Source organism: Lepus europaeus, chromosome X (genome assembly GCF_033115175.1).
Source record: "Lepus europaeus isolate LE1 chromosome X, mLepTim1.pri, whole genome shotgun sequence".
In the NCBI taxonomy this organism is placed as follows: Eukaryota; Metazoa; Chordata; class Mammalia; order Lagomorpha; family Leporidae; genus Lepus; species Lepus europaeus.
The window spans coordinates 85,132,001-85,184,498 of NC_084850.1; the positions used below are offsets into that span (position 1 = coordinate 85,132,001).

A 52,498-nucleotide genomic window follows, 5' to 3' on the forward strand; every position below is an offset into this window, starting at 1 on the left:
CTGCGTGTCCCTTGTCGATTTCCCCATTGAGACAGAAGCCTTTTGGTGTGGAGTCAACCAGTTAAGAGTCCATGTCGATATACACACAATTCTTCACATGGTCCCAAGAGTTTGGAGAGAGTGTTTTGTTGATCTCCAGGTACACGGTGGGTTCGGTGCTGCCCTTGTCTCTGCAAGCAGTCACCCCAGCAAAGGAAATAAAGCTGAGTGCGGAATGATTCGTTTCTCCCAGATCTCCGCAGGGGCCGAGTGATCTCGGCTTGCTTTCGGGAAGTGCTCACCAATCATCCTTCTCATCATTGGTCCCAGAATCTTTCCGTCAATCAATATCAAATGTATTGGTCTATAACTTGTGGAATTCACCTTTGCCCATTTGCAAAACGGCAGGGCCGCCTTCGCCCACGTCTGAGGCGGTAGCATGCATCCCTTCCTCTCTCTGGGGGATTTTCAAAGCCACCACCGGTTGTTCTGCAGTTGAAGCTGCAAGTCTCCAGAGTGCCCTGGGCTGTTATTATTGACTCTGGTTAGGAGATTAAAATACTCAAAGCAGCTTAAGGTCCTTTTGGATAACACCGCTTCCAGGAGCTTCTCTCTGGTGTTCACACTTTGTCTTTTTTTTTTTTTTAATTTGGAAAAGCCTCTTTGCAGAAGAGAAGGAACAAAAAAGAAGCTGGGAGGTTTTGTTTTCTAGCTATAAAACCATCAGCAAAAGAGTTTGGGCAGGGCAACCCATCACTCATCCAATAATACCCCAACTCTTCTGCTGTTAGGAAGGCCCTCGTAAGCCTGTGTTGCCCATCAGGTTTCCTTGAACTTGAACCCTCTACTTCGGCCAGGCTAGTCCCCTCACTGCTCTGCCCGAGATTTTCCTCCCAATTTGGAATGCCCACTACTGCACCCCAGCCTCCAACCTCCCATTCGCCACAATCTCCGTGGTCTGTTTAACCTTTTACCATACAATTGAAGTCACAAACCAGATGATGCGTTTCATTCATCTTATCCTGGTTCAGTTTTGTGTTCCTGATCACACGTACCCCAAAGCGGGTGTCTTCTAACCCTCATAGTATATAAACTAGCACAGGGCCAGGCCTGTGATCCTGTGACTATATTTCCTATAGAGATTTCCACCCACCTCTGACCCTTCACATACACCACAAATTTCAGTCCCAAGATAGCTGTCTGGCTCCCTTCAAGGACACAAAAATGGAAACCAGATAAATGCAGGGATGAGGACTAGACTCAATCAAGGTACAAATGACTTGCAATGTGAAATGAAATCCAAGTATATCCCCTTCAAACAAGGAGCTGGGCTTTTTTAGTTCAGCGAAGGGCTAGCAGTCGCAATGGGGCTGAGAACAGATTGAAATCCTGCCTGTCTTGGAGCTTGTCTCTTCCTCCTAGAACCTTCGGAGGTGTGGAGACCACCTGCAATCCCTCACTAGTGGGTGAGCCCTACTGGGGTAGAGCTGGGTTGAGTATTTAGAGAAGAGTCGGCGTCTAAATCTTCCCCAAATAGAGAGCCTCCCAACACCCACCCACCTTCAACACACACACAAGAGGAAGTGCAGTTGGGTCACGTCTGAAATGGAGCAAAGGATGGCCCATCAGAACAAAGATTCTGAATGTGGCCTTCAAGGGAGATGATGAACACCAGTGCTGTCCCTTGCATCCATTCTTCCCATTTAGTTATTGTTACTGATGGCATTTAGATGCTCATGTCACCTCCTACCCAAAGCAAAATCTTTCCTTGTGTCTCACTTACTCTCCTTCCCCCCTCAATTGTTCCCAGGAGAAATGGAGAACACAGGTCATTTGCTCCGGCCTTATTTTGAGGAGTCAAATTGTTTTGAAGATGGCTATAGCACATACTTGGCACATAGTAGGTGCTCCCTAAGCATCATGCGATACCTCGCCAACTTCCTCCTTTGTAAGTTAAAGAACAAACCAACAAATCAACCAACACAAACCAACTCCTAGTCCTTTGGTGCATTGTTTTTGCTCTTTTCCAGACCCTCTCCAGCTTTTCCACCCAATGGTAGACCCATTTATGCTTCAAAAAGCATAACCAGTTGGCAGGCCGCGTGGAGCAAGTTGAGTGGGATGCTGGGAAGGGTCATACATTATTGAGTTGCATCCTAGGTCTGTTTCTAACCGCGACGGGCTTTTCTGAGCTCATTTCCCCAACTACAAAATCAGTGGGTTGGATGCAATGGACACCGGGGCTACTTCTAATGCTAACAACACTCACGCTCTGATTACTTCCCAGCTCCTCCATGCTATGTTTGTGTTACTACCTACTAGTATTCACCTAAGTTTTGCCAAGGAGGGAAGTGGGCAAGGAAGGAGGAAGGGAGGGAAGGAGGGAGAGAGGCAGGGAGAAAACCAGCTCTATTCTAGGGACTCATTCAACTTGTCACCTTACCGCCCTGACACTCTCTTCTCAGCAGTCGTCCTTTCCCTTGTTAGCTCTACGTGTGTCAGAGTCTACCATGCCCATCGCTCTTGTCCCTGTACCGCGTTAGTACCTGAGTTCTGGGTTTTGGTCTTTGAACACACTGCCTCGTGCTCGGCCCCTCTGACCATCGTCCTGCCGGCGACTGTTCGTCTCCCTCATTTTGCCAGCGTCACCTGGAAGAATGCTAGTCCTGGCTTGTGAGGTACCAGCGACCCCAGCCAGCTGTCATGCTCCCGTGAGCAGCTTCCCAGGTTAGTCCTTGAAGTCAGAAGTCAGTGAAATCCCATAACGCTCACCCCGTGCAGCCTCCCTGGCTCTGCACCACGCCCATCCCCGCAGGGTCGCCACCCAGCGGGGCAGGGGGGGAGGCATGGATCCCATCTCAGGACCGTAATGGCTGCCAGGGCCCCGCCACCCTGTGGCTTCTTCGATCAGAACGCCCACAACAAGGAGACAAGAATCCTTGGGGATGGCGGGCCCCCTGCTCAGCCGACCTCACCCAAGGCCAGGGAGTCCACATGGCTGATGCCACGCCGCGCTGCATTTAGATAAGACAAAGAATGTCAGCAAGTTAGAGGTCAAGCCTCCTCCCGGCCCCCAGTCCGAGATGAGGGCGAGGTGGTGGCGATGGTGGTGGCCACAGCGGAGGAGGAGGCGGCGGCAGAGGAGGAAGGAAGGATTGTTTTTGCCTGTTTCCTTCGGAGGCCTGAGGTGCTAGGAGGAGGTTTACAGCTGCAGGAACCCAGAGCCTGGGCGGCAGGGAGAGGGGGCCGGCAACCTGATTGATTTTGGCAAGGCCTTGGTTGCAGGGGCCAGCAGAGAGCAACCTAGATTTGTATCAGCTTAAAGAGGCCCAGGAAGCAGAGGGCGGCCGCCTGCCCTCCTGATTCCTAACCCTGTCCCAGGTCTGCTGGGGCAAGGCCTGTGCAAGGGAGGCGGGTTGGGAGTGCTAACTGGATTTTTTTTTTATTTTTATATCAAGACACTGTGTTTAAAATTTTTACAAAGGACAAACTCCATGGGTTTCCGTTAGTGTTTTAAGAACTTTTCTTTAAAAAAAAAAAAGCCAACAACAACAACAACCAAAAAAAAAACACTGCCTTTTTGAAAGTGAAAATGACAGACACAAAAAGAGACTGTAAAGAAAATGGGGCAGAGGCAGAGCCCAGATGATGAGGGGCTGGGGGCAAAGTGACATGGCCTCTGGAGGACCTTGTTCACCACATCTAAGGGCTCTCAGGCTGGCCAGGGTGATGCTGCTGGCCTTGGGGGAAGCAGGGCAACCCTCCATGGGGACCCAGAGGTGGTCGGATGCCTCTCCCTTATGACTCTCCAGTCCCAGCCATCATTAGCTCCTTCCTCCTTCCACCCATGGTTTTGCTCGAACCTGTTTCTTTCGGGGGGTGGGGGGCTCGGAGGGAGGAGGAGGAGTCCTTTCCCTTGGCCTGATTGTGTGAGCACTGGGGGTTCCAGAACCAGAGCAACCTGGGCCCGGAGAACCTCCCTTCCACAGCCTCTTAGCACTCATGGGTTGAAAAAGCAGTTGCTCGAAAAATTTTTTTTTAAAAATCAACAAAAACAAGACCCAGAAAAAAGACCAAGTCTGGGGTGGGGGGGGGGGTGGGGGGAGGAAGAGCTACTGTGCTCTTGACAGCTCCCGAGTCTGGAGTTGGTCGGTGGTGCAGTTCCAAGAGAGGCCGAAGGCGAGCACCGAGGGGGTGTCCAGCTGTGGCTTTCAGGCCCCCCAGGAGTGTCTGTGGTCAGGCTCAGGGAGCTGGCTGCAGCTGCTGTCCCACGGGGCCTCGGTTGGCCGAGGACTCCTTGGCGCCCCCGTTTGCAGGGTTTGTTCACGTTTGCTTCCGTATCGGTGTTGCTGTCTGTACATGCGGTGCATGTCCACATCTGTCTGTGTCTGTGCAGGTGGTTCTGCTGTAGGGTGTGGGTGCGTGCGTACACATAGATGTCTGTCTGTGTCCGTGTGTGCGTGTCTGTGTGCGCATGTGTGCGTGGCTCTGGGAGGGTGGGAGCTGGGGGTGGGGGGCGGGGAGAGGAGCTGTGCCCCTGGGCTGGAGCTATACCCGGGTGGTGGAGTGTGAGTGGGGCAGCCCGGTGCTGTTGAACCCTGCGGCAAAGGTGTTATAGGGGTGCAAGGTCTGCAGCCCTACCAGCGAGTTGGGGATCATCGTGATGGTGTTGGGGGTCATGAGTGGGATGTCATCAGGGGAGCGCCGCAGGGTCAGGGTGTAGTCGGGCAAGGCGGTGAGGCGCAGCGTGTCGTGCGGGGGGCCGGCCTCACACTCATGGTGGGTGGGGCCCAGCTGTAACGCTGCTAGCTCCTCCTCGGGAGCAGCTCCTAATTCTGGGGCCCCGGCTCCCCTCTGAGGGCTAGGCTGCCGCAGGGGCTCCTGGCGCCGCTTGTCCTTACGGTAGTAGAGGGCAGCAAAGGCCAGCACGTTAAGGAACAGGAGGGAGGCCCCCACAGCGATGGTGACACTCAATTCGGTGGAGTAGTCACGAGGATTCTCCACCAGGAGTGGCCCTGCGTCCTGGTCCCCATTCCAGGAGCCTTGGGCGTTCTCGTTGCTGTAGGCAGGTGAGATGGCTGGCCGCTTGGTGCTCCAGGTCTTGCCATTGGGCCTGCGGGTGATGTGGGAGCTGTGGGTGGTATCCGGGGGCGGCACTTTGGTGGTTGTGGACGTATAGTGGAACATGTCATGCAGGTTATACAGATGGGGCACCAGGTGTTTCCAAAAGGCCACCTTGGTGGCCCGGTAATGATCGCGGACCCTTGGTTTCAGCCCGATGTGAAGGTAGAGCTGGTCTCGGGGATTGTATTTGGACCAGGCCACTTCCTCAAAGCGGTTGGCCTTGGTGTGAATGAACTTGGTGTCCTGGGGGACCGGCTTGTTGGGATCCCTGAAATACCACATGGAAATCTGGGGTCACCACTCTACCCAGACGAGGAAAGGGCCCAGCGTTTGTCCTCTCACACCCACCCCCTAAACCTCTTCCCGGTCGGAAACATACCCCGCCCCCGGACTTCCGTCTTTTTCAGGGCCCCTCCCTCTCTTCCCCTAGGCTTGAACTCGCAGGCCCCACAGCGAGCAGCGGCACAGAAAACTGTCTCATCCTCCTCTGTGCTCATCTTCCACCATTAGGCTACAGATGGCTTTTCTTCTCCTCACATGAGCATCTGTCAGTCCTGCCGCCGCCTGGCTGCGCTAAGGGCCCTCCTCCGAAGCCTCTTCCTGAACGTGCTTTATGCCCACTTCACGTGGCCTCTGGCCATGGCCCTTGAACTCTCCCTCATGCTCAGTCCTACCGCTAACTGAGTTCCAAGCCTCCACACACGTTCTGAAGGAGAGAAGATGGCATGAGAGACTGGAGAAGGGGAGGCAGGAAGGGCAAGCCAGATTCTGGGGCTATCTTAGGAAAGATGAAAGAGGTTTAGAGAGGAGCAGAGGAGACGGCATGCTGGTGGGGGGGGGGTCCCCAAAGAAGGAAGAAAAAAACCATTTTCTCCTTACCCAGTCTTGGCAAAGTTGGTCCAATAGGTCATGACAACAGCACTGAGCATAACATCATTCTTGGAGAAGTTGCAGGGGAAAAGGTCAGTGGGACCTACCATGGGGACACCAAAGACGTAGGGTACTTCGTCCCCATGAGCTGCATCTGACCAAGCAGGCTTCATGAGGCTCTGGCAGTGATGGTAGAAGGCGTAGAAGTAGGTAGGTGAGCCATAGCGCGCATGCAGATCGGCCGTCACCACCGAAGGCTCCACCCACTGGTGGTCGGTGAAGAGCGCCACCAGTGTTTTACGGCGGGTCTCAGGATTGTCGCGGTCTGCCCAGTCTGTGTACATGAACTTGATGGTCTCCCGGAGGGTGTCCTTCCCCTCGGGATAGCCATACAGATTGTCCACAAAGTTGGAGACGGAATAGTCAAAGTCAGTGCCAGAGACACCGTCCTCGGGGTCGACCACCCCTTCCACAAACTTGAGGCCCTCGCCCTGGTTGACACCTAGCATAATATCATAGTTGAGGAACTCGCCTTGTTCCATGAGGATCTCTGGGTCATCAGGAATGACATCACCGTCAATCACGGGGCCAAAGGCCACGTGGTAGCGGGCTGGCTGGATGTCCTGTTCTACCAGCTCCTTGGCGCTCTTTTGTCGAAGGCAGTCCACCATATCCACGGTGTCCAGCACGTTACAGCCCACTTTGTCTGCCAACAGGCTGGTGTACTTCACCGGCTGGTAGTTCACAGCCCAGCTGGACAGAGCAGAGCCACTTTGGATGATGGCCCTCTGGAAAAGCCCTGTGGAAGACAGGCAGCATGAGGTCAGATCGGTCGTGTCTCACACACACTCACACACACACAACAACAACAAAAACAACAAAACATCCTATTGCTTGGTCACTGAGTTCGCCATGCACTTTGAATGGGCTGGGAAGGAAGAAGGACACTTTCAGCAGTGGATGAGGGGTTAGGCCCAGAGGAGGAGTTGTTGAGCCCTCCGCTGAAAGGCGAGCTCCCCACCCCACCCCCCACCGTCAGGTGTCTCCATTGCTTCCCTTGCCTGGTGGGATGGTTGGTAACTTGGGGGTTAAGGACATGCCAGGAAGAATTAACCCATTGGGTCCCACACATCAGCCTCTTATGCTCCCTCTCTTTATCTCTCGTTGTCTTCCTTTCTTGCTTCCTGCCCAGCTGGGCCCAGCTCTGTGCCAGCGCACCACCAGGGAGCTGGCGCTTATACCACAAAGGGGTCTTTTTCATGAGGGATGAGAAATGCAGGCAGGAGAAGAGCCCCACATTCGGGGAGTGTGGGGGAAAGATCTCGAGGGCAAAGGCCTTGGGGTCTGAAGGTGCCCAGGGCACGTGCCCTCGTAGTGTGCAGTCTCCAAAGAGATTTTTTTCCTGAAGCTACTGATAGCAACTTCACACCCACATTTTGCCTCCCCCACCACTCTCCCCCACAGCTCAGAGGCAGCCAGTCCCCCAGACTCAAAAAGAAGATGATTCTTCCCCTCTCTAGGGGGGAAAAAAAAGAGGGTACCATTCTTTCCTTAGCCCTAGCATCCCAAGGCAGAATTTGGCATGTCTGAGAGAAAGGCGGTTTGCATGGGCAGAAAGAGAGGGAGACAAATGTAGATTACAACTCAACAGACAGCCTCACTTTTCCCAAGACCGCTATTCCATGAGTCAATTCCAGAGAGATCAAGGGAACAGATCTTTAAAGAAGCGAGGCTTCCCGAGATACGGGCCCCGATGAGACAGAGCACGATGCCCCTCCAGAATAGGAGAGAGTGCAGTCGGAAGCAGTGCCCTCACAGCGGTCCTTCAGCCGCCTTTGGGGAAAAAGGGGGAGGCAGTCTTGGTCCCGCTCCTGTCACCCAGGAACACGTTCTCTCCCTTTAGCGAGGCAGGTCCCACCTGACTCTTCCCTCCCCGGGGTAGCCTCACCCTGGAGGGCAGAGACAGAATTTCTAGGTCTCTGAGGGACTGGACGTCTTCCTGTGAAAACCTCACCAATTTGTGGCGTTGGCTTTGACAACAAGAACGTGTCTTCTCACAGATTTCCTTACTTCGGAAAAGGTCACTTCGTATTTCAGGAAGCTGTTGCCTTCAGGAGAAGCTCAGCTTTGCCTCGCAGAGACAGAATGTTCTCTCTAGCACGGAGGTGGACAGAACATTCTGTGCCATGCAAAAAAAAAGGGGGGGGGCTGTGTGGCCTCTTGTTTAGGGGAGAGGTTAAAATGAGTCTTCGGGTGCTGATGTTGGAGCACAGTGGGTTAAGTGGCCACCTGCAGTGCTGGCATCCCATATCAGAGCACTGGTTTGAGTCCTGGCTGCTCCCCTTCTGATCCAGCTCCCTGTTAATGCACCTAGGAAGGCAGCGAAGATGGCCCAAGTACTTGGGCCCCTGCTACCCATGTGAAAGACCAGGATGGAGTTCCTGGCTTCGCCCTGGCCCAGTCCTTGGGGCCATTTGGGCAGTGAACTAACGGATGGAAGATGTCTCTCTCTCTCTCTTTGCCTCTATCACTCTTTCAAATAAATAAATAAATCTTCTTTAAAAAGATTCAGAAGGCTTTCATGCGCTATACCTCAATTCTCTTACTAACTCAAATCCTTAAAAAAAAAAAAGTCTGGAGAGAGAACATTTAGTACAGCACTTAAGATGCTGGTTGAAATGCCCACATCCCAAATCAGAACGCACGGTTCAAGTCTTAGCAACTTTGCTTCCAGTCCAGCTTGCTGCTAATGCCCACCCTGGGAGGCAGTAGGTGAGGGCTCAACTATTTGGATCCCTGCCACCCACATGGGGCGATCTGGATTGAGTTCCAGGTTTCTGGCTTCTGCCCGGCCAAACCCTGCATGGTGCAGGCATATGAGAAGTAAACCAGAGGATAGAAGATATTCTCTCTCTCTCTCTCTCTCTCTCTCTCTCTCTCTCTCTCAAATAAAGTGAAAACCAAATTAGTCTCCAGGTGGGAGCTGTGGCACAGGGGTAAGCTGCCACTCAGGACACCTGCCTCCCATATGGGAGCGGCTGGTTCGAGTCCAAGTTACTCTGTTTTGATCCAGCTTCCTGCTAATGCACCCGAGAGGTAGAAGAGATGGAGTACTCGGGCCCCTGCCACCCATATAAGAGACCCTGATTGAGTTCCTGACTCCTGGTTTCAACCTGGCCCAACCCTGGCTGTTACAGCCATTTAGGAGAATAAACCAGCAAGTGGAAGATCTCTTTGTCTCTCTCTGTTTCTCCCTTTCTGTGTGTCCCTCTGCCTTTCAAATAAATAAATAAGATTTTTTTAAAAAACAAAAAAGAATCTCCCTTGGGTGTATTGTGTCACCTGGGGGAAGGTTTGGGGTCCAATAATAGACCCTTGTCCCTCAGAAGTCCGCCTCTGAGGGTAGGGATTCTCATTTCAGACCCACCTCGCCCTCAGAGACACTTCCCTTCTCGTACAGACTTGTTTCTCTGAGAGAAAGGCAGAGAGTCTCTCTGACACTCAGAAACTCATTTTCGTCCCCAGATCACTATGGAATGAAGTCCCCCGCCCCAGAAGAACTACTGTCCTTGGGGCCGGCGCTGTAGCACAGCGGGTTAATGCCCTGGCCTGAAGCACTGGCATCCCATATGGGTGCCAGTTCTAGTCCCGGCTGCTCCACTTCCAATCCAGCTCTCTGCTGTGGCCTGAGAAAGCAGTAGAAGATGGCCCAAGTCCTTGGGCCCCTGCACCCATGTGGGAGACCTGGTAGAAACTCCTGGCTCCTGGCTCCTGGCTTCGGATCAATGCAGCTCTGGCCACTGCAGCCATCTGGGGAGTCAACCAGCAGATGGAAAACCTCTCTCTCTGTCTCTACCTCTTTCTGTAACTCTGTCATTCAAATAAATAAAATAAATCTTTAAAAAAAAAAGAACTACTGTTCTTTCAGAGAGGCAGTCTAGTTCTACTCTCCCAAATAAGATCCCCGTGTCGGGAGAACCTTGCTTTCTCCGGGCACTTGTTTCCTTAGAGAAACAGGTCCGTTCCCCCCTCCCCACCCACCCTGCACAGCAATATTGGGGGCACGGAGCTGGCATTCTGGAGCCTACAAGGCCTGGGGCTCAGGGTGGGCCCGCAAGCTACTCACCCTCAGAGTGATGGGACAGTGTGAGGAGGCTGACACAGGACGCGCCGATGCCCGAGCCGAAGACGGTGATACGGCGGGGATCTCCTCCGAAGAAGGCGATATTCTCGCTCACCCAGCGGAGGGCCTGGATTTGGTCAAGGAGCCCATAGTTGCCCTTGGCAGCCTGATCTCCGGTGCTCAGGAAGCCTGGATTCAACAGAGGGGACAGTGAAGAGGAGGAGGCAGGATTCGGGTTAGGATGGCAGGCTGGAGTCGGGGAGGTGAGGACAGAGGGTGAACATGCCACGTAGCCCTTTCTACCTCGCGACTAGAGACCATTGCTGCCTTTTTGCAAGGTCTAGTGTCAGCAGTACACGAAAGGGTGGTCACCAGTCTCCCGCTTGTTAGCCAGCTGGGAAGGAGGGCCCTCCAGACCATGTCAAGTGGATGCCTGCAGGTGAGACCCTTAGATCGCAGGAACTGCAAATGGCCAGAAGTCAGCGTTCTTTGCCCTGCTGTATTACTCAGGGACAGTATCCTAATATCTCGTGAGATCTGGAGGAAAGACAGGGGGCTTGGAATCAGCCAGTCCTTAGTTTGAGTCCTGGCTCTAACACATTCTAGTTATATAGCCTCTGGGCAAGTTATTTAAAAGCTCTGGGCCGTAGTCTCCTTTTCTGCAAAATGAGGCTAAAAATACCTCACAGAGTGGTGGGGAGGATCCAGTGAGCATAAGCATGCATAGCGTGTGCAGCACACTGTAGAGCTGCATTTAGTTCTCTCTTCCCATCTTTCTCTCTCTGTCTCCTTGCCCTTCCTGTAGGAACGAGTCCACCTCCACTTCTTGCCAGGGCCTCCAATCTCCCCCTGCCCTCATTCTCAGGGCACTTCTCATTCCCCTCCCTCCAAGACCTGGGGCCCGGCAATCTGTGTTGTGAACAAGCTCTCCAGGTGATGCTGATGCCTGTGAAAGTCGCACAGCCACTGGGTTAGACCATCTTGTTCATCTGGCAGACAAATGGGGAAGTCAGTGCCGTGTGCGTTACCACAGAAACAGGTTTTCCCGCCCACCCACGGGGATTTGCTGCTGAGGAGACAGATCACCATGGAGACTACCTTCCCGCCCACCTGCTGGGATTTGCTGCTGTGGAGACTTGTTGCCATGGAGACTACCTTCCCGCCCACCTGCTGGCTATCCCACAGAGATGTCCTATATTTCCCCCCACCCCGCTTCCATTTTAGACTGATCTCTCTCCCCCTGATCTGCAGGTTCTTTGGAAGGCTCTGTCTTCGCCAGCCCTAAGCTTTCGGAAGGGGTCTTTCCAGGTGGGGACTTGCAGCGCTCCTGCAGACATTGCCAATGCACACCCGGATGAGTATTTTTTGACTCCATAGTTAAGAGCTCACTCACAGCACCTGGAATGAACTTTGCACGAGGCCGTGTTTCAGGAGGCCTGGCAGCTCAGAGAGCTCCCTGGCCATCCAGGGAGTCCATGGGTGGGGGCTGAATTGCAGTAGACTAAAGAAGGTACAAGACCTCATGGCTGTCTTTCCAGAGTCTTCTGTAGTTAGCTCCCACAAAAGAGCTCATCTTCGACCATGTCACTGATTTTACGTCGGGTAGAATGAAGTATGTCAAAGGCTTTGTTATCCCCCCCAGGACCTAGTGACAAGGCTCCTTGAACCCCAGGTTCCAGAGGAGGAAACGAGGAGACATCAGGGAAAGCCCAAATGAGGATGAACGGCATTGCCCCATGGAGAAACCGCAGCTGCTTCCACAAGCCTTAAGTACTCTGCTGCCGGCGATCCCACCCAGCTGCCCAAGCTCTGAGCCCCTCTGGTCAAATTCCCTCAGTGCTTCTCTCAGTCCTCTCTCCTTCCCCCATATTCTCTTTCCCTTGACCAAGGCATCATTCAGGGAAAGTGTGCATTTGGACCTAGTAGAGCAGACTGCTCCAATTTCTTGGGTGAGGAACAAAGGCTCCAGCAGGGAGGATTTAACCATCACTCTCTGCTCCCTTGGGTCCCATGAGCCCTAGATATGGGACAATGAAGTATGTGGCTGGTGCCATATCAACATCCTTACTGGGGCCGGCGCTATGGCGTAGCGGGTAAAGCTGCCAGCTGCAGTGCCGGCATCCCATATGGGCGCCGGTTTGAGTCCCGGCTGCTCCACTTCTGATCCAGCTTTCTGCTATGGCCTGGGAAAGCAGTAGAAGATGGCCCAGGTCCTTGGGCCCCTGCACCCACGTGGGAGACCCCGAAGAAGCTCTTGGCTCCTGGCTTCGGATCGGCTCTGTTCTGGCCATTCTGGCCATCTGGGGAGTGAACCAGTGGATGGAAGACCTCTCTTTCTCTCTCTCTCTCTCTCTCTCTCTCTCTCTCTCTCTCTCTTCTCTGCCTCTCTGTAACTCTGCCTTTCAAATAAATTTTAAAAAAATCCTTACTCTGAGAAGGGTCCTGCTTGAAGTTCAATATCCAACAAGCTCGAGCAGCTTATACGGCAGACCCGACTGACTACAAACACGCCAAACCTGGCAGTGTGGCAGAGTAGTCACTGCTAGTTTCCCAGGAACTCAGCCACCCCAGAAACCACTTGAGAGTGGAGGCTGAAACGCCAAACTGTCGAAACTATCAGAATAGATCTGAGCCAGTCTCCCTGCGCCTGAGTTTATATTGCAACACATGGTAAGCTGACTGTCAACAGATTGTATCAAAACCAGATACTTGTGTCACTTAAGGCTTGACGTTTGCCAGGTTTTCAGTTTGCCTGCAGGGTACCTGAGCAAGGAAGGAGGGTTAAATTCTGGAACCCAGAATAAAACTTGGCACGCTCCTACTTCCTCAGCCCCAGGAATATCTGTATCTTATATCCAGCTGGAGTTCCTTTCTTTTGCTGGCTCCAAGCCCGCTGGGGGCTTCTCAAATAATAGCTAGCCCTCTGCCTTGGAGGGGATTCATGGATTAGCCTGTGACATTCTCAACATACGTGCCTCATCCCAGATACGGGATAGAGAAGCCCCTCAGGATGAGCAGCCTGCTTGGGCTTGGTGCTCAGGAGAAGCCGCTGGGAGGGAGAGTGAATGATGCATGGAATTGGGGTCCAGAACAGGCCATGTGGTTTGGAATGCTTTGAGAAAGAGAATAACAAAGCCTTAGCTTCACAACAGAATCCCCAAGCATCAGGGCCAGACCCCTGTTCTACATCTGTCAAGAAAAATCATCTTGTCTGTACCCAGAACCCAATCAAGTGGCTTAGTGATTGTATTTGCAGGAAATGAAGGGTACACAGGAAGTGGTGGAGAACTTCCAAAGAAATCTCAGTTTATAATTCCTTGCCAGGGGCCGGCACTGTGGCATAGTGGGTAAAGCTGTCGCCTGAAGTGCTGGCATCCCATATGGATGCCGGTTTGGGTCCCAGCTGCTCCACTTCCAATCCAGCTCTCTATGGCCTGGGAAAGCAGTAGAAGATGGCCTAAGTCTTTGGGCCCCTGTACCCACGTGGGAGACTTGAAAGAAGCTCTTGGCTCCTGGCTTTGGATTGGCGCAGCTCTGGCCGTTGAAGCCAATTGGGAAGTGAACCAGCGGATGGAGGACCTCTCTCTCTGCCTCTCTTTCTCTCTCTGTGTAATGCTGACTTTCAAATAAATAAATCTTTTTAAAAAAAATAATTCCTTGCCAGTTTGGGGTAATAAAAAAAATCCATGCATATGTGGGGTCTTCAGAAAGTTCATGGAAAATATGTATTCTGAAAAAACTTTGGGGGCCGGCACTGTGGTGTAGCAGGTTAAGCTGCCGTCTGCGATGCTGGCATCCCATATGGGCACCCGTTCAAGTCCTGGCTGCTCCACTTCCAATCCAGCGCCCTGATAATGTGCCTGAGAAGGCAGCAGAAGATGGCCCAAGTGCTTAGGCCCCTGCGCTCTCCCTGTGGGAGACCCGGAAGAAGACCTGGCTGTTGTAGCCATTTCAGGAATGAACTAGCCGATGAAGATTTCTGCCTCTCCCTCTCTCCCTGTAACTCTGACTTTCAGATAAATATATAAATTTAAAAAAACTATTCACAAATTTCAAAAAATTGCACTAAAATAAACTTACCTTTTAATTCCATTTTCTGTGAACTTTGGGAAGTATGCTTGTTATTTTGATCATCAACATAAGCAAGTCTTAAGAATAACACTCCTGTCCCCTATATGTGTTCTTCTAGTTATTCAAGTGAGAGGAGGCTATAAAGGGTCTTCTTAAGCTGGGGGAGTTTCAGGGGTATCCATGAAATTGTGTGTATGTGTGTGCGCACGCCTGTGTGTGTATGCACACACTGTTCTGGGGAGAGGCCATAGTTTCATCAGGTTAAGAACTTCTGATGTAGAAGCTTGAGGATTAGAGCCGCCAAGGGGCTGTGATGTAGTCGGGGCACCGGCGCTCACAGGGCAAGCTCCCCAACGTCAGCCTTCTGTGTGGCCCACAGCTCCCAGCTGACGCTGTGGAGACTACACAGTCTGGGCGAAATCCCCGAGTCCTTCCTCCTGTCTCCTTTCTGCCTTCCTCTGCCTGTGGCGCTCTCGTCCTCGTTTCTCCCCAGCCCTTCTCGACTTCTCCTCTCTTTCCCCCTCTCCTCTGCTCTCTTTTCCTTCTCTCAGTCTGCTGGCCTGCTAACATGGCGCTGAGGCCAAAGCTTAGCATTCTCCAAATCAGCCTTCTAGAATGGAGCTCTGTCTTTAAAATTTTTAAAAGAAAGGAAAATTGCTTTTGGCCTGTAACTAGTATGTGTGTGTGTGTGTGTTATGCCCCACATAACCCTATCCACCCACCTGTCAATCAGATGACCCCGTCCCCAGGATGTACCTCCTCTTGCCTGGGACCTGGGGATGGTACCATGTAACCACACCTCTTTCTAAGCTCATAAGGAACCTGGTAAAGGGAAGGGTTCTCTCCCCCCCTCCCCCCCATGGACCCAGAGTGAGCAGGGTATAAAAACCTCTCTCTTTTCCTTTCCTGGCCCACTCTCCCTGAACAATGCCCACGTGTGCATGTGTGTCTTTTCCTCACTTTGTAAATAAACTTTATCACTTTTTACGTTGTGTTTGTGCCTGTACTTAGACTGCTTCTCCAAGGAAGAGGTAAGAGCCTAGGACAGGAGTGTAGGCCCAACCTAGCCCACAGCGATGACACCCTGAAATCCAGATCCCCTTTCTCCACCAGGTAGAACAGCTGGCAAGAATCCAGCCATGGTGTTGGAGGCAGAGCAGGAAGAGAAGTGGCAGGGGCAAAATCATGGGGTCCAAAGCCCACCAGGCTGTGCGAGCCCAGGTAATGCCCTGCGTGCATATCTCTCAGCCCCACCTGTCCCAGGTGCCACTGACGGGGACACACACTCTTTTTTCCCAGGGAATATAATTTCTCCAATCTGAACTCAAAAAAAAAAAAAAGGTCTCTTTCTGTCCCACATAGTGATAGTGCTAAGGTACGTCAACAGGATGGCCCTTCTGCACATATAAATGCAGCACCAGGGTCTCACCCCAGCATTGGAAGGTGCAGAGCAACAGAGTGAAGTGCACCAACGAGAACAGTTGGCCATGGCGTGAGCCATGCCTCACTGCTGGCTCCGTACCGAGGCCTACAGCTTCACAAGCGGCTTAGGCCCTCCCCTCACCCACTGCAACTCTGAGGACACAAACCCTCCAGGCGGGAAGTTGGCTTCCTCCAGCGCTACCGGGACACGGGGTCCGGATGAGCCAGGTCCACATGCTTAGTTACCCTCTCGGCAGCGCTTGTTTACCTGAAGACCTGGGCCCTGGATAGGCATTGGGAGGTCACCAAGGAAGGTGCAGAATAGAGAGGCAGCTTAAAATGCTGAAACAAGTGTGTCCACAGCAGTGTGTGTGTGTGTGTGTGTGTACGAGGAGGTGTTTGGGATGGAGTGCAAATGCACGTGTAACGGATGGTAGCGTGTGAGAGAGTAGGAGGATGTGTGTTCGGAGGCACGACTCTGCTTCCAGGGAGCATAGGTGTGCGTGCTTGTACGTACATGGGTGCAGCTCCAAGGAACCTGTATGCATATATATTTGTGGGGTGAGCTGAAGGAACAAGCACATGTCTCTTTATTGGGTATATAGACTAGGATACTTCAAAGAGTTTATGGAAAATGGAATGAAAAGATAAGCTCATTTGGGCACCCAAATTCTTGCAACTCACGAGTAGTTTTTTTTACAACATGGCATTTCCCGTGACCATTTTCGAAGGCCCTTCACATGCAGGGTACGTATGGGAAAAGTACACAAATCTACATGTGTGTGTAAGAACATGTAGGGGGATACATGTGTAGGACATGGGATGTGTGCAGATGTGCAAGCAGGGATACAGGGCAGCTGTGTGCATGCGCAGCATTTGTGAATGTATGTGAGGCTATCTGTGTGTAGGGAGTGGCTATTGGTTCATATTTACACCGGGGAGGTGAGGCACAGACATGTGGATGGGGGTGGTATGTGGCGGTGTGGAGTAGATGATGTGAAGTATGGTGGGTAGAGGGATATTGGTAGGTGTTTGTGTGGGAGTAAGGTGGAAGGAATACATATGTGCATGTGTATCTTTTGAATACATGTGTGGAGTTTGGGTGTGGGTGTGCAAGGTGTAGGCTATAAAAATGGAGGCAGATGAAAGTGGGATGTGGATCTGTGCAGTGTGCATGAGTGGAGAGGTGGGAAGAAGTATATGAGAATGTGTGTGTGTGTGTGTACATAGACGGAGGGTGAGAGGAGTGTGTACATGTGGGGTGTGGCTGGGGAGTGTGTACAGCCTGTGGGTAGGTGGCTGTGTATGCCTGGGGCAGTGTCTTTCTGTGTGATGGGGTGTGTAGATGCAGATGTGGGGCTAAGCGTGTGTGCTTTGTGGGGGTGCATGTGTGGGAGTGGCTGGGGTGGGTATGTGAGGGTATATGGGTGCATGGGCATGGTGTACACTAGAAGGAATCTGTGTGTGTGTGTGTGTGTGTGTAGGGGTGTTTACGGGTGGAGAGAGGACACTAGAAAATTTAACAGGCCTTACAAAACTCATCAGCCAAAATCCTGGTAGCAGAGAATTGACTGGGGACCTAAGAGAAGGTGTGAAGTTTGGGTTTCCAGTGGTCCCTACACTGGGGTAGCTGCCAGGATTCGGCTACGGCCCATGGCCATACAGCATTTTTACCATGGTCATGAACACCAGTTAAAGAGCCAAGGCCTAACTGCCCCCCGGCCCTGCCCCAGGCATTCTTTCCTCTCAGCTTTGAGAAGCCAGTCTTCCTTCTAGGCACCTGGCAGGAAAGCGTACCTAGCACCCCAACCCGGTAGTTGAGGGTGATGACGATGACGTTGCCATAGCTGGCGAGGACACTGCCGTCAATCATGTTGCCTGTCCCTTCCATGTAAGAGCCTCCGTGGATATAGACCATGACAGGTTTAGCGCCACTGTCCCGGATGTCTGCAAAGAGAAGGGGTGAGACACAGGCTGGGTAGGATGCCCTTCCTCCCCCACCCCCGCCAGCCCTGGGTGGGGTGGGGGAGTGGGGGGAGGGGGTGCAGGCAGCAAAGCTATCCCAGGTGCCAGGACACCACCACCATCCCTGCGGGCAGGACTCGCGTGGGGCTGTTCGGCCTGGAGCTCAAGCCTTGGCCAGAGCCCTCTGGGCTTCCATCATGTGTTTTAGAGACTCTGCTTACAGGCGCCTCCCAGCTGAAGGCAGCTAGGCCGAGGGGTGGGGGGGCAGCAGGAAGAGGGAGGGCTGGCCTCCTAGCTGTGTCAGCTGAGTCCCTGCCCTGGGCACCCAGGAGTCCTGGGACCTGACATGGCTTTAGAAAACTGGGGGCTGGGAGCCCTGCAACCCCAAGACTACACCAGTTACATGGAAAAACAGCCACTGGCAGCAGCTGGCCCCAGTGCAGACAGAGACAAGAGGTGTGGGCGTAAGGGGTGGCACGGGACAGAACAAGGAAGGAGGAGGGGAGAGGGGCGTGAATGGCAGAGATTGGGGGGGGTGCCTTACTGACAAGGCTGCTCAGCCACGTGCCCTTTTCCCCATTCTCCCTGGGGGTAGGCAGAGCTAAGGATTCGAGCGATTGTGCCCAGTCAGCATTAAGATGAAGATGGGGGCCTCCCCAGAGGCCATTCAATAAGGGCCCGGCAGGCAGCTACTCCCAAGCCCAGGCAGCGAAGCGACGGGGCCAGGGCAGTCACAAGAAGGCTCCAGGCCTAATTCCCTCTGCCTGGTGCCTCTCATGTGTGAGCAGACCCCCCCCCCCGTTTGCCACACCCAACCCTCCCAATCCCCCCCAGCACAGCCCTGCCCATCACCAAGGGGCCCCTTGAGCTGGCCCCTCCAGGGGCGAAGGGGCAGGAGCAGGGCATGGAGGCAGAAGGCAGCACTCGCTGCTGTGGAGCAGACACAACCTGTTTCCCCATCGAACGATCGGCACCCCAGGATCTTATGCCGTCTGGCGACAGCCGTGGCATCCTGGCCTCAGCCTGCCCTTAGAACCCACACACTCTTTCTGGCCCTGTTCCGAACCCATTGCAGCCCCTGGCCCTGAGGCCATCGCTCTGTTGTGGGAGAAGGCTGGGGAGAGCCTAGGCATCACCTTTCTCCAGCCCCTTCGGTTCTTACTGTCTCACTCTTTGGTTCACCGTCCCGCTGGGCCCCTCTTCCAGGAGCCAGGCTCCCTGTGAGACGCAGGAGTCTCCGCAACGAAACCCAGGGATGGTCTGGCCATCTAGCATCCCATGTGCCTCATCCCCCCCCCCCCCCACCGTCCCGCCATCCCTCTTTCCTCTCCTTTCTCCTTGTGTTCAGTAGAGGCAGGTGCCCGGGAACCACAGAAGATGGGATTGGGGGACTGGGGCAAGGAGAATGCCTTCCCCGTGCCTCTGCTTGTGGCTCCTGCTCCTGCCAGCCGTGTCCATCACCCTGGAACTCCCAGTGGCCAGTGCGGCCAAAGATGGAGGAACAGCCCGTCGGCCTTGTACAGGAACAGAAACACACCAACGGACGGACAGACAGACAGATGGGGCTTCTCCCCATCGAGAAGGGGAGGGGCTCTGTGCCATGCACCAGCCGCCGCGCCCTGCAGCCCCCAAATACCTTCATCTTCATCCCCGTCATTATCCGCTAAGTCCTCGCCCTGTTTCTTAGCGCCGGATCCTGGGGACCAGACACGGGGAGACACAACAGCACAGAACAGAGAACAAAACAGAGAGAGAATTCAAAAACAGCATGACTGCAGTGTGGCCCAGCAAGCCAGCTCTGGGCCTGAGCCCAGGACAGGCAGGAGGGATGGCAAGAACTGAGGGAATGGGTGGGCTGAGGCCCAGACCTTTATCAGGATGATGGTGTTGCAGGCCTCTGCTGTGCTGGCCTCCCTGCACCTCCCTGCCCCGCCTCCCTGTCCCCATCAGCCCGTCTCAACCAATTCCCTTCCCATTTAGGAAGGAGGTAGCGGCAGGTGGGCCAGGGCACAGAGCCAGAGGTCCACTTCCAGGGGTGGGGGAGGGGAGGATTCATTCTGCATGAAAGAGGCTGCACATGTGGGCCCAGGCAGGTGGAGCTGGAACACAGGGGCAGGTACCGCGGGTGAGGGATGACATTGCCAGCATGTGTGGGTATCCATGTGAGGTTGTTTCGGGCAGAGATGTGTACCAGGGACCCCAAGCCTGAGCTCCCAGGGCCCAGTGGGTGGGGGCTGGAGCCAGGCCTCAGCTGACCCTGATTCCCACAGGAGAAGATGGGAAATGAAGTTTGCTCTCTGCTCTTCCTCGCTGGGCCCTCCCCTGCTCTGGTTAATGGCAAATGGGGTTGCTGCCCGCAGGAACCAGTCTGGAGAGCAGCAAGCATTGCTCTGAGATGGAGAGCCAGAGATGCAGGGAGGGAAGGTAGAAAGGGCATAGGAGGAAGGGACAATGGAGAGAGCGAGAGCGAGAGAGAGCGAGCGAGAGCAAGAGAGGAATAATGGTGCTAGCTCCTGCCATGTACTGAAATATTTACCATGTACCATACCCCCTACTTCTGCCACATGGTTGGATGCTTACATCCCTATCTTTATTCCTGTTTCACTGATGGGGAAACTGAGGTTCAGAGAGGCTAAGTGACTTGCTCGAGATCACACAGCTAGGAGGTGCTCGAGGTGAGAGTCAAACCCAGGTCTGCCTGACTCCAAAGCCCATGGTCTTTCCACTGCACCATGCCGCCTTTCTGGGATGGGAGAAAGAGAAGGAAGAAACAGATGAGAAGAGAGATGGGAGCATGGAGAGGTGAGGCAAGGAGAGAAGAGACTAGAGGGGAGAAGAGAGACATTCCGGAGCTGGGGGTAGGCGGGCATCCATTCTCCTTCCTGTTTGAAGAGAAGTACATCTTCTGAAGGGGGCGCTCTCCTGTCTGGATACCGGCCGGTGTGTGAAAACGGGGCTCGTGCTCCGCCCGGAGGCAGGAAAAGCCCCCTTTCTCAGGCGACCTGGGCTCTGGGGACCGGCTTTCCCGAGAGCTAGCCATCACAATGGGACGCGCCCTCATACGACAAGATGGCCTTTCCACTAGGGCAAGAGCCCAGCCCTTAGGTAGAGCCTACCCCCAGCTTCCTGGACTTCTGGGAACACCTACCGTCTTCCCGCGTCAGCTCAACACCTGCCCGCAGTGCCCTCAGAAACCCGCTGGGACGCAGACATCATCACCCACGCAGAAGCCAACCCATCAGACTGCCAGGACTCCCTCCTCCCGACACATGGATTTCCTCCCACTCTGCCGGGCGGGGGCGGGGCCGAGGGGCAGGACAGCTCTGCCCCAGAAACCCCCTTCACTTCCTGTCGTCGGCCATTCCTGACTTGCAAGCTGTGTCCCCCTGTTCCACTCTGACAGTGTCCCTGGACGGCTGCAGCTTGAAAGTTGGCCCTTGCTTGGTAACTCCTTGCTGCCATGTTTCTCACCCAGGATGGCTCAGCCCCTGTCCCCAAACACTGGGCCTCTGCAGGATGGCAACCAGGCCACCCCATCTGATCTACGCATGCCACAGCCCTAATCACCTCTGGGTGTGGCTCTCATGATTCGGACTTCTTCGCATAGGCCCTGCATAGGGAGCTAATTGGAACACTAAATGGGCAAATGTCGCCTCCCCCACCACACACACACACGCACACACACACTCAGAGTCTGGAACCCACTGCCCAGTGGGGCCTTAGGGAAATCAGCTGAGTTTTATGCCTAGGCTAGGAGCTTCTTCAGAGCAACAATCAGGCTGTTAGTCACATCTAAATCTTTCCTCTACCTCAAATCATGACAGCACCTTGCCCATGACCTTGCCCTAGTCCATTGTCATGATGGGGGAAATGTTCTATTTGAGTACGGGACTTCTAGTCCGCTGTCTGGCCAAACTCTCGGGGCTGGCCTGGGCCACCCGGAGCTTTCAGAGGAACCCTGGGGAGGTCATTGTTCCTAAGGAACAGTCAAGGTTAATGTCAGCTCCTCTCCTTACCCCACTCCAGCAAGTAACTCACAGGAGCTGGTCCTAAGAGGTCTAACAGACTGGATTCCTGATGCTTTTATGGGTGAGTGGAATACGAACGCCCCATCAGTCCCCTACCTCAACTTCAGAGGTGGCAATGCTGGCTCCTAAAGGGAGGCACTTGCCTAAGGGCTCACTGTGGGTTGGCAGCAGAGCTGGGACTCACTCAGGCTTTGTGTGTACGGTCCTGGGCTGCGCGTGGGCATGCCGCGAAACACTGTCCCCAAGGCATCGTGTCTCGCGCCACGCTTCACTGGGCACCTAAAGCGCACAGGGCCCCTGCTCAGCATGTCGGTTCCTGGGCTGTGCCTCCAGCAATTCTTCTTCTGCGGTAGGGAATATCCCATCCCCAGGAACCTGGGTGACCCTACTCTGAGAAACCCTGCCCTGGGACATGACGGGAAAACAAACTGCAAGCCTGCCGAAGGGCTGCAGGGATCCGGCTGGCATTTTCCACCTGTTCCTTAGGCTCTTACTGATTCTAATTCCGTCCAACCCATCCACATGTCATCTTTTCTTTGTTTGTTTGTTTCTTCTCTGAGTTGAGGAGGTGGGAAGGAGCAGATGGGGGCTGGCTCTGAGGGCTACAGTGGAAAGAACATGCCCTAAGGGTCAAAAAGGCCCAGGTTTGGGTCCCAGCTCTGCAACAGACCAGCACGGGGGGGTGGGGTCGGCCTTGAGCAGCAGCAAGTCACTTCCCTGGGCCTGTTTCCTCATCCGTAAAATTGGGATCCTGACTCCTGCCTTACAGGCCTCCAGAGACGTGGGGAGGAGCTTACGAGGTAACTACCAAAGGGTTTTGCAAGTGGCAGGCAGAGCCGGGAGAGATTCCTCTCAGCAAGAGGGTGAATTTCAAATTCAGGAGATCATGTAAGTTGCCTTCTGAATTCCGATTCGGAGCTCCCAGACACCCCCTTCCCTCTCCCTGCCCCCACGCTCCGCCACCTGCATAGGTGACATAGGCATAGATGGTCTGCCTGCTCGGCCCTGACTGCAGGGTGGCGGGGCCAGCGGTGCGGGCTGCATAGCAACAGTCACTAACCCTGCATACACGTGCTGGGTCTAAGCTTCAGGACTGGAGGATGGGGTCCAGACGTTCAACCCACCGAACAACTGCGGGGAGGGGGCGGGAAGGGTCCTGTGGCTCCCTGGCAAAAGGGCGGAGCCTCTGGCTCCGTCTTGGCTGTTTCTCCTGAGGTGTCACCAAGAGAGAGAGAGAGAGAGAGAGAGGAGAGAGAGAGAGAGAGAGCGCGCGAGCCGCTGGCTCCGTCTTTGGTACTCACTCTAGGGTGGGATTTGGGACTGGGGACATTGGAAGAAGGGGGAAATGGGGTTGCTGCTTCTGCTCTGAGCCTGTTCTCAGGTTCGCCGAATCCTCCCTGAAAAGCGGCCAGGGCCCTCAGATGAGGCGGCCCCTGTGCCTGCTCACTGTGCCCTGAGACCGGGCTGCTTGAGGAAGGCCAGGTCCTCAGGGGCAAGGGCAGGTGGGCAGGCAGCCCTCCCTCTCTCTCTCTCTCCCTCCCCGCCGGCTCGCTACCTACCTCCTTTCCTACAAATTTTCTTGTTGGGCTTTCGGGCGCATTCCTTGGAAATCCGCTTTACTGTAAAATGAATAAAAAACTAAAAAATAACAGGAGGCCTCTGCCCAGGGGCATGCACCCCCCCACCCCACCCCCAGGCCCCAAGAGCTGAGCCGCTCTGCAGACGGCACATGGCAGAGAGCCTGTCCCACCATCTCCTTTTTTCTGTCACTTACCTTTGTGTGATTCCCCCCCGCCCCGCGGGAGGAGGCATCAGCTAGTGAAAAGAGGAGCCACCTAAGCACTGCCCACCAGGCTCACCCCTGCCCAACCCCACGCCCAGCTCCCTTGGCCTCACACACCTACCACCTTTTGAAGCAGGTGGAATTGGCTATAGTGGTGGTGAGGGGAGGGCGGGGGGGGGTGGGTGCTGGTGGAGCCAGCGTCCTCCCGCAGGGCAGCTGCCGGTACTGACTCATACTCCCCCACCCTGTGGGGGGGGACCCCCATCCAGCACTGGACCTTAACCTGTCAAAGCTCTGAGGCCTGACCAGGCCCTCTCCTGGCAACAGTGTCACTCACACATGGGAGCTAGGACAATGCTGGGAGAGGGAGGAACTGGGGCGGGGGGGAGGGGGGCAAGAGGGGGCGGGGAGGCCAAGCTGAGTGATGGTTAGAAGCATTTTCACAGAGAGACAGACGCATGCTGCTGGGGTTTGCCACCACATGCAAGCCAGCGACACGACAGGGCAGGCGGGAGGCGGGGAGGGGCACAGTGGCGGGTCGCCGCACTCACCATCCTCCGTGGGCACATAGACATTCAGGTAGAGACAGTCTTCATTGGGCTCCTGGATATAAGTAGCGACGATGTCCAAGTTGGCAGTGAACCAGACTGGCAGCATAACTTCGGGCACAGCTGTGTGGATGTTCTGGGGGCACACTGGGGGAAAGTGTGTGGCGTTCCGGATGCCAGACCAGGATGGGGGTGGTTCAGGGGGCAGGAAACGTTTCTCGCCGATCGGGGGCGCCGCGTAGGGCACCCCTAGGTATTGGTCCACAGGCCCCAAGATCTCACTGGGCAATGGTACCCGGGCACCCCTAAGCTTTCCAAAGTGAGTATTGACCGTGGGCGCTGGGGCCTGAGTACTGGCCCTCAGCACCAAACTGACGAACCAGAGGGTGAGGCTCAGGCTGCGGCCGACTGTGGGTTTGGGGCTCAGGGACAGCGAGGGCAGGCCAAGCCGCAGCCACATGTTCCGGGTAGGGGGACTGGCAGAAGAGGCAGACTCCAGGGTCACAGCATCCGCCCAATAGGCAGCCCCTTCATGGTCACACTGACTTGAACCTCAAAAGTGAGGGAGCAGGTCGTCGGAGCACCACAGCTTCAGAAAGGGGACTCCCTCAGGGCCAGACAGGCCTGTGGAAAGAGGGAAGGACGAGTCATCCAAGACGCTCTGGAAGGGCCAGCAGTCTGTTTTGGTGTCCCGCTGGGCTTGGGCAATTCTCACGCCCAGCCTTCCAGAACCAGGCAGTCAGAACCATTCTATGCAGCACCTGGCCACAGTTGGACAAAAAAATCCAAGGGGAAGGCCTGAGCGATGGTTGGTGCCAGTGTAGAGTTCACAGTTCCCAAGTTCAACTGCACAGCCAGTGGAGTTCATCAGGGTCAGCTGGAGCCAGAGTAGCACGTGGTAGGAGGGGGTGGGGGAGACCGCCCAGGGACCCCTGTGCGTGCTGTGGGAACTCCCAGTGATCCTGCACAGGAGCGTCCACAGCAGGAGACGTAGGGTTGTTAACCTCACTTTGGGACACTTGTGCATAAGAAAGGCAAGCAGCAAGAAGGCAGAAGGTCCCACAGTGAGACCCCCTTTGCCCTCAGGCCGGGCAGGGGCAGGGGCAGGGGCAGGACAGTCTTTCACCAGAGTCCCCAGACCCTCCTGCGCTCTTCCTGGCCGTTTGCCCTCAGCCTTCAACTGTTCCCAAACCCTTAAGCCTCGTGCTTTCTGCTGGGTCTTTCTTAATTCACACCAAATGCCAGGACCCAAGGCACCCTAGGCACTGCCGATGCTCACCCAAGTCCAGTGTAAATTAAACAATGGAGTGTGGGGGACACACTCATAGAAATAAACCCACCAAGACTCAAGGAAGACAGGGAGAGAGACCACGCTGGGATCACAGACATGCATTCCAGACCCAGAGACCCCCCTCAGCGGGTCCCGCGCTGTCCGGCAGAGCGCCTCCCACAGCCAGAGCCTCACAAGGCACACACAGAGACTTACGGAGACCTAATCACACACATCCGCATAGGTAAATACCCAGACACACACAGCGTAATGGTAACACATGGGTGGAGACAGACATAGAAATAGCAACACATCCGACACACGGGCCTCCTGACACCATTACACAGCCGACACACACAGACGTTCCACACGGTCACACGCGCACGCCCAAGCACACGCACACCGCGTGCACATTTCCTTTTCTCTGTTTCTCCCGCCTTCCAAGATTGCAGCTCTGCTCCTTTAAGAACTGGCTGAAGGGGTGGGGGAGGGCGATTGGGAACGCCCGGCAATCGGCCACCACGAGAGGGGAATGCGAATGTGCGTGTGTGCGTGTGTGCGCGTGTGCGTGTGCATGGGATTGCGCGCGCGCGCGCGTGTGTGTGTGTGTGTGTGTGTGAGAGAGAGAGAGACAGAGACAGAGAGAGGAGAGAGGAGGAAGGGTGGGTAAACTGACCAAAGGGGTGGGGGCTCAGAGGAAATGGGGAGCAAAGTATGGGGGGGAAGATCCCAGACACTGCCCAGAATGCACCCCGGTGGAGGGGAGGAAGGGAGGGGGAAGGAAGGGGTAGGAGTAGGGAGGTGGGGCAGGAGGGAGTGGGTGGGTGTGTGTGTATGGGGGGGTAGTCCGCAGCTGAGTTCACACAATCCCCCCATTCACCGTCTCCATGGCAACTCTGGGGCACAGACCGCTCATTCACACGGCTTCCCCGCCAGCAACCCCCCCTCGTTAACCCCCTCAGTGCCGCCCCCACCCCACGAATTCCATTAACCCCTTCGAGATGCCTCCCTCTCCAGTAACCCTTCGGCGCCAAATGGCAAAATCCCCTTTGAGTTAATTCCCTGTAGCCCCTCCCCCGCAAACACCTAGACAAACCGACCGACCCCCAAACGCCCTCTGTACCCTAGGACCCACTGTGAGTCCCCAAGGCCAAGATTTCCATCCTGGTCCAACTTGCAATTTGGGAGAAGACAAGGGAAGGCAGCAATGCCGGGGATAAGAATGGCATCTGGGGACACTCTGGGGGCTGGAGCAGTATTGGGTGAGGGGCATTGTGCAGAAATGGACCGGTATTGAGAACTGCGGTATTGGGGGCGCCCCGGGTTTGGAATGGGATCGGGGGATGGAGTTGCGCTGGAATGGGGGAGGATAGGATAAAGGCCTCCATTGGGTGGGGGGGCTGCAGAGAGTGGGGGAGGGAGCCTGGCTATGAGATGCTATGATGGAAGGGGGATGGGGCTGCACTGCAGGGGAGGGGGGACTGGCAATGTGCAAGACAGGAATGGGGCTGGGGGCCCTCGAGAGGGGTATTTTGATGAGCATGCGGGCTGCGCTGTGGAAACAGAGGGACCATGGGCGGGAGGATGATAGGGATGCGGGATTTAGGGAGGAGGTGGAGGACAGAAGCTGGGGGGGAGGACGGGGGGGGGTCAGGGGTGCCGATCGAGAACATGGGGTTGAAAGGGATGGGGGGCCATTGGCTGGGGAGTGAAGGAGCCAGAAATTGGGAGGGGATAGGATGGGGACAAGGTATGGACGGCTAGAGGATGAGAGACCGGGGCAGGCGGCCTCACCTGTTCCCCGGGCTGCTGCGAGCGATTGAACCCGGCCACGGACCACCCATATCGCCTCCAGGCCAAGGGCTCCGCACCCGAATCCCCGAGATCAGCTCTCCGGCAGCCTGGCTGCTGTGCCCGCGCACCAAGGGGGCGCGCTGCGCGTGCCCGGACACGGGGGGGCGCGGTCCCTGCCATTAACTCCTTTTGTGCCAGAGATGGCTCAAGTCCTGGGGCATGGCCCAATTCCCCCATGCTTAAACCCGCTCTGCTCATGCTCTCTCCTTCTCCTTGTCTTACACTCACACCTCACACCGCCAAGTTACCAGACAGGTGATCTTCCAGGACATCTAGTCCAAACTTTACCTGCAAAGCTTGGTATCTTGGAACGAAGGGAGAAACTGAGGCACTGAGGGCAGGAGCCCTCATTCATACTCCATAAAGACAAGCCTCCACCTCCCCCTGAGCCCTTCACCTCTCCTCAGCTGCAAACCAGCGGGGGCCACTCCGCCCATATCCCATCACTCTCTCAAAGGTCAATGCCATTCAGCGGGGACCTGTCAGACTCAAGGCTGGCAGCCTGCCAGCTGTCTCAGCATCTGCCTCTCCCCTCCAGATCCAGGGTCACCGTGTCTTCATTTCTGTGTAGAGCCCACATGTCCAGTTTGTCCAGCACCCCCAAGCCCCTCTGAATGTCCTTTATCCCAGCCAACCCTCTCTTCCTGTGGCTTCTCAGAACATTCGCCACAACAGGGTAAGTCAGAAGCCAGCTCCAGTCACATTGCCCTATACCCTTGTCAGAGTGCCATTCCTGGAACATGCCACTCTTAACTGTGGTAAATCCCACTGAGGTAGGTAGGGCAATGTGGATCTCAAAGGAGATTTCATGTTTTATAACTTGGCTACCGATGGGTATTCCTTTTTGGTTTTGTTTTGACCAGCACGCTTGAGACTTCCCAGGATTAGGTATAGCTTGGCTGTTATCCTTGAGTTGTCAAACCACCCCCTACCACCCCCACAAGATTGGGCTAGTTTTTTTTCCTCTCTCTGTCCCTTGGAGTAAACCAGTTCTCTCCAGGATAGCTTCGGATCTGGGGCCCCAAGCTGAAGGCAAGGGGCCCAAGAACAACACTGCCACAGCTCCCAGTGTGACTCTGGGGCAAGGTCTGAATTTCCTCTATGCAAAATGGGAGTGAGCAGCAGTGATCTTGGGTAACTGCTGGGGGGGGGGGGGTCATGGGAAAACAAGCGGTTCCAGCAACAGGGCAGAGAGAAAAGGAAGCTGCCTTCTAGAGCCATACCATGCTTCTGCTGCTCATTTTATGACATGTGCCAGTGGAGGGCATTTTTTTCCATCCCAGCAATGTGACTTTCAGGGACTCCTTTGGTCCTATGAAAAGGATGCCACTTGGTGCATGATGGGGAGCACATAAAATGGGGAACAGGGTAGGCAGTGGCTGTCAACTCCATCCCACCCCCGGCCTGTTTGAGGCCCAGCATCTGTGGTGTTGTGGAAGGAGAATCAGGTTTCATTGATGTTTTTTTCCCCCTGTGCCCAACCCTAGTGGCGTATTTTCCCGTGGAGGAAAGCTGCGAGGAAGCTGCAACATTGTGCTGAGGAGGTAAAGCTGCTCTTTTGAAGAGACAAAGGGTCCCAGACCTTGATAGGTTGCCAGTGTGGAGAAGGGAAGAGAGAGGGTGGCCATCTAATCAAATTTAAGAACTTCAGGGGTGGCAGGTGAACGGGGGGGGGGGGGAGGTGGAGAAGATGTGAACAGAACCAGGGCTCTGACTTGCGGGTCTGGCCTCCAGCCCCCTCCCCAGGGAGCACCCTTCCCAGCCATGTAGAACTCACACACTCCCTTTGCAAAGAAGCTCTGTGTATTGGGTGCAACAGCTCTGGGGTGTCTATATAAATAATATACAAAACCCAACAGCTCAATGCCTCACATTAACAAAAATACTAAAAACTCATTAAAAATGGAGCCTGAGGGAAGGGCCCCAACCACTACTGGTGCTAGCCCGGGAAGGGGACTGGGAATGAAGAGGAAAGGGTGGGGCCACATCCAGTGCACAAGCAGTTCCTCCAGGTGGCTCAGTAGCGTCCAAATATGTTGGTGCTGGGCTGTGGCTGGGTATCTGTGAAAAACCAGAGACTATCAGGGGTGGGAGACCAAGCAGGGGTGGGGGTATGCGTGAGCAAAGCTATCTAGGTTCTAGAGGGAGGGGGAGAGAGGGGAAAGGGCTAGGTGGGGAGAGCAGAGGGAAGGGCTAGCTTCTTCCCTCCCCCACTGCCATCACCTTAGGCCTAAGCAATCACCTGGGCTATCTGTGCCCCCTCCCCAGCCTACCCCTGCTCCTCGGGGCTCTCCTTGGGAGGGAAGGTGGGCTTACTGGAGAGCTGTTGTTGGAGTTGCCGGACCAAAGCTGCCGTCTGCTGCTGCTGCTGTGTCTGCTGAAGCCCCTGGCGCTGGAACTGGGGTGGGAACGGGAGGAGGAAGATGGAAGTCTAAACCGACCACCTCCCTCTTCTCTCTCCCAACCGTTTCTGAGAGGACCACGCCTTGCCTCCCACCTCTACCCCATTCCATCCTGTCCCCAAGCTGCTTCTCTGGCTCTGTGCCCGACCTGGGCAGCTGTCTCTGAGCTGCGGGGCGGGGGCGGGGGGCAAGCCTAGCAGCTACCTGGGGCTGAGACTGGGGCTGGGGCTGGGGAGGAGCTGCCTGTTGTTGTGGCTGCTGCTGGTGTTGTTGTGGCGGCGGCGGCTGCTGCTGCTGCTGCTGTGGCGGCGGCTGCTGCTGCTGTTGCTGCTGCTGCTGCTGCTGCTGGAAGAGACGAGACATCTCCGAAGGAGAACAAGGCAGCTGCAGGGCTGGGGACAGGGAGCCAGGGCCAAGAGACGGGGAGGGAACTCGGGGGTCCACGGTGTGCCCTTCTCGCACAGCCGCGAGAGGCTCCAGCAAACAACGGCTGACTCCCTCCCACCAGGAGGGATTCCCCAGGAAAGGGGCGGGAAGGAACTTAGCAAGCAGCACCTTACGGCCAACCACTCGGCTGCCACTGGAGCTTTAGCGCACTGCCTCCTACGGTCTGGGTGCCAAGGTGGCCACCACTTCTGCCTGGCTTCCTCCTCCCTGGGGGCTCAGGTCCTGGATGCAATCCCCAGGGCCTTACCCGCAGGATCTGCTGCTGCTGCTGCTGCCGGATGTGGTACTGCTGCTGCTGCTGTTGCTGCTGCTGCTGCTGCTGCTGCTGCTGCTGCTGTTGCTGCTGCTGCTGCTGCTGCTGTTGCTGCTGCTGCTGCTCAGGCAGGATGGAAGTGGAGCGGACGCCTGCCTGCACGCCCTGGGTACTCAGTGGATTCATGGTGCCTAACATGGTTGTCTGCTGCAGCGTCGGATGTGGAAACCTCCAAAGACAAGAGGTCCGGCGGTCAAGGCATGGGACTGGGTGCGGAGGAGGGTGGGGCTGGGGGAGTCAGCTTGTTAGCCTACTGCAGCCCATATCTAAGTGCCTATGTCTGTTGCCCAGCTCTGGCTCCTGACTCCAGCTTCCTGCTAATGGCAGACCCTGGGAGGTAGTGGTGATGGCTCAAGGGACGGGGTTCCGGCCATCTTTGTGAGAGACCTGGGCTGAGTTGCCAGCTCCTGGCTTCGGCCTAGCCTGGCCCAGCCCCAGGCATTGTGGGCATTTGGGGAGGAAATCAGTGCATGGAGGCTCTGCCTGTCCATCTCTCTGCCTCTCAAATAAATGCATAAATAAATAAACAGATAATTGAACCCTGTGTCCTTGACCTGAAAGAAACTTCTACAAGTCATTTCATTCATCTCTTTTTGGAGTCTGCCAGCCTTTTAGGTTGGGAATAAGGCATAAGACAATACTCCATTTTAGTGTCTCATAATCGAAATGGTTAGGAGCTCTCCAACCGGAGCACGTGATACAGATTCCATAAACACTCACTGGGGTTTGTTGTTGTTGTCATTGTTCCCCAATACTGTGCCAAGGTGTTCTATCCCTTCGCCCAAATCGGTATGTCACTAAGACAGTCTGCTGGCTGGGCTCCCTGCCCCAAGTCTTCTCCCACCTTGCCCTGTGCGTTCTCTCCACTCATGCGACACATCCGGCTCCTCACATTCTCCTGACCCAAAGAGCTCTCTCTGCCATTGGTTCTCAATTCTGCAGCTGGGTACTCAAGGCCCCTACAGCAGCCCACCGGCTCTGAGCCATGCCCACGTTTTCCAAACTCCATCCAAGCTCCTTGCTTCTGTTCCCCCAGACCCTCTGTTCCTCCTGGCCCCCGGATCTCCGTTCGTGTTCTGTCCCCTCCCTGGAGTGCCCTTCTCCCTTTCTCCCTTTCACAGCTCTCCTTCAAGGGCCAACTCCAGTCTGACCCCCTTCCCAAGACTCCCTGATGACTCAGGCCCACACTGATGTTATCGCGCGCTTTTTTCTTCTGGATTCCTATTTTACTTCACAGCGCACAGCTGCACACCTGATTGCATCTTTGTTCTTAACGTTCTCGAAATATTCTGTGTAAGTCTCATCTCCCCAACTGTAGTAAAAATTCTTTGTGGCCAGAGACTGTATCTTTTTCTTTGTTATGTTTCACTATCTTTCTTCACCCCACCCAGTCCTAGGAGAGTGCTGGTACCCGGTGGGCAGTTAGTCAGCACCCCCCAGGGTCCTGAATCTTCAGCCGCATAGCCTCAAGGCACAGGTGCGAGGTCTTAACTAATCCTTGACCCGCATGGCCAGGAAGGTTCTTTCATTAGTTCATCAACACTAGCTTCGTAACTGCTTATCATGCAGAGTGTATCTGCAAACCCCTGGAGTTGGGTACATGACCTCCCCTCTCCAAAAATGTTCAGGATGTACATGGGAGATTACTGGTTTCGGGCAGTTCTTCAAGCTCCAACTTTTGGCGGTTATGGGCTACGTGGCCAGACAAGTGTCCTCAAGGTGTCCAAAAGTCCTGACCACTCCTATCACCTCCAGCTGAGGGTGGTCCCGAGGCGCATGCTCCCTCATACCTCAGGGTCTCCTGCCTTGCCCACCACTACTTCAGGTACCTTTGAGCAGAGGCCAGTCCATGTCCATAGGTTGGGGCCTGCTGGTGTACATAGCCACTGGAGCGCTGTTGCAGGTGGCGTGCGGGATCTACAACAGTAGGATTGGTAGGAGGGTGGGTGCTCTGATAAGGCTGGCTGGAGTAGCTGGGAGGCACCATGGTACCTGCAGGGCCTGTGTGTTGCTGCAGTCCCACATGAGAAACGTAAGTAGTATAGCCCTGGTGGGAAGGAGGAGAGAGGGAGTCACGGCCAAGAGTGTGCAAGAGCAGCTCGCCCCACTCTCCCTGAGTCGCACGATCCCGGGCCCTTACCTGGGAGGTCTGCAAACCATAGGAAGAGCTGGGAGTCATCTGATGCACAGATGACTGTCCCAACATCCCCTGGCTCTGCTGAATGGGGGAAAAGGAGACAACTCCAAGTCAGGAAACACCTTCCGCCATCCCCGCCCTTGCCTCTCCCACCCTGCCTTGTCCCTGGGAGGGTCCCCAGTGTCTGCCCCAGGCCTGGGACCCTCAAAGGCCCCCTCTCCCTGACAGTCCTCCCGACTGCCCCTCTCACTATCTTTGCCTGGAGCTGTTGGCGAAGGCGCTGTCCTTGGGGCACTGCAGGTTGCTGCTGCCGGTACATGGATGTCTTATAAGAAGGATCTAGGCTTATAACGTTAGTCATAGTCGTGGGCAACACTCCAGGGTAAGTTGGTCGAGTTGGCAGCTTCTGCATTGGTAGCCGCACAGGGCGGTACGTGTCCACACGTGGGCCACCTAGAAAGGAGAGCAGAGTGACCTCTCCTGGTTCCTCTCCCCTCCCCCCCCCCACCCTTTCCTGTCCCTCACTCAGTGCTCTAGTTTTCGGGAGCTCCTAGGGGTGGCAGGAATGCTCGGGTAACTCCATCTTTGCTTGCAGTTGGCACTCACCTGCAGGGAGTGGCTGGTTCTGGGTGTACAGGCCTATGGGGCCCGGTCTGTAGTTAAGGTGGGGTATGGAGCCAGGGTTTGCATGGTGCAGGAGGTCTGGAGGCACTGTCACACCATAGGGGCCGCTCCGGCCTGGGCCCATGCCGTAGTCCTGTGTGGATGACATAGGACAGTGAGTAGCCTGGAGCTGGAGGGGGGCGGTGGGGTGGACAGGATGGGGCAAAGAGGAGCTGCGCTGACATGATTGACTTCCTGCAATCATTGCAATGGCCCCTCCCACAGTCAGACTCCAGAAAGAGCCCTGATGGGAGTGGCTAGGGGCGCCCTGGGGAAAGCAGGTGCCACTTGCCTCCGTCTTGGCAGCCGGCTGGCTGCGTTTCTTGCCCTTGGTGGCCTTCTTCTTGCGTTCCTCGGTATTTGGTGGAGCAGCCCCAGGTTTGTCGGTTTTGGGGGGCTCTGGAGCCTTTTTCTCAGGCTCTAGCAGGGTAGGAGCAGGGGGCTCCTCATCTTCGGGTGGCAGTGGCAGCGGCTCCAGGTAGTAGGCCCGGGGCCGGGGCCTCAGGTGTGTGTGGTAGAGCAGTAGCCGCTGCTGTTCTTCTCCCCGAGCCACTCGACGGTCGACCCGGACTGTTCCGAACCAGCCCCAGGAGAGCGGCGCGGATGGCTTCAATCCCTCGAAAAGATCCCACGGCGAGATCTTTTGTTTGGTGGAAACCTGCAGGCCCTACTCCAGAAAATGAGAAACAGTGAGCTGTTGAGACTTTGAAATGGGAAAACAGACCTGGAAAACTTGCAGAAGAGGGTAAGGCATCCACTGGTGATGAGAGAGAGAGAGAGAAATACTCACAGGTACACTCAGGGGGTATGAGAGGAAGACAGGCAGACAAGGGCACACACGTGAGGGGACTTCAAAAGTTCATGGAGAATGGAATCTCCATAGAATGTTTGTGGAGCTGGTGCTGTGGCACAATATTGGTTAAGCCACTGTATATGACATTGGCATACCGTATCGGAGTGCCATGGTCAGTCTCGGCTGCTGCACTTCCAATCCAGCTCCCTGCTAATGTGCCTGGAAAAGCCCAGCAGTGGCCCAAGTGCTTGGGCCTCTGCACCCATGTGGGAGACCTGGATGGAGTTCCCAGCTCCTGACTTCAGCCTGACCCAACCCTGGCTGTTGTGGTCATTTGGGGAGTGAACCAGCAGCTGGAAGATCTCTCTTTCTTTGTCATCCCCTCTCTCTCTGTCATTCATTTTACTTTTCAAATAAATAAATACATAAATCAATCTTTGAAAAACAAGTTTGTTTTGTTGCAAAACATTTTAAATCCATGCGTACTTTCCCAGAGTACACATTTTTCACGACCTTTTTGCAGAGGAGAGAGTTATAAGGGCCAAGAGTGTGACGGCATGAGAAGAGAAGCAGGAGAAACAGTGCCAGGCCAAGGAGAAGAGACACAGAAAGAGATGAGTAGATGGGTGAGGGAGAAAGAGAGAGAGGAGGGAGGGAGGGATAAAGATTGATCTTTAGAGGAAGGCAGATAAAATTAAGGGGGGATAGAGTGGGAAGGGGAAGGGAGGGAGGAAGGGGAGGAGAGACTAAAGACAAGTAGACAGGAAGAAAGAGTGCTAAAGAGAGACAGACAGGTAAAGCGAGTCAGGCAGACAAAGAGACGGATGGAGCAGGAAAAGCAACGCAGAGAATGCACATCCGAAGGGACTTTGGATTTCAAACTCTGCATCCTCCTTCTCCTCTCAGTGCTTCGACATACAACGATTACAGCTATTCAACAGATACTACCACTGACACAGAGGGACAAGAGGAAACTGCAGAGATGGGGTGGGGGTGGAGGATACGCATGGATAAAAGAGATCTGCAACCTTAGCCACATAGAGGGGTGGGGACAGGACAGGAAGGGGGTGGGGCAGAGGCAAGAGGAGGGAGCAGTACTGAGAGGTAGGTGGGGGTTAAGGGAGAGAGAGAGCAATGAAAGAGAGTGGGACTTCAAAGATGGGGAGCAGACATGTAAGGAGAGGTAAATGATTTACTCTAAATACCAGAGATGGCTTCTGCTACTGGCAGAGCCTAATGGACTCCTGAGTCTACTGAGGCCCTTGTAGCCACGAGGTTAAGGCAGGGACACCTTTGGCTCAAGGAGGGAAAGGGGAGAGGGCGTGGCAAGACAATGGAACATGCCTCCTTCTTGAAGATGGAATCGAAGCCGGCAATCTTGTTGCCCTTGGTGTCGATGAGGGAGCCCTGGGGCTCACACGTGATGACGTCTCGGGTCTGCTTAGGCAGTGGCAGCAGCTGGCGAACCTTTTCCAGACTGTCTGACTGGTGCTCCCCCAACTCTTTCTGCAGGCCCGGGAAGAAGGGACAAGAGGTCAAAGTTACAGAAAAACAGGCTCAGGAAATCTCAGGGGGTAGCAGTGAACCTAGCATAAAGATAACACCTTGGTAAATCCTCACTGCGTACAAAACCAAGAAAAAAAAAATGAGTGAAAAGTATGTGAAAGGGAAAGGTAAGGAAGGTGTGGACCAGAATGAAGTTCCTGAGGCTTGGCAGCAGGCGCCGTGTCAGGGGAGAGGGGGCCACGATCCCATGACCTCCAAGCCCTGGCCCTGGTGTCTTCTGCTCACCTGTAGCTTCTTCACTAGGTTCATGTATGCACGCTTGTTTTCCTCCATGCTGCCCTGGGAGATGCTGGACATGTCTGCAGCCAACGTCCCATTGATCAGGACACTCAGCATGTCCAACACAGTAGTGAAGAGCTCGCTGTGACAGAGAGCCAAGGAGAAACCCAGAGAAGAAAAAGGTTCAGGCAGAAAAAGGCCTCTGCAGACAGCGGTGCCTGATCTGTCATCCCAAAGGCACCAAGACTGGGTGAGGAACCCAGGGCCACACTGATCTCAGTGGACCATGGACCTGGAGCAGAGTGGGGTGGGGTGGTGGGGACCTTCTGGGGGCATGAACTGGGGGCCGGGGGTGGGGCCGGGGATGCTTTACTTGTTGGACTGCATGTCGACGGTGCCGCTGATGATGATCTCCAGGAGGAGTATGGCCCACTCCGTGGTCTGCTGGGTGCTGCGCTGTACTGTGTCAAACATGCCCCCCACCTGCCAGGGCCACAAGTCAGTCAGATGGCTCGGGGACGGTGGGCAGGCTTAGATCTTCGAAGCGGGGCTAGGTGGGACTCGGGACACCTGAGGCCAGGTTTCAGCTGTGCCTGGGATTTGCTACATGATCTCAGGCTGACGACTGAATTCTTGACATCTCGGGGCCTCTATTTCCTTATTTAGAAAATGATGGGGGCCGGATCACATGATCTCCAGGATGCTACTCCACATTCCACAGTGCATTTCCAGGGTTTCTAGGGCCTGGCCACAGTGTGGGATACTGAGGCAGGATCCCTGCAAGGATCTAGGGTATGCAAGCAACCCACTGGACCCTGACCAGGGTGATCTAGTCCCAAGAACCATTTCAGGACCTGTGTCTTTTAGGAGAGCAGGGTTAATAGCTGTAGACCCAGAGAAACCTGTGGGCCCCACCCTCAGCCTCGCCGTCCCTGACCAGGGTCTTCTTTTCTCTGCCTTTTCCAGCCCCCCCCCCCTTTTTTCTCCTCGGCTCCCCTGCTCACCAAGTTGAGCCGCAGTTTGAGTGCCTCGTGCATTAGCTGCTTGGGCTTGCAGTCATCTAAGTACTGGCCATCCCGCCAATTCTTCACAATCTAGGATAGAAACAAATGCAACACGCTGCTCGGGTATCTTCTTGTGTTCATACCGAGGCACCCAAATGTGCATTATCAGTGAGTGGTGAAGGTTTCCAGCATACAGTGGCCTCGAAAGTGCGTCAGCCCCTTCCCTCCTGCCCACCTGCATGGCCCAGGACCTGTACCTGGTGCACCTGGTTGTAGAGGGAGGTGAGGAGTCCCTCCCGCTGCTCATCCTGCCCCTTCAGACACGTCAGCACCAGTGATAAAAAGGGCTGCTGGCTCAGCAGGGACATACTACGGACAGGAGGGAAAGAAAGGAAAAGGGAGACCGTGGGTTGGAGAGCGAGCAACTCAACTTCCAACCTCATTCTGCCAAGCTCCAGGCTCTCTTCCTCTTACGGTGCAGCCTCTTTGCTCAGCCAGGCCCACTCCTAAGGCCCCAATTTTCTCCTTTCTTATGATGTTTATCCTCAGCCCTCGGCCTCCAATCTTACTCTGCCCGGAGCCTGCCCCTTCTCCTCTCTACCCCTCAATCCTGGTCGCTGCAGCCCCTTTTTACCTCTTCTGCTTTTGCCGATCACGTTCTTTGCGGGAAGAGGAACCCAGGTGCTGACCCTTCTCCAGCTCCTCCCCGGCGGCCTTTAATACATGCCCCTGGACTGACGTGGGCAGTTTGGCGATGAGGGGAGCCACCAGCCACACACCAGAACGCTCAAGAGAGCTGGAGGACAGATGGAGGACATGCAGTTATAGGGGAGCCAGGCCAAGGCTGAACAAGCCATCCCTCTCCTGTCCTTGACGGACGTGCTCAGGTGGCTGACGCCATTCCTGGGACCGGAAGAGAAACTCATAAGGGAATGGGTCCTAACATGTTTCTACCCAACCTGAGCACAGGCTTGGTCTTGCTGCTGCTGGGCATGTTGCTTGCAGCGCTTCCGGAAGATGACCCTGTCTCCGCCGACTGCTGGAAAACCTCGATTGTGGCCTTGGCGATGTTCTCCAAGAGGGAATTCATCTCCTGGGGAAGACGCAAGGCAGAGAGGTGCTGCAGTGGCTAGCTGGTTGGTGAAGGAAAATGGATGGGAGGAGACGCCGGAGACAAGGGCCAAAGAGAGCACCTGTGGACAGGGCTGATGGGAAGGGAGGTCTGGCAGGAGTCATGCCCTCTGGCACCTCCGCATTTCCTCAATCCCTCACCATCTTCTCCTCTGCAAATCTCCTTCCATATGCAGCCACAGCAACGGGCTCCACCACCACATGCTGATAGCTCAAACACTCCTAACCCATTCCCCTTATCACCAGCTCCACACGTTTGCCCTCTTCCCATCCCCTCTTATCTCAAGAACCCAAGTGTGGGGCCGGTGTCATGGTGCAGTGGGTTAAGCTGCCACCTGCAACGCTGGCATCCCATATGAGCATTGGTTGGAGTGCCGGCTGCTCTACTTCCGATTCAGCTCCCTGCTAAAGCACCTGGGAAAGTAGTGGAAGATGGCCCAGGTGCTGGGCCCCTACACCCATGTGAGAGACCCGGATGAGGCTCCTGGCTTCTGGTTTCAGCCTGGCCCAGCTCTGGCTGCTGCAGCCACTTGGGAAGCGGGCCTCAGCACTACTCACGTTGTTAGGCGTCTGCTTGATCATGAGCTGCAGCTCCAAGGAAGACTGGCGCATGGTCCACTGGTCCAAGTTCTGTGAGAGCAGCCCCAGGCCCAAGCTAGTTATCGTCAGGTCACCCCAGCACCCCACCCTCCTGGGACCAATTCCTGATCTTGACTCCCAGACTCCTACAGGTCTGGAAGGGCCTGCTGTGTCCCCATCGTTAGGCAAGACTACATCTAAATAGGCTACAAATGTTGTACATGTAGCCGATTTTCAAAATGGCTCCAGAAAGCTGTCTTTCCCCACATTGCTGTTCTGGAGCCTCGTACCCCTTAGCGTGAGTTCTGCTAATGCCCAGCCTTCCAATCTTGCAGTTCGAGGTGAAGCCTGCTACTCTTGCTCAGCCCTGGTGCTCCAAGCTCCTGCCAGGCAGGACTTTCTAAGAGTCTCTCAGAGCCTGCAGAGTCCAGGCTGCGAGGCCACTGCTAGGTGGTGAAGTGGAAAAGGGCATAGGCAGACCCAGGTTCACATACTGGCTTGAAACCAACCAGCTGTGTGACCCTGAGCAAGTTCCTGAAGCTCTCTGTGCCTCCGACTTCCTCATCTGTCAGACAGGGATACGCTCAGACCAACTGCATAGCACTGTGAGGATTCAGTGAGAAAATGTGTGCAGGGGGCCTTGTGCCTGGCCCAAAGCATGATGAGCTCCATCAAAAGCAGCTTCTACGATTCAGTTCTCGAGTCAGGACCCAGGACTACACACACATGGCCCAGAATGAGGCCTCTCCGCTGATCCACTGAGCTTCCCTCCCAACAGCTGGGCCATCTACCAGTCTGATTCTGGTACCTGGGCCCTCTCTCTTCTTCAAGGTCCCCATCGTTTCTTCCACAACCGGGGTCCCCACAGCCTCCTCCCGGACTGACCTACACCTCAACCTACCTGGAGAATGCGCTTGATGCGCTGCCGCTGGGGGTTCTCTCCATCCTCATTGTCCAGCAGTCGATGTGGGTAGCAGATGAGCTGCATGAGACGCTGGGCCTGGGCGCTGCTCAACACTGGGTCTTGCAGGTCATTGCTGTCCTCACACAGCGACTTCAGGCAGCGTTCTCCGACCCATTCCTGAGGAAGCAGACCATCAGGAGGACTTGGGGGGGGGGGGCGGACAGCCAGGCAAGGGATGAGGAAGAAGGGAGACGGGGCCAGGGATATGGCCAAGGGACGCGATGTATGGTGGCACGAGCAGGGGCTGGGAACAGGGCCGTATTATTCAGTGGCACTTAGGGGGTGTGGGGGGAAGGTAAGACTGACCTGCTGGCAGATGCTGCGCAGCACGTACTTGGCATAGACATCCAGACTGGCTGTCTCCACAGAGATGTTGCGGCCACCCTGCCTCCGACCACCATTGCCACCTCCTCCCTCCTCCTCGGGAAGTTCTTCTGCTCCTCCTGTCACAGTGAAGCCTGAACCCTTCAGTTCTGCGTCCCCTGCGGTTCACGAGTAGGAGATAGCAAGGGCCGAGTGAGATCAGAGCCCTGTGTAGAGACCCAGCTCAGGCCCAGGGGGCAGAACCTTCCCCGAATGCTGTCCTATGGGATACAAATAGACTTCTCTCCCGCTCCTCCTCCCCAAAGGTCAGAGAGACCACCTTCAGGAGGGAGAAAGAGCGTCCCTTGTAGTTTAGTTGGCACTCCACCCTAGACACACTTCTGGCACCACTCCCTTCCTACCCCCGTACCAAGTACAAACACAGCCTTGAGAACAGCAAACACAGCTCCATCCACGATGCGGTTCTGGGAGGCAGCCAGCAGGTGGCGGTCACAGGAGGAGCGGATTCCTACCGTAGGCTTGTCTGGGGAGGGAGCTAGAGTCAGGGCAAGAGAACGTGGAGGGCAGGGGAGCCACACTTTCTACCGCTGGCTGGCTTGGACTGTGTGTGTGTCGGGGGGAGGTGCCACTTACTTCCGTCCGACTGACAAGGATTGAGTTGTGGTGTCTTGAAAAGGTGCAGGAGGATGCGGCAGGTAAGCCGGGCCCCCGGCTCAGAATCCTGTTCGCTACAGGCTAAAAGGAAGGACAGCACAATTGCAAGAGCTGCTTGCGGACGTGTGCGGCTGCGTGTATCTAGGCACGTATGTGTCTGTGTGTGTTGGGGGTGGGGGGGGAACGGCGTAAGGGAGATGAGATAAGATGAAAGGCAAAAATGTAAGATAATTCTGAAGGTGAGGTAGAACAGGGAACTGTTCCGTAGCTGGGAAGTCAACAAGTGGAAAGTTCAGGACGGTACACCCAGGGTTGGGAAACAGACCCCCTCCCCCCCTTCTAGCCTGACGCACGCCAGAGGAGTGGCCTTCTGGCGAGGGCCAGCGCGGTCTGCCATGCCGAACTACGAGAGGATGGCCACCGATTATGGATTGAAGTGCAGGACCCACAAGTTCTAGGGGTTAGGGATCAGTGGTTCACCAGCATTGAGGAGTGATGGGATGGCGGCACAGCGAATCAGATCTTCCAGAAGCAAACACTGTCGAGCGATGAGGATGGCAACAAAAGTAGCCAGGGAGTCATGAAAAGACAGGTCACTGACCTAGAGGACAAAGCAGACGAGACATCTCAACTCAGTATGCCAAGGGGGCACCGGCTCAGGGCGGCAGGCCTCCACTCGGAGGCACGCTGCCCCCCATACTACCGTTATGCCCATGACCAGGGCCCTGCCCTGGTAACTGCCCCACTGCCCGGCAGGACCCCACCCTGAGTCTCACATCTACGTTGCAGAGGAGGTCGTTGAAGCCACAAGTGCCATTGTTGGAGGAGCAGCACAAGGCCTTCAGAACCCCTAGCCATTCGGCACTCAATGACTTGCAATAGCCGGTCAGCTCTGCGCACAGGATAGCGATGTCATTCACCCTAGGGAAAAGTACAGATGCCCTCAGGAAAGGCCTTGCTCCACAAACCTCAGATCCATTAACTCTGCATCTCTGCCCCAGCAATCATCAATGCTGGGGTACCTCCCAGGTATCTCACCCCTCCCAATATCAGGTTGGGGGGCGGCGTGGTGCCCACACTTCACTCAGTACACCCCATACCTATCGGGATCATGGTGCCCCACACAGACGTGCATAAGGGCATTGCAGACAAAGCTGTAGCGGTTAGCAGGGTTCTCACTAAGACTCTTGCCTAGCCCCGTGTAGGTGAAGGTATGAGCTGCGGGGTTTTCCAGAGTGTCGATCATGAACTCGGGCGCCCAGCGCATGTTGGATTCCGATGGCTCCACGTTGCAGTAAATGGTGTTCTTCACTTTGGAGCAGAAGTCACTGCAGAGGGTGGGAGGAGAGGAGAGCGGTGTTGAAGGCGGTCTGGGGAGGTGGCGGGGGGGGGGTGAGGAAAAGGGGGAGCAGAGAAAAGAAAGGAGAGTTTTGAGGGAATGGGGACCTGGGCACCGGGAAACGGGTGACTGGCGGGACAAAGCAGACTAGGCAGGAAAGGAAGCGTATGTGAGACGAGGAACGGGGCCTTCGTCTTGCAGGCGGGGAGGAAGAGCATGTGCCCCACAGCCATGGGCTGCAGGCAAGGTCGGTGAGGAAGACGGCCTCAGTGGCGCAGTAACACGCAAGAGACCACAGTCCGCACATGACCCTGGCCCGACCGCCGGGGCCTGGGCTGTGCTCTGCTCCCGAGCTGGGTGCTCACAGGAAGGAGCTGGGACCTGCCGTCCCTCCCTACGCTCTACCTCCCACCTCTCTTACCTGAAGAGCTCCCCAAATTTGCTCTTTAAATGGCTACAGGAGGTGTACAGATCATAGAGATAAGCGAGGATACAGCGTTCTGCAGAGGACCCATCTGACCGGTTCATCCCATGCTTCACCACGCCACACAGCCTGCCGAGAAAAGGCAAGGGGAGGGAGGAGGCTCAGCGGATGGCATGCAGGGGCCCTGCGCACAACGATCCCTTGAAACAGATTCAAGTCTCTTGGGAAACACTATTCGGTCTCCACTTGAATGGCACGCACTTCCCAACGGCGGGAGCCCATGTGTTCTTCCCTGGCCACACACATAGGCCTGCACGGGAGCGCCTGGCGCCTTGCTGTTCTCTCGAAGGCCCGCTTACCCCTCGAAGACCTGTGCCATCTGGTCCTGGTTGAGGATGAGGCAGGCGTGATAGTGCCGCAGGACGGCCACGATGCACAGGCACAGGCTGGTCGTGTAGCTGCCCACCAGATCCGAGGATTTGAGAAGCAACTCGGCCTCAACTACACTCAGTTCATTCAGCAGCTAGCAGAGTGAATGGGGTGAGAGATGAGACGAGGGCCCTCCTCGTGTTCCACACAACCCCTCCTGCCAGGGAGGAAACTGGCAAGGCCCGGCCCGAGCCCCTGGGCCCTGTTACCATATGCCACTGTCCTTTATTCTATTAATGACACCTCTAACCAGTCTCTAGGATACAGTTCTATGAACGCCACGGTGGAAGGACGGTCTGTGCCCAATGCTCTAATCTGTCTCTTGGGCCTCCCCGGGGAGCACTTAAGTCTCTATTCCTGCAGTCTCAGCTCATGTTCCAGTCTCCACCCCCGCCACCCCTACTTCCCCCTCCCACCCCGCCCCACCCCGTGCTGGTCTCCCTGCCCCTCCGAATGGCCTGGCAAACTGGCTGGAGCCTCTACCCTTGACCTCACAGCCCTAACACAGCACGAACTCCTTCCTCCACCCAACTTCCCCACCTGAATGGCAAAGTCGATGAGGCCACTGATGCTCAGTGAATATTCCATGAGGTCGAAGATGAACTGCACATGCTGCACCAGAGGCAAGTGGTATGACATGCCAAGGGCAAAGCTCGTGATCTGCTCCAGAACATTCCGGGAGACCTGATAAGGGCAGTGGGAGTGAGCTGGGAGTGGAGGCAGGGGAGAAGAACCAGGGAAGCAGGAACGGATGATGGTGGAAGGGCATGAAACCAGCAGGCTTGGCCTGCCTAAGGGGGAAACAAAAGATAAAGGTGACAGGAAAACTGGACAGGAGGCCGGAATGCGGGAAGGGGCTGGGCTGAGGCCCACACCTGAGCTGTGACCTGGTGTTGGTCATAATGTGAAAGATGCTGGAACTTAGCAAAGATATCTTCAGCAGTGGGGAAGGCTTCAGGCCGGTTGCGCCGCCGCTTCTGCCCATCCTCCCCACCTGAGGGGACAGTTGAAAGGTGCCAGTTAGGACACAGCAGAGAACTAGCTGACGGGAGGGGGGGGGCAAGGCTTTGGGGGGGAGGAGGGAGAAGGGAAAGGGAGGTGGGGAGGGAAGGAAGAGGGGAGAAGGGAAGGGAGGGAGGGGGAGAGTGAAGCCAAGGTTTAGAGGACCACAGACTACGCGGCCCGCGGCCCTTAGAGGAGTACGTACAGGGAGGTGCTAGGTTGAGGGAGGGAAGGGGAAGGGAAGGAGGGCAGTATGGGGCTTACTGTGAGGTACCTAAGAATGTCAGGTCTCCAGGATTCAGAGGCACAATAGGAGCAAGCTGGTCTGCAGAGGGGGGGAATGAGGGGGAAGTTTCAAAAGGACTAGAGCTCTGAGGAGACTCCAAGAGACAGGACATCGGGATGTGACTGGGGCGTTCCCTACGCTGGGGAAGGGAACACTGCCTAGGGCACTCTGCGGCTGGTGGTGGTTGGGGAGGGGGGGCAGATCTGTCCAAGGAGCCTCTCACCCACCAGTTTCTGCAGTCCCCTTGCGGTTCAGAACCTTCAGGATATCCTTGGTGATCTTCTTGATGGCGTGGCGGGCATCGTCTCGCTGCTTTCCCACCCCAAACAGTACGACCAAGCGCTGGTTGCACTCATGGCTGCACGACTCCTCCTGCATCCCGGCGGCACCGTCAGACTCCAGCACTGGTCTCCTGCCCGCCGCCTCTTTAAAAAGCATGCGCCACACTCCTCGGCGGCCCCATGCCCGGGCCCCCCTCCCCCCCACAAGCCCTCAGCGACAGCTCCACCCCTCAGCGAAGGCCTGGGAGGGACGGAAATGTGTGCTCACTGACAGGGCGCCATGAGGTGTTAGGAAACGGTACCTGGGGGATGGGAAAGTGCGTGGCGTACTGCACGTGCCGAGGCTGGTCATAAAGAACCCCCAGGGTGCCCTCGATCTTCTCTTTGGGTGGGGGCTTCACCTCCTTCTCAACATCTGGTTTCTCAGGGGAGGGGCTGCCCTTCCCCTCACAGGGCATAGTAGGAGAAAACAACTAAGAGAAAGGTGAGAGGCAGAACGTTTAGCAGAAAGGGAGATGCGGAGGCACAAGGGAATGTTCGGGAGTCAGTGGGATGATCTTGGGAGCGGCATCCCTCTGAGCTCAGGATGGAACTTACTGGGAAGTCAGGCTTCTCCATGTCCTCAAAGAGCACACTGGAGCTAGGGTCAATGTCCATGGATTCGGACAGCCCTGGATCCTGAGGGCACAGAACAGAAGCAAAGCTGCTTGAGCCCTATGGAGCTGCTCGCCAGCGTCTAGAAAAGTTTACAGGGGAATCGAAGGCAGGAGACCATGTTGGAGAACGCACAGGATCTGGACTCAAGCCTCATCCAGTCACTTAACCAGTATGAGCCTCAGTTTCCTTCAGCTTCAGATGGGGGATGAGAGTATCTCACAGGGGCAGGTGCTGTGGGGCAGCGAGTGACACCACCGCTTGTGACACCCACATCCCATATCGGACTCACGTCCTTGCTACTCCAATGCAGTTGCCTATTAATGCATCGTGGGAGGCAGCAGAAGATGGATCAAATGCCTGGGTCCCTGCTCCTCAAGTGGGAGACCTGGATGTGGTCCTGGGTTCCTGGCTTCAACCTGGCCCAGCCCTGGCTATTGGGGGGCATTCTGGGAGTGGACCAAAAGATGGAAGATATCTCTTCCCATCCCCACCCCGCTTCCTTCTCTGTCACTTTGCTTTTCAACTTAATGAAAATCAGTAAATAAACATTTTTAAAAGCCCAATACCTTACAGGGATGGTGGAAGGATCGAATGAAAAAACAAATGATGTGAGTGCTTTGTAAACCGCAAAGTGCTAAGAAAATACTACCCTTACTAGGCCAAAGGGACTCTCAGAGGCCTTGGGGAGCCTTGAAACCACTCAGAGTCAGCAAAAGCCCCCTCACCTCCAGCTTGCTGCTGCTGCTGCCTTCGGCCTCCTTGCGCTCTGGGTCATCAGCAGGATCATCGAAAGGGGAGGGAGGCCGGGGACCAGGGGCTCCAAAGGCAAGGTCCCCTCGGGAGATGAGAGTGCAGGTGTACATGTTGTGCGAGAAGACATCATGGCGGATCAGTTCACAGAACAGCAGTACCAGGTTGAAGAACTCCACCCGCTCACTCTCACTGCGCGGGTCCGCTGTGGGGAGGGAAGGAAGAAAGATGGGTTAGGAAGGCACAGGGGAAGTGGGCAGAGAAAGAGAGAGGCACACCTCAAGCACGGTGCTCCCAGCGTACCCCCAGAGAGGGACATGCTAAGGGAATACAGGAATGGCCAAAAAAAAAAAAAATTGGCAGAAACTCTTGAGGGGCAAAGTGTGGTTGGCTAGCCCAATGTACTGGCCCACACACCATCTCAGAAAGGAATCTAGCTTCTTTACTGCTATGTGTAGAGTGAAAAAGCTTCAATCACGTGTTCTTTTCTGCATTTCTCTCTTCTTGGGAACTCTGAGATGAGCAGGGACTAGAACTCTGTCTAAAAGTCAGCGCGCATGGAGTTCAAGAGGCCCTCAGTTCATCTTCATGATGACAGTGGTGGGCAACTGGACCTAGGCAGAGTTAACTAAAAGGTAGCAGGGGGTTCCTACTCAGCATGGGAGCCTGTGTATCCAGAAACTGCAGGAGGACATCCTGGAAAATGGGAGCACTCGGGGCCGAAAGGGAGCCAGAGGCGATGGAGCCTTTCTCATCTGCCGCTTCCGATTCTCCGCACCGCTGTGAGATGAGACGACAAGTTGTAGGACTGACTTTCTGTCCCCCGTGTCTTTACTCCTCGACGTGTAACCCTTCAACTGCCACCTGTTTCACCTCCACCCCAGGCTTCTCCCTTCCATCCCCCGCCGCGTGACCTCCGCTTCTTTTACCACCACCCACGAAGGCCCTTGATTTTCCCTCTCTCTCATCTCCATTCTGTTCTCGCACCATCCATCACCTGGGGCCCCACCACCACCTTGATCTGTCTCCAACCTCAGGTCGAGTCCTTCCTATTGGCCAATCTCAGCCTCTCATCTCTGCCCTCTCACCTCGGCCTCAATCTCCGCCTGTCTCTTCTCCAGAAGCTTGGCTACCACCATGGCACGATGTCGGCCAGAACGCTTACAGCTGACAGCCCACTCACATAGCAAAGATACCACGGCATCATCATCTGAGGAGATCTGAAGACCCGAAGGAAGATGGGGAGGAGGACGGTAAAGGTTGGGGATAGAGAGCTAAGTTCCGATTTCTTAAATGCTGGGCCCCATCTTGAGACCTCTTGGGTAATCTCAGCTCTGCAGACATCCCCTGGATTCAATGCCTCGCCATGCCTTCCCCTCCCACGTGCCACTGCTCTTGCAATGGTATTATTATTATTATTATTATTATTTGCTGTTTCTGGGCCTCTACTTGCATACCTCATGCCCATCTTTGCTAGGCCCCAGTCCGAAAATTCTGTTGCAAAGGGAGTCAAGGGAATTACTGAAGTCAGAGCGCTCAAAACTATGGCTGTCGAGCACTTCCAAGGTATGGAGCACCCGTCCGATTGTGAAACCTGAGGAGGAAAAGCAGCCAAAGGGACTTTACTTAGAGACCCGGTGCGTTCGGACTCTCCATCCCAGCCATGCCATCTTTCTCCCAAACGTCATTCCCGTCCTCGGCCACGCACCTGCAGTGGCTTCCTGGCATTTATCAAAAGACCAGCGGACCTCAACCGCCTGTCCCCGCTCCTTGATCTGCTGCTCGATCTCTCGCAACTTCGCACGGACCTGTGATAGCAACAAGGCAGGCTTCAAGGCTGTATCAGGGCTGGCCAAGGGCCACGGCCGAGGTTAAGAGAACAATAAATAAAAGAACAGGCTTCAAATCCAAATCACAATGTCTGAAAGAGTAATTGAGCCTCCCATCCCAGCGTGGGAGTCGCAGGCTGGGGGCCGGACTTGCCTGCTGGGTGAAGGCACTGTTGCCCTCCGGCATGGGGAGGTTGGAGGGGGCAATAGGCAGGTGGTCAAGTGGTGAGCCAGTCTTAATTCGGCTATCAGTCAGCGAGTAGTGCCAAACCAGGGCACTAGGGCAACACAGGAGGATGGTCTGTGAGACGGAAACAGCAAAGCCAAACTCAGTTATCACGGCTCTCTCTCTGGAATCCCATTAGAAGACCCAACCCTTAGGTTCTGGATCCAAAGTTATTCTGAGTCCCCAAGGCAAGTATCACTCTAGCCCCGATCCCTTCCCTTCATCTATTTTCCTAAAAGCCTTTGGACCTATTATTGAGCCCAGGAACGAAGAGGTTGCCAAAGTCCCCAGAGGGAAAACAACACCCTCTCACTGAGAAGCAACAATCTCCGAGCAAGTCCTCAGCGCCTACTTTCACTTCCAATCTGGAATCACTCCCATGCTCTGGGATGGGCACCCGGCTCTTTCCAGGCCTGCTCTTCATACTTCTGTGGCCCTACCTCGTACCTACCTGTAGGATACAGCTGAGGCCAAACACCAGGGGCCGGTGCTGAGGGCACAGCAGCAGGTCACTAAAGGGAGTTGAGGGTGTGCTGCTCGTTGGGGGCTGGGGAGCAGGGGTGGTAGGCAGTGTGCTTGTGGACTGGGCAGCTATAACGTGAGATGAGTGGCTGCTCACGCCATCCAGCTGCAGGGCAAGTCTCCGGGTACAGAAGTAGGCAAGGCGGCGGGAGAGGTATGCAGACTGAACGAATTCCCCGGAGTACTGTGAAGACATGACCATCAGAGCCCCTAGTTCTTGCCAAGGGACACTGCTCCCAGCTTTCATGCTTCCTCAAATGCTGCCTAGACGCCCCACCTCCACCCACCCCCAAACCCTAGGCCTTACTCGAAGCAGCAGGGGCAGCAGCAGTTTAAGCAATTCATCCTCTCCGGGGCGGATTTTTTCAAAACACTCAAGCACCCAGGTCAGGAACTCATGTCTGTCCAACATGCCATCCTATGGGAATCAGAGGTGCGGGAAGAGGAGTAATTCAGCCCAGGGACTGTGAGAGATGAGGCGGATAAAGTAAGGGCAAGGAGGAAGAGCACCATAAGTGGAGCAAGGCGGCAGGGAGACGCCGTTCTATCCTGACCAAGCGTTAAGATCAGGCTCAATCCAACGGCCCGCACAGCATGCCCTCCTCCCTACCTGGAACATGAACATGGCCAGCTTCTCGTTGTAGTCCCACTGCCGGATTGCCACCTCTACATCATGGGGCAAGGGCCCTACTGTGGAACCACAGCTTCCACTTCCTGTAGGCCCTGGCCGGTAGTACTCAGCCATCTTCTGCAGCTGTTCCCATAAGTACCTGGTGATGATCTGAGTCCATTCTAGAGGAAAGAGGTAAAAAGGGCTAGGTCATACCATCCTTCTGCTTAGAATACCTCCTGTCTCCTCCTCCTACCCTCCCATCACCATACTTTTTTTAAAGATTTATTTATTTATTTGAGAGGCAGAGTGAGAGGGAGGACAATGAAAGAGAGAGGGACAGACACACAGAGAGAGCTTTCATCCCCTGGTTCATTCCCCAAATGGCTGCCAACAGACTGGGCTGGGCCAAGCTGAAGTCAGGAGCCTGGAACTCCATCCTGGTCTCCCACATGGGTGGCAGGGGACTAAGCACTTGGACCATCATCTGCTGCCCTCCCGGGTACATGAACAGGGAGCTGAATCAGAAACAGAGCAGCCAGGACTCAAACCAACACTCTGTAATAGGATGCTCGCATCACAAACGCCAGCCCCAGTCACCATACTTCTACATTCCATGCATCCTCTTAGCTTCTAATCAAATGCCACTTTCCTTCTCAGATATTCCCAAAAGAAAGAAATCTTTCTGTTCACTGATGTCTCAAAGAATCTTCTGCCTCCTCTTCTGGCATGCACCACTTTCTACATTTGATTATGTTACTTGTATATATGCCTTAGCAGCCCTGCCAGATGATATGCAGCCTAAACGGAGAGATTATTTCCTGATCACCTTGACAGCCCAGTACCCCCCCCCACCTGCAACACACATAGTAGATATTCCAATTACTCGAGGTTTACTAATCAAGCGTATAAGTGCAAGATATAAGCAGGAGGAAAGACTACAGACTAGGCAGAACGACTCCACGGGTTTATCGGTCTTGGAAGCAAGCAGTGGTATACGTGGTGTTAAGAGTTACGCACCCATGAAGGGATCAATGACGAGTCTCTTCTTAACCTTGGTCTCAGTGATCGCTGCGTAATAGGCACAGGTCATCTTAATGAGCCAGGCGGCCCGCATCACAGGCACTGTGTATTTTGCCAAGTACCCAAATACTTCATCCTTCTTGCTGAAAATGGGGACCTGGGTGGACATTACAAATTACCCCATGGGCTGGCATCCAAGCAGCTTTTTAAAAACATGTACTTATTTTTCATCTACTTGAAATGCCGCACGACAGAGAGAGTAAACGAGAAAGTCAGAGAGAGAGGAGAAATATATCTTCTATCCACAGGTTCACTCCCCAAATTACTGCAACAGCCAGGACTGGCCCAGGCTGAAGCCAGGAACCCAGAACTCCATCTTGGTCTCCCACGTGGGTGACAGGTATCCAATCTCTTGAGCCATCACCTGCTGCCTTTCAGGAAGTTGGACTTGAAGTGGAGCAGCCAGGACTCAAACCAGGCACTCCAATACGGGATGAGGGCATTCCAAGTCCGCACCGTACCACCTACCCAGAAGTAGCTTGCTTTGGGAACAGGAGGATAGTGGGTCAGCACAATTCCCCTGTGGGCCTGAAGAACAGGAAACAGTCCCTTACCTTTTTGGCTAATTGTGTGAGTGGTTTGGTGCCAGCCAGGTCAGTGAACCAAGTGTTAATGGCGCTCTGGGACCGCGGAGTCACCAGCCAGAAGTTGTCCTTCTGGTTTACTTGGGGCTTCCTGCGACCAGTGTCAGACAGAGTGTTACACCTTAACTTCTCTGCAATAATGCTGCTGAAGTTGGAACTGATCTGAAGGAAGAAAAGGACATCTCAGGGGGGGGGGCGAAAGGGGGTCATGGCTTTGCCGGGCAAATGCCAATGTGCTCGCCTGAGCTTCTGCAGGCAAACTCAGCCCATTTAGGTTGCCCCTTTCAGTCTTCCCAACCCAGGGCCTTTGCTCCTTCTCAGATTCTTGCCGTCTGTTCCTTCAGTCTGGCAGGGTTGTCTCACCTTGGCAGGATTGAAGTTGACGTTCTTGGCACTGCCATGCTCATCCCCAGACACAGCAGGCTGGTTATTGAAACCTTGTTTAACATTCAAGGCCGTCAGTTCATCCTGAGGCAGGAAAATGGCATTTAGTGGTCCCCCCCACCTCCAACCCTTCCCCCTCTTAGTAGGAGACGGTGGAAGAAGAGGGAAGAGAAGAGAATCAGGGAAAAGGGGCAGGAGTAGGTCAGCTTGTCACTTTGAGCTAAGCTTCTATGCATTTAGACCCCACCCTCACCGGCACAGTCACTAAGATTCCCAGCCACCCGGAGCTCCCTTAACATCACTTCCCTCCCGAGCTGGCTCAGACAACTTTCTGAGCTGAGTGTGCGGAGAGGAGGGCGCCTCCAGCGCGGCCCCGACATCAGTCCCTATTCACAGCCTGGAAACCCCCAGCCGCCGGGCTCTCCAGCTCCAGCCCACTTTACTCTTCCCCCTTTCGGGACTTTTGCTCCCACTCATCGCCCCGCCCCCCCGCCTCCCCCCCCTTCCGATCCCGTGTAACCGTCAAAGCCTCCTCCTCTGCTATAATCGCTTGCCCCTAGCCCCTGGAGAGTCCGGATTTTTCACCGTACCTCCTTCTGTTTGGGATCTTGAGGATACACATCGGGAGGCCCCAGCCGTGGCCGCTTCAGAGGCCGGTGTTCGTAGCTCAAGATCCCGAAGGCCGCCATCTTGCCCAGCCCGTAATGCCAGAGGCGCCAGCAGGGCAAGGCTGGGGGAGGGGAGTGGAGGGGGGGAGGGGGGAGAGGGAGCCGAAAAGGGGGGCGGCGGTCGGGAGGACGGCAGCCGAGAGACAACAAGGGGGCACGTTAGAAACTCTCGATCATTGCCGGAAACTACCGAGGGCAGCCGAGGGACGCCGGGAACCATCGGACAATACCGACTGCAGAGAGGGCGGGGCCTGGCCTGACGTGGGGCGGAGCTCCGCGCCCCGGGAGCTTTTCGACCCAGGCGGCGGAAAGTCAATTTCGCTCGCCAGAAACCTGGGAAAGGTGCGCGAGCCCGCCCGAAGCGATGCAGTGCTGGGGGCTGCAAACCCCCGAAGAGGGAGGCCGCTCTGGTGCTGACCTCCGACCGGTACCTGGTTCCCAGTGCCCAGATCGCTTTTTGGCCTAGAATAAGTATTCCAGAAAGCTGCCTTGGTTACAAACTACCTTGTACAGGCCACTCCGTTTCTCAGTTCCCTCATCTTGAAAAATGTGTTTGCTAATACCTCCTGCAAAGGACTGTCGTGAACAACAGAAACTATGCATGCACGAGAAAGCACCTATTAAGCCTAGAAACGCTGGCCTAATTCCTGAAGGCCTCTATGGTGTGAAAAAAAGCACAGAGGTTCCAAATCTTTTTTGATACACGGACCCTTGAAAATCCAGAGAAAAGCTATGAACCTTCTTCCCAGAAAAGTGTTCACGTGCACATACAAGATGTTACATAGTTTCCAGGGAGAGTCCCAGATCCCTTGAAGCTCACTCACGTGTCACCGAAGTATTCCCGAGTTCCAGATCAACAACCCTTGCTTTAGGGGAGAGGCACCTGCTGTGTCAGGTAGTTTTCAGACATTTTCTCCTAGAAGCCACAAACAGCCTCACCGATTTAGGGTTGTAGACAAGGTAGCTGATTTTCAAAGAGCCAAAATTCATTTGCCCAGTATTCTACAGCTACTGAGTAGCACGGCTGCCACTTGATTCTTTGTTGCTTTCAGACACAAATTCTTTGTTACTTCCAGAGCCAGATTCTTTCTATTATAATATTGTCTTTTTATAGAAGAGATAACCGGAGTGCTGTAACAAAAGTAATAAAAAGAGCAAAATGGCATTGAATCACAATGTGAACAAAAATTA

The 52,498-nt window shown here is 55.0% G+C and overlaps 2 protein-coding genes across 7 annotated transcripts; both read right to left on the bottom strand.

Moving 5' to 3' along the window:
* Positions 1 to 4,527: 4,527 nt before the first annotated feature.
* NLGN3 (neuroligin 3) lies at positions 4,528 to 24,373 on the bottom strand. Of its 3 annotated transcripts, XM_062183574.1 has the most exons (7): positions 23,917 to 24,373; positions 23,142 to 23,201; positions 19,191 to 19,250; positions 17,387 to 17,536; positions 10,100 to 10,285; positions 5,983 to 6,772; positions 4,528 to 5,371 (listed from the first exon to the last, which is right to left on the bottom strand). In XM_062183574.1, the coding sequence occupies exons 1-7, from the start codon at positions 24,371 to 24,373 to the stop codon at positions 4,528 to 4,530; spliced, it is 2,547 nt and encodes an 848-aa protein (XP_062039558.1). The 3 variants fall into 3 exon arrangements, with proteins under 3 accessions (XP_062039558.1, XP_062039559.1, XP_062039560.1); XM_062183575.1 differs by lacking the exon at positions 23,142 to 23,201; XM_062183576.1 differs by lacking the exons at positions 19,191 to 19,250; positions 23,142 to 23,201.
* Positions 24,374 to 28,815: 4,442 nt separating this feature from the next.
* On the bottom strand, positions 28,816 to 51,419 carry MED12 (mediator complex subunit 12). Of its 4 annotated transcripts, none has more exons than XM_062184575.1 (45): positions 51,230 to 51,419; positions 50,619 to 50,723; positions 50,226 to 50,417; positions 49,609 to 49,768; positions 48,589 to 48,770; positions 48,286 to 48,396; positions 47,908 to 48,162; positions 47,385 to 47,531; positions 47,110 to 47,209; positions 46,859 to 46,995; positions 46,490 to 46,621; positions 46,055 to 46,181; positions 45,377 to 45,606; positions 44,592 to 44,672; positions 44,297 to 44,467; positions 43,941 to 44,085; positions 43,702 to 43,752; positions 43,301 to 43,419; positions 42,966 to 43,109; positions 42,356 to 42,519; positions 41,994 to 42,125; positions 41,334 to 41,561; positions 41,010 to 41,154; positions 40,714 to 40,834; positions 40,213 to 40,314; positions 39,989 to 40,102; positions 39,562 to 39,737; positions 39,193 to 39,372; positions 38,271 to 38,342; positions 37,541 to 37,674; positions 37,216 to 37,377; positions 36,839 to 36,950; positions 36,582 to 36,671; positions 35,951 to 36,060; positions 35,584 to 35,719; positions 35,137 to 35,298; positions 33,292 to 33,666; positions 32,943 to 33,093; positions 32,596 to 32,789; positions 32,340 to 32,414; positions 32,029 to 32,246; positions 30,134 to 30,368; positions 29,644 to 29,784; positions 29,354 to 29,435; positions 28,816 to 29,098 (listed from the first exon to the last, which is right to left on the bottom strand). In XM_062184575.1, exons 1-45 carry the CDS (start codon positions 51,326 to 51,328, stop codon positions 29,055 to 29,057), a joined length of 6,543 nt encoding a protein of 2,180 aa, XP_062040559.1. In that variant the 5' UTR covers positions 51,329 to 51,419; the 3' UTR covers positions 28,816 to 29,054. The 4 variants fall into 4 exon arrangements, with proteins under 4 accessions (XP_062040559.1, XP_062040558.1, XP_062040557.1 ...); XM_062184574.1 differs by having other exon boundaries at positions 32,340 to 32,417; XM_062184573.1 differs by having other exon boundaries at positions 29,644 to 29,781; positions 32,340 to 32,417; positions 32,587 to 32,789.
* Between the last annotated feature and the right edge of the window lie 1,079 nt (positions 51,420 to 52,498).

What these genes read in the sequence shown, in the direction of transcription:
- MED12 (XM_062184572.1), bottom strand. Translation starts at nt 51,328, where the DNA reads ATGGCGGCCTTCGGGATCTTGAGCTACGAACACCGGCCTCTGAAGCGG. An exon ending in GCCTCAGCTGTATCCTACAG is followed by an intron (nt 47,532 to 47,907) that starts GTAGGTACGAGG and finishes TCCGTCTCACAG; the next exon opens with ACCATCCTCCTGTGTTGCCC. An exon ending in GAACCAGCCACTCCCTGCAG is followed by an intron (nt 32,790 to 32,942) that starts GTGAGTGCCAAC and finishes TCTCCTTTCTAG; the next exon opens with GTGGCCCACGTGTGGACACG.
- NLGN3 (XM_062183574.1), bottom strand. Translation starts at nt 24,373, where the DNA reads ATGTGGCTGCGGCTTGGCCTGCCCTCGCTGTCCCTGAGCCCCAAACCC. An exon ending in TGACGGGGATGAAGATGAAG is followed by an intron (nt 17,537 to 19,190) that starts GTATTTGGGGGC and finishes TTCTCTTTGCAG; the next exon opens with ACATCCGGGACAGTGGCGCT. An exon ending in ACCAACTTTGCCAAGACTGG is followed by an intron (nt 5,372 to 5,982) that starts GTAAGGAGAAAA and finishes GTGGTATTTCAG; the next exon opens with GGATCCCAACAAGCCGGTCC.